The sequence below is a fragment of the Taudactylus pleione genome, unplaced genomic scaffold (assembly GCF_031769625.1).
Source record: "Taudactylus pleione unplaced genomic scaffold, aTauple2 ptg000260l, whole genome shotgun sequence".
Lineage (NCBI taxonomy): Eukaryota > Metazoa > Chordata > Amphibia > Anura > Myobatrachidae > Taudactylus > Taudactylus pleione.
Window position 1 is genome coordinate 1,255,426 of NW_028284662.1, and position 51,418 is coordinate 1,306,843.

A 51,418-nucleotide genomic window follows, 5' to 3' on the forward strand; every position below is an offset into this window, starting at 1 on the left:
TTAATATGAGCAGAAATGAGCAGTCAGTCTCAGATTTTATAAACAAAGAGAGCTAATCAAGATGGCCTTGGCCCACATGAAGCAAGAATTAGTAGCTACAGGGGAACAGAACAAGACGATGACATATTATATTTTGGTTAAGACATATAACCAATTAGTGTCTAGCACGTACGAATAGTACCAATTAGTGTCTAGCACGTACGAATAGTACCAATTAGTGTCTAGCACGTACGAATATTAAATAAATTAATATTCCCCCTTTTGGGTTAACTGGAAGTATAGTATAAAGCTCATGAGAGAAAGAGGGAGGGGTGCAGTCGGAGGATAGAGGGAGGACATCGAGAGTCTGAAGCGGGTGGTGCTGGGCGCGGTTGCCCCGTGCAGTATGTATGAAATTGGCTGACTGGTATGACTGGCACTAGGTGTCACAAATTTATTTTACAAATATTCCTACTGCTGCTAATATAATCTTTGTTTTTTTGTTGTAACTCTGCACTGGCAAAATACATGTATGAGACTGCTGTCTAAAAGTAAAAAACATTTTCATTTATTTTAGAATCTGTATTTGTGTGAATTAATTCATTATGCTTTATAACAAGTAAGGTTTGATGGGTAAACCTAAAACACAAACCGCGTTTTCAATGTAAATTAAAACTGTCACTATTACTTCTTTCTGAGTACTTCACAATCATTTAGAATTTGTGAAGGCTCTCACATTACTTTGCGATTTTTGCCTAAACTTGAAACATGTCTAAAAATAAAGGGAAGCAGGATGGCGAACCACCTGTGTTGGTTTCATGTAAATCAGGTATGGCATATGTGTCCTCACAGGACATAAAGGAGGGTTTGTGTGCTGTCTGTTTTAAAGAGCCACCTTATCAGTCCGGTTTACCTGTTGTTGGACAAAAGCCATCTTGGGTTGCTTCTTTGTCCCAGGTTATGATGCAGATGGTGGATCATTTGGCTACTCCAACGATGCCTCCTTGGATGGGGTGTCCACATATGTTTTCACTTCATCGGCATTCCTCTATTAAGTATGTTGATAGTCATTTTAGTCAGAGTATGGCACCAGCTAATGTTGATAACACACCGGTAGTGACTAAAGCACCTAAACGCAAGTTGTCTCAGTCTGTTCAACATATGGATTCAGACGCATCATCAGAGGAGTCTGATGATGCACAGGATTCCTCTCCAGGATCTACTTCTGGAGAGGAGGATCATCCATCTATTGTGGATGTTACTTCTTTGGTGAGGGCGGTTAGATCAGTCCTAGATATTCAGGATGATGAACCAACTCATAGTAAGAAGCCTCCAATATTAAATCACCAACGAAAAGTGGTCAAAACGGTATTTCCTGAGTCTGAACAGCTCATTGAGCTTATTGAGAAGGCTTGGGGAAACCCTGATAAGTGATTTTATTTTGATAAGAGAATAAAATCATTGTAGCCATTCCTGCCTTCGGTATGCGCTAAGTGGGAGGTACCTCCTACTGTGGATGCTCATGTAACGCAGCTGATCAAAAAGGCTACATTGCCTGTTCCATCAGCTTCTTATCTGAAGGATTCCGCAGATAAAAAGATTGAAACTTGCTTAAGGTGAATTTATCAGCTGGAGCGGTTACCCGTCCGGCTATAGCTGGAGCCTAGGTAGCTAAAGCAGTTGAAGAATGGATTGGGGCATTTGAAAATTCTCTACCAAATGCAACCAAAGAACAGAAGATGAATATCTCACACATACGGTAATCAGCTTCCTATCTGGAAGGAGCTGCAGTGGATGATGGAATCTTAGCTTCTATGGCATCAGCAGCATCCATAGTTGTGGTTAAGGTCTTGGAGAGCTGATACAGCATCAAAAAGGGCGCTGGAAGTGTTAGCTTTTCATGGAAAGGTACTCTTTGGAGCTTAGCTGGCGGTGTCAAAGTCAGCAGGTCTGCCATCTACGTCATATAGTAGAACTAAGCAAGTCTCTTTTCAGTCTTTTCGTCCTGGAAAACCAAAAGTCAGACTTCTTCCAAGCTGAATAGTTTTTGTAAGTCAATATGACAAACTAAGGGGTCTGGCCAGACAAGATGTTCAGCTTCCAGGCCAAGCAATAAGCCCTTGGTCTGATGGTGCGGGCCGACTTCTTCAGTTTGCGGATTGTTGGCATCAAACAAATACAGATGCCTGGTCCGAGAAGTGGTCTCTCAGTGGTATACCCTCACTTTCAGGAGACACCCCTCACCAGAGGTTTTTTGCCACAGAGCCTCCATCGGATGTGAGCAGGGCCTTGGCTTTTCAGGAAGCAATTCACTCCCTGCTACATGCAGGGGTGATAACCCCTTCCCTGTTGAGAGATAGGGACTGGAGCTATTATTCAAATCTATTTCTGGTCCATAAACCAAATGGGGCATATCGCCATATATTGAATCTAAAAACCCTCAACAGGTTTATCCATGTTCCCAAATTCTGCATGATAACTCTCCGGTCAATTAATTTGGCTATGGAGCCGGGAGATTACATGGTTTCCCTGGATATTCAGGGTGCATATCTGCATGTTCCAATTTTCCCATCCCACGAGCAATTTTTAAGGTTTGCTGTCCTTCAGCGACATTACCAATTTCAGGTTCTACCCTTTGGCCTTTCTTCGGCTCCCCGGGAATTTACCAAAATAATGGCGGTCAAGGAGTCAGAATACTGCCATATCTGGATGACCTTCTGATATTGGCACAGACTCCGGGGGTGTTACAACAACATCTTCAGCTGACCATAGCCTGCCTACAAAGGCACGGCTGGATCATCAATTGGAAGAAATCATCACTTTCTCCAACACAGCATATGCTTCATCTGGGAGCATTGATAGATTCTCAGGCACAAAGGGTGTTTCTGCCAGAGGACAAGATTGTGGCATTGTCAATGCGGATACACAAGCTGATACGCAGGCAAAGAGTATGTATTCTGTCAGCAATGCAGATTCTGGGATCAATGGTATCGACCTTTGACACGGTGGGCTATGCCCAGTTCCATTCCAGGCCTCTGCAAAGGTTGATTTTCTCTAGGTGGAACGGACAGTATCATTCAATCTGGTCCCAGATGATCTTTCTCACCTCAAAGGTTCGTCACTCCCTATTGTGGTGGCTAAAAAAGGAGCATCTAAACAAAGGGTGCCAATTCTGGATTCCAAATTGGCTGCTCCTCACCACGGATGCCAGTCTTCGGAGATGGGGGGCAGCGACAGGTCATCACATCTTTCAGGGGAGATAGACAAATAAAGAAATTCATCTGCCAATAAACATTCTGGAACTGCGAGCAGTATACAAAGCACTTCCCAGGCCACAGGACCTGCTTCAGGGCAGGCCTCTCCAGATCCAGTCCCACAAAACGATGACAGTTGCCTACCTCAATCATCAAGGAGGCACAAGAAGTCATGCGGCCATGAAAGAAGTGACAAAAGGTTCTCATTTGGGCAGAACGTCCTCTTCCAGCCGTCTTGGCAATATTCATTCCAGGAATACTCAATTGGAAAGCTGACTTCCTAAGCCGCCAGGACATACACGCCGTAAAGTGGTCTCTCCATCTGGGAGTGTTTCAGCTCCTGGTAAACAAATGGGGTCTACCAGAGATGGATCTCATGGCATCACGCCGCAACCACAAGGTCCCCAGGTACGGGTCCAGAGACCCATCAGCAGCCTTCGTGGATGCACTGGCAGTAAGATGGGACTTCAGGTTGGCGTACCTCTTTCCTACAATTTCCCTGCTTCCAAGAATTCAAGTAAGAAGGCAGAACAGTAATACTGGTGGCTCCGCTTGGCCCAGACGTCATTGGTAAACCGACATACAGAATCTGTCAGTAGACAGTTCGTATCCTCTTCCTCTGTGGCAGGAGCTGCTCATGCAAGGTGCCTGCCGACATCCGGACTTGCCCCGTCTAGCTTTGACGGCATCACTCTTGAAACTTCCATCCTGAAAACAAAGGGGTTTCCCAGTTCGGTTATTCAGACAATGCTTAGGGCAAGGAAGCCTGCTTCTGCCCGCATTGTTACAGGGTTTGGCATTCCTTTGGTCAATGGTGTTCCCATAAGGAATATAATCCTAATGTATTCAGAATTTCCAGGATTCTGGCTTTTCTGCAGGCAGGATTAGACATTGGTCTCCGTCTGCCTACTTTAAGAGTACAGGTGTCTGCACTATCAGTCTGGTTCCAGAAGAAGATTGCTTCATTACCAGATGTTAGAGTTTTTTCCAAGGAGTTCTGCGGGTTGAGCCTCCTTTTGTTCCACCGGTAGCACCGTGGGATTTGTCCTTTGGGGTTACAGGCTTCCCAATTTGAACCTTTGGACTCTGTAGATTTGAAGTGGTTGACAGAAAAGACAATTTTTCTTCTTGCTATCTCATCTGCTTGCAGAGTCTTGGATTTGGCAGCGCTCTCTTGTCACTCCTCATTTTTTATATTTCACCAGGATAAAGCTGTTCTTCATACAAGGGAGGGTTACCTTCCTAAGGTGGTGTCCCATTTTCATGTGAATGAAGAAATTGTTGTTCCAGCTTTTCAGGCTCCAGACCTTTCTGTAGGTGAAGCCTCCCTGGATGTAGTTCTTGAATTCTGTTAAAAAAAAAAAGATTCTCTTTTTGTATTATATGGTTTTCACAAACAAGGATGGCCAGCTAGTAAACAGACTCTGGTGAGATGGCTACGCATGACTATCTCCCAGGTGTATACACATGCTGTCCCAAGCATGGTGACAGCACATTCTAATCTGTCTGTAGGGCAATCATGGGCATTCAATCGTGGTGCCTTTGCTGAACAAATATGCAAGGCTGCCACGTGGTTGTCTGTCCACACTTTTCTTAGGCTCTATGCTTTGATACTTTTGCCTCTCAGGATGCTTCCTATCGGCATTGAGTTCTCCTTTCTGCTCAGGAGCGTCCCCCACCCTAGGGGAACTACATTAGGACGGTCCCCATGGTATCCCTGTGGTTTCCTATGGACCCCGAAGAAGAAATATCGAGTTGATAGACTTCCCTAGAAAACTTATTTTCTTCAAGGTCCATAGGGTCCACAGGGCACCCACCCTGACGCACCTGGCTTCATTGGGTGTTTTTCTTTCAGTCACAGATTCCCTCATCTTGTGTAAGAGTGTTTCTGGTGTACGATTGGTCTTCCTTCTCCTGCCTTTAGGCTTGCTAACTAAACTGAAGTCCTATGGCTAGGGGCATTCTGGGAGCCAAAGCTTTAACTGTTTGGTGCCTCATCTTCCAACCATAATATCCCCTTAGTATCCCCGTGGACTCTATGGACCTCAAAGAAAAGGAGTTATCTAGGCAATATAGGAAATGGACCTCAGACTGCACACCTAGAACATATATATACATAATTGGAGGTGCTACCTGTGGAGACAATTGATATATGCACAAAAAGAAGATATACAGGTGCTCAACTTCAAATTAACTGATTGTATATAAATAAATAATTTTTTGCAATGAATAGAGGTTTTTGGCATAATCTTGGCCAAGGTTATGGGCCTACCCACCACATCCACGTAACGTCTGTCGGGTAGGTCCCTAACATACTAGGGTTCAAATCCAGAGTGCAGGACACCTCCAAACTGATCACCCAGGGCACCGTCATAGTTAGAAAAGTGCAGTGTAAAAGAGATAGTTAAGAGCAGCTACTGCTGCATATAAATAATGAAAATAAAAAAAGTGTGGTACATTTATAATAAACAGTGAAGGGTTAAAATGTGTTATAAAAGAAAAATGTGTTATAATGCAGTGCCCTGAAACAGATCAACCAAAGTAATCCAGGGGGACTCACGCCCCAAAAATGAACCAAACTGCACTACACAGTCTAAATATTTGCAGGACTTACCTATATTGTGCCTCTGACTGGTGTGCATATTACTATGCCAGACTCTTCATCTTTTTGGAGTTATCTAGGCAAGTCTACCATAACTCTATATTTTTCAAGGCATCCTACATATACAGCCACCATTTGTTCCTCCAGTTGCCCCATGGGATTTGCCTTTGGTTCCTCGGTCTCCCCAGTTAGCTCTTTTTGAACCTTTGCACATGATGGACATTAGATGGCTTACATGGAAGACAGTTGTCAGGATGTGGCCTGGGATCGGCCGCTACTCATCTCCGCACCAGCATCCTTGGGCTTAGGTGTTCAGTCGCTTGGAGTGGAGGTGAGTGGTGACTGATTATTTTCCCCGGGGTCTGCTAGGGCTTCTAGGCATGCATCCTGGTTCCCAGGGTGCCGGGCATGGGCGCAGCCATGTTGGTCCATATCACCTGACTAGTCTCTCCCAATGGTAGTCCTGTGGTCATTCAGCTGATCCTCTGATCCAATGACCAGCTATCCAGGGGTATTTAAGTCTGACTCCAGGAACAGGAAACTGCTGTTCAACTTCACTGTTCCAGTGATTGTTATGCTCTCCAGTGTTTTCCATGAAGTATCTACAGTGTGTTGTTTCAGCCCTCACGCACATCTCCAGTGTTACTTGTATTTGCTCCCATGCTAGTTTCACTTCAGCTCTCACAGAACTCCAATGTTTCTTGTAAATCCCTGTGTTGTCTTTTAGTGTGCTGCTCAGCTCTCTGCCTCCCTGTGTTCTTGTGGTGTCCTCTTTCATGCTAAATTAGTAGTTAGCTCTCAGCTGGATCTCTAGTAATTCCCAGTACATGCCTGTATCCACATATCTGTGTTTCTCTGTGCACGTCAGCACCTGGATCTCTAGCAATTACCAGTACATGCTGTGTTCAAGTATTCAGTTCATACCCTGATCACCTGTGCTCAAGTATTCAGTTCATCTGCAAATCTCCTGTGTTCAAGTATTCAGTCCTAGCTATTTAGTTTTCACGCTGGCCTCTAGTGCTATTTCATTTCTAGGGTTCCCAGAGCTAATTCATTCTAATATAGTTCCGGTCTTCCTGCCACTCCCAGGTACTTGTCCAGAGGGCTGCGACCTGCCCATTTGTTGCAGCGAAACCCATATCCCAAATGGAGGGGTCACTGGTGAAGACCACCAAGTGAGTTAGACTCCGCGCCTCTGGGCAGGTCTAGCCAAACCTGTGTTTGGCAGCAATAGGGAGACCTAGTACTGTCACTCACCTGGTCGTTCCCTAGGTGCCCTAATGCCCTGGCTTTTGTTTTCTCCCGAGGAACTTCCCATATGGTTCCTGACAAGTGTCTTGTTGCTCTGCCTTTCTTATTTTTAATTTCTCAGGACTCGCTTGGGTTTTTCCCCTAGTGTGGTTTCTCAGTTCCATATCAACCAAGAGATTGTGTTACTGTCTTTCACTGATCCAGACTCTTCTCCGGAGGAAACTTCTCTGGATGTGGTGAGGGCTCTCCACATTTATGTGTACAGAACCAGAGATGTCCGTAAATTGGACACGCTCTTTGTCCTGTATAATTTTCACAAGTGGAGCTGGCAAGCTACGAAACAGATTTTGGCCAGGTTGCTCCGCTTGACTATCCATCATGCATTCTCGGCATTGGGTCTTCCTGCTCCTCCTGTGGTGATAGCTCATTCCACCAGGGCAGTAGGAGCATATTGGGCAGCTCAATGTGGAGCTTCAGCAAAGCAGCTTTGCTTGGCTGCCACCTGGTCATTTGCCCACACTCTTCTTTGATTCTATGCGATTGACACCTTCGCATCTTCAGACTCTGCCTTGGGGCAAAGGGTTCTCAGCGAGCTCAAAAGCATTCCTGCCTTCATGGGGATAGCTTTGGAACATCCCATTGTGTCCATGTAACTCCTAGTGGAGGCAGAAGAAAACGATATTCATGGTCTTACCTGGTTAAATCCTTTTGTTCTACTCCATAGGGGGCACAGTACCGGTTCTCTGAACACCCTCGATGTGTGCTGGTCTTCCTTCTCAATCTCTTTCTCCTCTCTGCTGCCCTGGGCTTGTTATTTTATCTGAATAGCCCAGGCTGGGGACTGGGTATAGTGGAGAGGGAGGCCTGGGCTGATGGGAAAAAAATATTTAACTATTTGGTGCCCAGACTCTCTCCTCTTCAAGCTATAGAATTGTGTCCCTGTGCCCCCTATGGAGTCAAATAAAAGGATTTAACTAGGTAAGACCATAAATCTCCTTTTTTCACACAATCCTTCTAGCCATGACTTTAACAGTACAGTATACTTACTAAACAGGCATAAACTATCTGATTCTGCCACAGGCTGAAAATTGCAGTCAACTGATCAGCAGCTATTCACCTGTTTAGCCTTGCACTTTGTTTTAATGCTGACATCACCTTAGACACCATGGTTTGTGAAATATTAGCAAGTTCAGATCTTGATCACTATAATTCCTTGTCAATGAGCCCCAAAACTAACTCCTGTCAAAGTCGTTGAGGTCTCTAATAGCCACGCTTGCTATAACTATAGGCAATAACACCTGTTTGGGAGGCCTTTCAATGCTATTTAGTCTCATCTATCTAGGTGTTGCTATTCTATTAATCTGCCGCTTGTACCCATTACATCGGGTCTCTCCCAGAAGTGCGCCTGCCCTCTTCTGCTAGTCCATCTACATTTGTGTGGGCTTCTAAGCCCTCTGGGGAGATCATCGTTTACATCTACCTGATGGTATGAAGCTCCACGGAGCTCAATACAATTATTTTTTATCTTTATTGTTTCCATTGAGCGCTCGGACACAATTGACTATATTACTATCTGCAAGTGTGAACACGCTTATTATCCCTATTCCCAACAGACTGGGTTCTTATATGACTGCGTAAATCAGATCCACCTCTTTAAGTGTGCATATATATTCACACAATAGACAGTCAGTTTTTTTAATAGATTTATTGATTATATGTATTTGTTTTTATATATATCATGACTGGTCATTTACGCTTTTTCGATATGTATGTATATTAAATTTGTTTGTTATCACCTATTTAGTGCATGATTCATTCCATACTGCTCTCAAATTTGGCAGATCATAGCGCAAAGATATGCTCTCTAGTTTTCTGTTGCTATTTTATTGTCCAAAACCTGTAGATCTAACTGCAGCTAACTTCCTACTATTAAACCTACTTTATCACTAGGTGCTAAATATACTAAGCGTCAGTTTTTCGGGGGTTTTGAAACACCTACACATTGCAGGGAAATTAAAGCTCCAAACCACTGTATTTATTATTATCCTTTATTTTTATGGTGCCACAAGGTGTTTGCAGCGCCTTACATAGTACATAATCAGAAACAGTTGAAAAAAAAAAAAAAAAAAGTGATTAACAGTACAAAACACTGCAGAACATGGACAAGGTTTATAAATATTGCAGTATCAGCAGTCATAATACCCAAATATGCAGCAAGGCAGCAGAACCCAAAGGTTAGGTGCCGTTGAGGGCAGTGGGGAGAAGATGAGGGAAGGAAAAGCACACGAGGGAAGAGGGCCCTGCTCGTGAGAGCTTACAATTTATATACTATTTATCGGTTTTGATGGAGTTTTGTAAACCAATGTCGATGTCCATCTGTTTTTACGTCAGTTTTGTTGGAGGTTTTTAGAATAGGATTTTACCCAAATCAACATAAAACCAATGCATCCATCTGGCCAATCAGAAAAAGAGGAATCACAATACACTTATAATTAAACCAATTACTATGTACTGAAAAATTAGTCAGAAACTATTACATCGATAATTTTCATATGTAGGAAATATTGTATTAATATAGTGGAAAAATTGTTTAATTTTATTAAAGCAATATTATTCATCAATTATATTAAAGGGACAATATTAAGTAATTGTTAATTGGTATTTAAAAAAATATTGTAATGATGGGGGAAGCATTTATTATTTTATGGCTACATAAAAATGGTATCCACCTTATAAAATATTGCTTCCCAATCATTAAAAACATTTTTAAACACCAATAACTTAATATTGCCACTTTAATATAATGAATGCAAAATATTGCATTCTTAATGCAAATAATACTATTTTATTAATGTATTACTGGAAAAAGTATTTCCCTCAAGAGATTTTTAAGGCAGGAGTTAGCGCTCACAGAATTTTCCCAAAAATGGAGAAGGGGGGGTGGGGGAGGGTTTTGTGGGGGAATACCACTAGCTGCTGGCTCAATAAGAGGTGTTCTGACCTCCTTAATGTAGAGTAATTTCACATAAGGGAGCATAGCAAGCGGTCTGTGGTGAGAAGGATGTATTCTACTTATGTGTTTGATATATAACAGAATTTTGGTGAGATGTATAAATCGAAGTAAATGTGTAGATGATTTCAAGTGAAAACTGCTGGGCAATAACTTTAGGTAGGGTGTTCGTTTTTTAATGTGGGCTAAAGTCGGGCTTTTAGGCAATAACTGTAGGCAGAGTATTCGTCCTATGGTGGGGACTATATTAATGCTCCAAATAAAGGTCCAAGATTAAACAAAAAACAACTAGGTGTCCTTCGTCCACTGGTGGGCAAAAACTGTATGCAGTTTTTAAAATGGTCACTAATAGACTTTTGTAGATGAGCTGATGTTTTTCTTTCTGTATATTCCTTATAAGGATCTATAAGTCCCAGCTCATGCTTACCTTAGGGATAATAAGTGCAGTATCAGGGATGGATGCGGACACTAACATGCAGATGTTGAATAAGTAAGGTACTACTCACCAAATAATCAATATAGGATGGTAGGCGCTCGCAGGATGTGATTGAACCTACTAGATCACTAGCTACTTACTTTCTGAGGTGTTCCAACCTCTAAAAAATTATAGTAGCAACTTTGGGGAATGGCAAGCGCTCAGTGATCTAGCATATAGTATGGACATGTGCTAAATTATGTGTGTTGGCTGTATCCCTTGATATAAATGTGTAAAGAAAGTGGTGACTCTAAACTTCTTGTCCTACTGGTCGGCAATAACTGTAGGCAGAATATTCGATATATAAATGTTCTTTGGAATCGTCAGTTTATAGAAAGTTACGTTCTGATAGTCTAATATGTCCGCTTTGCAACAACTGTGGGCAGTGTGTTCGTTGATGCCAGAATAGCATTAGTCTGTAGCAAGTTGCGTTATGATGGTGTGGTGTGACAGCTTGGCAATAACTGTGGGCAGTGTGTTCAATGATGCTGTAATTGTGGTGATTTTCACTTTTACACGCTTGCTCCCATACGTTACCTCTCCTAATGCATTAGGAGAGGAATCGGTAACCAGGAGGACCAGCAGAAGCTGTTTGGGTAAGTACCATCCAACTTACCTTTATCTGCACCACCAGTGTCCGCACAATCCTGATACTGCACTCATTATTTTGAGGTACCCAAGGGAAAATAGAGGCAAGAAGAGGTAACGTATGGGAGCAAGCGTGTAAAAGTGAAAATCACCACAATTACAGCATCATTGAACACACTGCCCACAGTTATTGCCAAGCTGTCACACCACACCATCATAACGCAACTTGCTACAGACTAATGCTATTCTGGCATCAACGAACACACTGCCCACAGTTGTTGCAAAGCGGACATATTAGACTATCAGAACGTAACTTTCTATAAACTGACGATTCCAAATAACATTTATATATCGAATATTCTGCCTACAGTTATTGCCGACCAGTAGGACAAGAAGTTTAGAGTCACCACTTTCTTTACACATTTATATCAAGGGATACAGCCAACACACATAATTTAGCACATGTCCATACTATATGCTAGAACACTGAGCGCTTGCCACTACTCACCAAATAACTTCTGCTGGTCCTCAGGTTCATGCTATTCTGCACACCCATTCAGTAGTTACATGCAAGTATGAGGGCTGAGGGCAATGTGTTCCTAAGGCGAGCTCAGGGAGGACAGAAACCTCCCGTGGAGCAGAAGGGCTATGACAACTGAGAGAATATCAGGTAAAAGTAAATGCTCACATTTATTGTCAAAATATACTAAGTACATGTAGTATAAAGCTACAGTGCTGTGATCAATTATGTAAAAGAAATCAATTGATTATGTCCTGAGTTGTACCCAATGCGTTTCTTCCCAATCTGGGACTTTTTCAAGGGCATGTGAGGTAGTTCATGTCTTCCCTGGATTTATACTTACAGACTCTGGTAATCAGCGGTGATTGTAAACCACGCCGCTGGGTTCCATTACTGGCACTTCCAGGTCACGTGTCCGGCATTCATTCAATGAGGTAAGACTCTTTGTATGTGTGCCTGCGCCTGTGTTGCGCTGTAGAGTTCCCAACAGGTGCTGCCTCTAGTGTTCATTTATAACCTATGCACAGAGCATAGTCCCAGATTGCGAAGAAATGCATTGGGAACAACTCAGGATATATTCAATTGATTTCTTTGATCTCATTGATTGCAGCACTGTAGCTTTATACTACATGTAATTAGTGAATTTTGACAATAAATGTAAGCATTTACTTTTACCTGATATCCTCTCAGTTGTCATATATCCACACATTGCCCTCATACTTGCATGCAACTACTGAATGGGTGTGCAGAATAGCAGGAACCGGAGGACCAGCAGAAGTTGTTTGGTGAGTAGTACCTTACTTATTCAACATCTGCATGTTAGTGTCCGCATCCATCCCTGATACTGCACTTATTATCCCTAAGGTACGCACGAGCTGGGACTTATAGATCCTTATAAGGAATATACAGAAAGAAAAACATCAGCTCATCTACAAAAGTTTATTAGTGACCATTTAAGAACACCCTGCATACAGTTTTTGCCCACCAGTGGACGAAGGACACCTAGTTGATTGGTGTTTAATCTAAGACATTTGCTTTTTGGACATTTATTTGGAACATTAATATAGTCCCCGCCATAGGACGAATACTCTGCCTACAGTTATTGCCTAACAGCCCGACTTTAGCCCACATTAAAAAACGAACACCCTGCCTAAAGTTATTGCCTAGCAGTTTTCACTTCAAATCATCTACACATTTACTTTGATTTATACATCTCACCAAAATTCTGTTACATATCAAACACATAAGTAGAATACATCCTTCTCACCACAGAGCACTTGCTCTGCTCCCTTATGTGAAATCCCTCATAAGAGAATTATTAATGCAACAGTTTGATTTCTTTTGCAATATACAATAATTGCTTTCATTATTAAAAAAGGTGAATTTGGAGCTGGTTATTTCAGAGTTTGCAGTCTCTGGACTCTGAAAATCGAGGAGTGCATGGTTTCCATTTTACCTAGTTGGTGCACAGGTGTATAATTGCCGGCTTTCACATTTTAAAAGATCCACAGGTGCAGCTAATTATTTCACTTGTGATTCTGTGACAAGACATGGAAACCATAGAGGGGGAATATATTCAGGTGACGAGCGAAGCGAGCCCGCATGGGGTCGACTTTCTTATTTTCCTGGGCAGAAACCTCCACTTCCGCCCTCACTCACGTCACTTCCAGGTACGGCCATTTTGCTATTGATAGACGATCAGATCTTTTGGATGGTATGCAGTCGGGAAGCCGGGGGACCTAATCCCGACAGCCGGCTTCCCGACTGCTTTATCCCGTCGAGGGTTAAATGACAGGCGTCTAAATCTAGACGCTTGTCATTTTACCGACGCTGAGAGACCGGCGCCCGGTATCCCGATCGAAGGGATGCCGGGCGCCGCTGCAGACAGCCGCGTGGGGGGTGGTGGGGTGTGGGGGTGGGAGAGGGTTAGGGCTCCGCGGGGAGGACTAAGGGTTAGGCAACCCCCGGGAGGTTAGGGTCAGGCTAGGGGAAGGGGGGGTTAGGCACCCCCTAGGAGGGGAATTTAGGGTTAGGCGGCGGGGAGGGGGGGGGTTAGGTTTAGGCACTTAGAGGGGGGATTAGGGTTAGGCACTGGGGGGGGAGGTTAGGCGCCCTAAAGGAGGGTTAGGGGGTTAGAAATAGGTTAGCTAATACTTACCTTCGACGATAGGGATTTCCTCCTCTGCCGGCCTCCTGGTGTCGGGATTCCAACCGCCGGGCAAGCGTCCGGCAGTAATTCATACCGCTTCCTTTTGGATTGATAGGAGAGAGCTGTATTCTTATTTCACAATATTTGCACCATATCAATTTTAGCAATACTTACATAATTAGGATGCAGCGATATCATTGTACTGATATCTGTGTTTGTTATAATAGCACTAACACACGCAAACTAAATAATCCTTTGGAAAACAAATACGCCGCTATGGCAGATACGTGCCACCATGAGCTGAAAGACACTTCTCTGGCTTTCACTTTGGCCTCTAGCGGTAAATGCGGAGAGTCCGTGGTGCTGGGAGTGACGTAGCTCGGGGTTGTGAGGTCGGAGGGGAAGGGTTAAGGAATCGCAATGCAATATGGCGGCCACCAAGCGGGTGCTATACGTGGGTCAGTATTGTGAATAACGTGTATAAAATATATAAATGCTAGCCTACTGCGCTATAACAGGTGGGGGGAGCAGGGATTAGCAGCGTATATCTGTATCCATAATATTACAGAGGGAAATATTTTCATCCACGTAACAAGCGCAGTGGCCAGAACACAAGTGTTTCCTGCATTCGCCTTGTACAGATCAGGGTGTGCTGACATGTGTGGCGATGTGCTCTCTCTTTACAGGGGGCCTGGCTGAGGAGGTGGATGAGAAGATCCTACATGCAGCCTTTATTCCCTTCGGAGACCTCACAGACATCCAGATCCCCCTGGACTATGAGACAGGTAAGGCAGATCACTGATATTAGCTCTGCAATGTAATGCAGCTGCTCTGCATGTTCAGGAAATATTAGTTACACTGGTTTGGGAAATGTCATATTTACCATGTGATCCCCCACATCAATTGGATAATGATGGCATTACAGTTGTAAATAGGCTTAGAGCCATAACTAGACTTTTTGGTGCTCTGTGCCAGAAAGAGCATTGGCGCCCCCCTCATTTTTCAAAGGGACATAATGCACTCAAAAAAGGTTGATGGCCTCATGGGGAAGAGATAGGGGAGGCCAGAAGATGCTGGGGATGAAATAAGAGGAAGCTACAAGTGACAATGACAATAAACAGAAATGTGACAGGTCCAAACAGTGCCCCCTGACCTGTGATGGCATCGGCCGCACTACCCCTAGCTACAGCCCTTACCATACTATCTCTTTAAACCAGGACACTCCTGTAATATACAGGTTCTGTGGTTGAATAAAACCAGGTTAAATGCAGGCTTGAAGCTAGCAAGCCACAGAACCTGTGTAATTCATGAGTGTCCTGGTTTAAAGGGTTAGTATGGTAAGCCTAGTCATAAATGAACATAGTTGTTAATTATACCTATGCTGCTTACTCTTGCTCTGCACCAGCTGATCTCTTTTTCCCTCTGCCACCCACCACTATACTGAGCAGTTTTTAAAATGAGCAGAGCTCAGCAGCCCCATTGCCCACTAAAGGTGCGTGCACACGTAACGATTTTTTGAATGATTTAACTATAACGACGTTATCGTTCAAAAAATCGTTCAGTTTCTGAGTTAGTACGATGAACGAAAATCGTTCAAGCGCGCTCCCGTTTGTAGTTCATTTCAGACTGTTCACCATAACGATTTTCATTAAGGGAAGGAACATTTTTTGTTCATCGTTGTAAAAATCGTTCATTACACTTCAAAAAATTGATCGTTTTTCAAGGGAAAATTTGACAGATAATAGTTGGTTACAAAATCGTTACGTGTGTATGCACCTTTAGGCTCTCCTTGCCTTATCAGCACAGCACTGGGTTGTCTGACCGCATTGGCCCAAACTTTACACTATACCAGTGTTGGCTAACCTTGACACTCCAGCTACTGTGGAACTATATATCCCAGCATGTCCTGCCACAGTTTTAGCATGCCCTAATAGCAAAACTGTAGCAGTGCATGCTAGGTTATGTAGTTCCATAACAGCTGGAGTGTCAAGGTTAGCCAACACTGCACTATACCATTGGTGTTTATTTCACTCTGGGGGAAGAGATATAAGGGGAGGCAGAGGTTATGGTGGACATGCAGAGGGGAACCATGGCAGCATTAAAGAAAGAGGGGCAAAAAGGGGCGATAACTAAGCTTAGAGATGTGACAGAGGTTTAGCAGGGAAAATGCATACAGAGGCGCAAAGGTAGAGAGACAAAATGTGTAGAAAGAGAGACTTGGGGGTTTATGGGGTCTATTTATCAAGCAGTGGAGAAGTTGCCCATAGCAACCAATCAGCTTTGAAGTAGCATCAAGTACAGTCTATAAAATAATAGGTAGCAGTTGATTGTTTGCTATTGGCAACTTCTCTACTGACTCACTTCTCCATGCTTTTTACAGCCAGATGTAACAAACAAGCACCATTATTTCATGGATAACTTGAAAGATCAATATTATCTTTGTTGTCCACATCACCCATAGTTTTGGCATTCTAAAATTTAGTTGCATATGTGAATTCAGTAGAGAAGGCCTATTGTGGACTTTCAAGTAACGTCTGCGTTTTATAATCCATTTAAGGTGCAGTAAACACTTCATGACTTGAGGCATATCCATGTTGATATGATTCAGTCTCTGGCAGTTTTTATAGGTCCAGTTCATACAGTATATGTTAGTAATAATTGGCTTTGAAGGTCCAATTCCAGTCTAATGGCATTTTTGTGTAGACGAACATAGTGACATCACATGGATTCTTCTATCCATCTTCACTGTTCTATCATGTGTACTGTTACTTGCACATGTTGTGAATCGGGTTCTCAGCTACTATGCTCAAGCACCACTAAAAGGTTATGTTTTGTTTATTTCTGTCTGTGGGAGCAGGTGGGATAATTATTGACCCAGCAAAATAGATTAACTCATCTGTGCATGATTAAAGAAATCCACAAAACATGATCTGTTGGTGGTACAATTAAAAACTGTTGGCTGTCCTTGGAGATGGCATTGTGCATTTCACAGCTGTATATGCTATTTATAAATGTCATACTGTAGAGTGGAACTGAAAAACATTATCTAAGTTTTTTTAACGTCAACCTGCCTAAATGCACAATGGACCTGTTGACACCATTCACTGTTGGGTAACACCAGGGCATTATGCTGGGTACGCACGGAACAATCTGTACCACCAACGACTTGAAAGATGTCTTTCAGTGAGGTCATCCTGCCACATCTCCGAACAGGCAAAGTTGACGATATCGTCCAGATTGACCTGCATGTACGAACGGTCATAGCTATCGTTATCGTTCATACGGGAACACGCATCGTTGGTCGTTCACTGCATAAAAATGAAGGATATGAATGATATCGTTCATAGATATCGTACCGTGTGTACGCACCTTTACTTAGATCGTGTTCTGGTTGGTGGCCTGGATTACTATTTTTGACTCAAAGAATAGGCTATATATGTAATTTCACATTGGAAAAATACCACGTGAGATTGTGGTTGGGTAGTTACTGATTATTTTTACAGTCCGCCGATCAAAACAAGTTTCCTTCTGGTAAGATTTGTACAGCTGCAGAGGTATTTTGAGTAAAACTAATAGACTGGTCTCACACAATCTTGATGGTTTTTCTTAAATATTAAGGTCTCCTAGCAGAAATCATACACACATCTCTGCACTAGTGCAGATATGAAACTAAGTTCAGTGGGTTCACAGTATTGAAGTTCTTGTTTTATTTTTATCTTTTTTCATAAAAATATATTTTTAAAAAAATAGTATTTTTTTTTTCTTGTATTGGCTTAAAAAAACTATTTAAACATTTTGTAGCTTACGTTAACGTAAAAAAAAAAGTTTCATATCATGAACTGCAACCACATAAATTGGTTTGTGTAATGTTTCCTATTGGTGTTTTTTTGCCTCTCAACTCATATTTCTGTTGTGTTTACTTCACAGAAAAACATAGAGGGTTTGCATTTGTGGAATTTGAGCTACCAGAGGTCAGTTTGTACTGTTTTTGTCTGCCTAACTTCTCAGCTACAGAACTTTATAGACTGGTTGAGTCTCTGATATCCAAATGCTTGGGACCAGGGGTATTTTGGAATATTTGCGAACCATAATGAAATATCTTGGGAATGGGACCCCAATATACACACAGAATGCTTTTATGCATTATATACACCTTATACACACAGCCTGCAGGTCATTTTATACAATATTTTTAATAATTTGTGCCTTAGACAAAGTTTATGTACATTGAACCATCAAAAATCAAAAGTTTCATTATCTCAGTCAAGCCAAAAAAATTTGGATATGGGAGATTCAACTTGTATTTACATTGTATATGGACGTGTACACTTGTCCCTGTCATTTGTAGATTGTATTGTGAAGTACTTATATTCATGATATTCTATTTATTTCAGGATGCAGCTGCAGCTATTGATAACATGGTATGGACTTTTTTTTCTTCAAAGTAATTTATTGTGCTTTTCAATTTACAAGTAATGAAGATACATTGAACATGTCAATTTTTAGCCTGTATTGTGCAGATAACAATAAACACATTTCCTATTAAGGTTGAAATAGACACTGACTTTCAGAGTTGATTCACACAGATGTGTCCTCACTTACTGGTTGTCCGTACGCCATACAGTGGAAGAAGCCCGGCGTGACAGATGCTCTGAGACAAGTAGCGTACTGTATTTTTCTTTGCATTTGTATCTTAGTCACATCGCAGACACAGTGTACTAGAGATACTGGGCTACATATTAATTACACAGGAATTGGCTTTACACATGTACAAAGTTGCAGATGAAGAACAACACAACTTGGCGTGAGGAAAAGCCACAGCTGCTTGCATTGGAGCCCATTTTACACAGATTCAGTCTCCGTTACAAACAGATGTACAAATGTCACAGTCAATGTACACTGGCAGTGTAGTTTTTTTTAGCTCCTAATTATTTAGTTATGGAAATAAGACGCACATTTTGAGTGTGCCAGGTTACACTGGACCTGACGCACCAACAGGGGCTATTTGGTGCGACTGAAACAACAGTAAGAAAAGACACTTGTTATGTTTCACCAGTGGGCAATGCTTCCAAATATTAGTGTATAAATAGGTGGCACACCATGTTGGGCCACACTTTCAATTTTTTTTATTTTTATTTTTTTAATCATGCCGTTGAACCATGAGCTACTTCTGGCTACATTTCATCCCCTTGTGTTCTGCCTGGAAGGTTCATTTTTCCCAATTGTTGTAGTTGAGTCTCTAAGCTGGCCAATTTTGTACCATTTGTCTCCATACCTGATTTACTATGAAAACCATGCAAGTTGTGTGTGTGTGTTGTGTTTTGTTTTTTTTCCCCTCATCCACTTTCAGGTTGTTTTAGGTTTTTGATCTCTTTAACCAGATGTAAGGAGTGTGATTGTTCTTTTCAGAGACATATACAAGGGGTATTTCCTTTCACTGGATCGGTGCAGCAGTCTAGCAGGCCTCTTCTGTGGCATGATATTTCTCTTTAGAGCAATAGTACATGCCACATAATAGGTAACGGTGGACCAGTTTTACAGAGTTTATCCTCTCCTATTTTCTTGACTTAACAAAGTAAACATTGCTGCCTCTGTGGATGCCACCAATAGTAGCAAAATTCTCAGGGCAGCTATTGATTTGTTGGCTTTCCACCCCTTACATTGATGGAGGCTTGGGAACATACCACCATCTGTGCCCTCTACTGCCAAAGATACATGGACAATACAAAAATCATTGATTCTTCTGTTTTAAGTGCACCTAGAGGCAGCCACTTTCTCAATTCACTTGTGGTTATGGTGCAAATATATTACTACTTGGTACTGCAGTATGCAACTTTGTTTCATTATGGACAACTGTTAAGCTGGCCATACATGGTGAGATTCAAAAGTTGGTAAGACGAGTTGTATGATTTCCCTTGAAATGATTCCCTTAACATCCTGGACAATTTGTTTTCAAAATGCAACGATTTCACATAAGACCATCAGATAAGACCAATCTTATACGATTTGAAATCGTATAAGATTGATCTTGTGCAGCACATTCACACATGATTCATCTGCTGGAATGTCAGCTAGGTGGAGGGATGTCCCTGTAATTTTTCCCTTTAATTCCCGTTCTTTTGTACCTGTAAAAAAAAAGGCGGTTATAAGTTTTTAATAAAAAATGACATAGGTCCCCCCCCCGAAAGCCTTACCAGCCCCAGGCTTGCCAGCCAGGCCTGGTTTCTAAAATAACGGGGAACAAAATGTGCAGGGTTCCACCGTAATTTAGAAACCAACACCAGGCTGCAGGGACCAGTCCTGGTCTTAAATATAGGGGGTCAAAAAGACGTGGGGTACCCCCTATATTTAAGACCAGCACCAGACCCAACCGACCGGGGTGTAATGCCACAGCCCGGAGACCCAATCACCGGGGCTCCAGGTCCAAAGCATTACACCCCAAGTCGGTCAGCGCAAGCCGGGGATCTCGGGGGAGTCGGGGAACCCCCAAAAAAGGGTCCCCCCTCTCCCGAGCACCACAGGCTTACGCTGAAGCCTGGGGCTCTTCTCCATACCCGTGGAGCGGTGGGTATGGGGGTAATGGGGGGGGCAAATAATGTAAAACTATTGTACTTTACAGTGGGACTACAGGTGCCAGCATGCCTTCCCTTTGGCACTTGTGGAACTACAAGTGCCAGCAGATATACGGCACCTGTACCCCAATGCTCGAGCTGTGCTGTCTGTAGTACTCACTTGAAAACGCTGACACAAGCGTGCTTCAGCTATTATTTTTTTGCAGGTACCCGGCGTCAGTCAAAATGGTGGAGGGGAGTGGCCAGGGACAGTGTAGGTCGTACAACTGATCGTACATGTGCAAAATACATACGATTGGGCTCAATTCCTACACGATCAGTTGAGAGGTCTCTCTGCAAAACCATCTGATCTGCGATCCAACTACACGACGGCAGGGACGCGCATCGGGGTCGCAGGAGACTCAAAATACAACTATTTTCATAAGATTGGTCTGTCCAACCTGTAAAAACAGCCCTAATCGTGTGATCAATCGTCCCGTGTATGGCCAGCATTAGGGGCAGATGTACTCAGCTGTGTAAAGTGATACATTGGTTGGTAGTTTATCACTTTCCAATCAATTTCTAACTGTCATTTTTTAAACACGGCCTGTAATATGACAGTTAGAAGCTGAGTGGCTGGTAGTTATTACTCTCCCAATTTATCACTTCCCAGAGCTTAGTACATCTCCACCTCAGTGTCTTAAATGCATCATTAAATATTGCATGTTTATGCTCAAAGAAAAGCTTTACTTTTTTTTTTTTGTTCTCACATTTAGATGGGAAAAGGACACTCTTTTGTAAGGATGTTACTGAAAATAGTAGTGGGACCTAATTCTGTAAACTACATGTTAGAGCAGTATTCCAGCAAATAAGATATTAGACATTATACAGCATAAACCTTGTGCAATCCTTTACTATAGCCTGTGGATGGTGCCATGCACTTTCCCTTCAGTCTAGTTGTGGAAAGAATGATGTCAACAGAACCCTTCCCATATAAGGCAGTAGTGGACAGACTGCTTACTCAATATGGGGGGGGGGGGGGGGGGCTGCAGGAACCCACGCGCTACACATTAGAGGGTGGTTTTTATCTTGCCAGCCTCAGGAGCTGCCCCTCAAATAGTTTTTTTTGGTAGAGTATCTAAACTATTTGAATGTCCTTTGCATACCCTGTCCTAGCTAATTCAGTAGGTGGAATAGGTCCAGTCTGCAGCAGCTGACCAGTCCCTGTGGGTCTGTGGAGTGACAGGCATAGAATGTGTCATCCATGTAATAATGCTTGTTTAGCTCTCCACTTAGGAGCAGATAGTTGCAGCACCTCTTGGAAATGCACTAATGCATTGACTTCATTACTGGCTGCTCCTCCCATTATATGCAGATTACAGTATATATTGGGGGTGGAGAGGATTTATCAGATGCTCTATTAGTGGAGAAAGAACTGGCTCAGTAACCTACCTGTTAATGAACCAATGCAACTCCCTCCCTCCCCAATGCGCCACAACCCGTCATCCAGAACCCTCACTAATGTGGTCCTTATTGCCGGAGGACACAGATGCCAGACAGACTGAAATATGACGTTTGCGCAGCTCTGCATCACATCCGGCGTCCATGTCTGTGGCAACAAGGACACATTACGGGTGACCGGGCAACTGGGGACGCGGCACATTGGGGCGGGAGGAAATGCTGGGCAGTAAGTTGTACAGGGACACGGTGCATGGGGGCGAGGGGGAAGTGCCGGGCGTTAGGCTGTTTCTGCCGGGCGCTGCACCCGCAAAATACAGCCTGGGGAGAACACTGATGTAAAAATAAAACAAAAAACTTTCTAATGTCAAAATATTGATTCTTCCTCTTAAATAAGTCACTAATTCTGAATCTCTTAATGTCTAGAATGAGTCTGAATTGTTTGGTAGAACAATACGAGTGAATCTGGCAAAACCCATGAGATTAAAGGAAGGCTCCTCAAAAGCAGGTAGGTTACAACAGATGACTTGTTCTACAAGACGTACTTTTATTTCCAGTAACTCATTTATCTGTGTATCACTGTTAGTTTGGTCTGATGATGACTGGCTCAAGAAATTCTCTGGTAAAACACTTGAAGAGAATGAAGAGGCTGAAGGGACAGAAGCTCCTAAATCTGCAGCACAGGAGGTAATGTCGGTTCCTCAGTCATGTCTGCATGTTAGTGTAGTAGTAACTGTACACAATGCCCACTGGGGGAGGTTTTAGCTCTCCGGTGGGATAACCACTGATGCCATGTTAGTGCTGAATACTTTTGACAAACCATTTTCTATAAATATCTTAATTGTTCACCACTGTCAACGAATGCTGCTTTTCATTTTACAGACTTAGTACAAGATAACAAAAATTGGTTACTGCACACTCTGTGTATGATAATAAAGTAAGTGCAATATCCTGAGGCTACAAAACCTTTCATTAAATCCATAGCCGATAACGGCACAAAAAGGGACACCTTAAAGACAACAGCACTAGTACTTTGTTGCAATACCGTTAGCTAATACTACAGCCTGGCTATTTGGAGCATAAACTCAACAAGATTGAGTAAACGTTGCTGAGGAATATTTGTCCATTCCCTTTGTAAAACACGGAATAAGTACCCTGATTTGAGCACTCTTGGCTCCCTGTTCGCCTGTCTAGCTTGGCCAACAAGTGCTCAATGGGATTTAGGTCAGGGCTTCTATTTGGCAACTCCAATACATTGATTTTCTTTTTGTGGACATGGGGCCATATTCAATTTGATGGAGAAAAGTCCAAGGTCAGACTTTTCGCCATCATTGCAGGTTTTTCAGGGATAAAGTATCGGGCGCGTGCCTGCTTTATCCCCGTATTCAAGTAGGATCCGGTGAAAAAGGGACCGGCGGAAAGGTAAGTATCAAAATCCATAGAATTTCCAGGAAATGTTCCTGGCACCCCTTTAAAGATGTACAGACTTGGGGGATCACTATGGGTACCCCCGTTTTGGCCTGCTGAAGGAAAGTCAGATTTTTAAATAGCCGCGGCAGGTGCATAGATGATCCTGTGCAGAATAGAACTTAGCTTTTTTTTTTTTGGCGAAAAAAAACTACTTCCATCAAATTTTGGGTACATGAAAATGGGTGCAAGCATATTTTTAAGTCCCTAAAGTGAATTTTGAAAATTCTTTAAAAAATGCACCTGCTGCTAATACCCGCATTCTTGGAAACACCGGCCGCATACATGGGGACCTCCCTGAATCAATTTCGCTAGTTTAAAACTTTGTTCCCCTATTTTTTTTATTTTTTTTCGCCCCCAAAATTAAAGTAATGTAAATTTTTTGGGGTATCCTGAGGATTTTTTCAAATATTTTTTTAACACAGATTACTTTTAGGGGACCCTCCCAGGGCTGCAGGCTGTTTTTTTTTTTTTTTTGTAAGCCTGCACCACTAAACCCCAATTCTGCACTCTTTTTCGCCATGTATAAATGGTGAAAACTTGTCCCTGTTTTTTAACAGACTTTTCGCACCGGCGAAAAGTCTTTGTAATTGAATACGGGGATAATTGAAACAGGTGAAAATTACGTAATCACGGGTTATCGCCTCAAATTGAATACGGCCCATAGTCTTGAATCATTTTGGATCTGTTTGGGGTCGTTGTCTTGTTGGAAGATCCATTTTTGGGGAATTTTTTTTTTTTTATGCAAACAGTAGCATTTGTATATCTAAGTTTTATATGTAAGCAAACCGATCCATGATACCCTCTGCACGGTGTAGAGGACCAACATCTGTGCTAGAGAAATACCCCCAAATCATGATCTGTCCCGCACCATGTTTCATAGTGGGTGCCTGGTACCTTGCATTGTATTTTTGATTTTCAGGGTGACTGATATACTTTATTCCATCAGAGGATCCCAGCCTAAATTTGCTCTCATCACTCTCTAACACCTTGGACAAAACAACCCTTGCTCTCCTATTTTTGGCACTGATAAAGGACTTCTAACTTGGACGGCAAACCAGTAAGCCGTACGCCCTTCAGTCAACGCTCTATAGTTTAAGTGTGGACATTTTCTTTGCCGTATATCTTGAGCTATTTGCTGTGCAGACTTGTGGGGAACAGCTACCAATTTATTTCTAATCATTCTTTCATGGAACTCCTGGAGACGTTTACAAACATTGACCATTTGACACAAGATAATAATTTATTTATATAGCGCTTTTCTCCTAAAGGACTCAAAGTGCTTTACATTTACAGTACAAAATACAAAATAAGCTTAAACAAGGGACATTAGTGAAATGCTTGGGTGAATAGGTGAGTCTTGAGTCTATTTTTGAAGGATTCTAAAGTGGAGGCCTCTCGAACTGTGCGGGGAAGTGAGTTCCAAAAGGTTGGAGCCACAAAACTGAAAGCTCGACCCCCAGACGAATTCTGTGAGATTCTAGGTACTGTTAATAGTCCTTCGTCAACGGATCTCAGTAATCGAGTGGGACAGTAAGGAATCAGAAGTTGCTTCAGGTACCCTGGGCCATGGTCATGAAGGGCTTTGCAAGTTATTAATCCAATCTTGAAAGCAATTCGCCATCTGACAGGCAACCAGTGAAGGGAGTAAAGAATGGGTGTTATGTGGCTGGAACGGGGCTGGTTGGTAAATAGCCTGGCAGCTGAGTTTTGTACCATCTGCAAGCAGTGCAATTCTTTTGCTGGGAGTCCAAGGTAGAGAGCGTTGCAGTAGTCTAGGCGTGATGATATAAATGCATGTATGACTTTAGGCAGATCTTCTGAGGGAATTAAGTGCTTGATTCTGGCTATGTTCCTCAGATGAAAGAATGAGGATTTGATTGTGGCTGATACCTGATGTTTAAGTGTCAAGCCACTATCCAGGACAACACCAAGATTCCGCACATGTTTAGTGTTTTGTAATTCTGAACCACCAAGCGTAAGTCCCGTTGGTTGGCTATGCTGTAGCCCTGTCCTGTGACCTATCATAAGAACCTATGTTTTATCAGGGTTCAGTCGCAGCCAACTGGCACTCATCCACTCCTGAAGCTCAGCTAGGCAGCCATTTAGGGTTGTTATTGGGTCCTTTGTACCTGGAGCAAAGGACAGGTACAGTTGTGTATCATCTGCATAGCAGTGGTAAACCAGGCCATGACGTCTGATTATTTCACCCAGTGGCAGCATGTATACTGCAAAAGCATGGGAGATAGTATAGAACCCTGTGGGACACCGCATGGAAGTGACACTGGTGATGAAGAGTTTACTCCAGAAGAAACTCTGTGACCTGCCAGTGAGAAATGATTTGAACCATCTAAGGACTGTGCCATCCAGTCCACAGAAATTTTTCAGGCGCTCAATTAGAATCCCATGGTCCACAGTATCAAATGCTGCTGAGAGATCCAGAAGGATTAAGATTGAACAATCGCCTCTGTCTCTTGCCATCAGAAGATCATTAAGCACACATACCAGGGCTGTTTCAGTGCTATGTCTTCTCCTGAATCCTGACTGGAATGGATCATAAATATCATGGGTAGACAGGTGGGTTTCCAGTTGCATTGCCACCACTTTCTCAATGACCTTTCCTAGAAAAGGAAGGTTTGATACTGGTCTATAGTTGGTCATGCAGTCAGGGTCTAAATTAGGTTTTTTAAGAAGTGGTCTAACAATTGCTTCCTTTAGTGGTTCTGGAAAAATGGCTGTTTGCAAAGAGCATTGAACTATTTTTGTAATTACAGGGCCAATAATGTCTATACACCCTATGAGAAGCTTGGTTGAGGCAGGGTCCAGATCACAGGTGGTGGGTCGCAACATTCTGATAATTTTAGCAATGTCTTTTACATCCATTATATCAAAGCTGTTCCAGGGAGACAGGTGGCTTACCTTGGCAGGCTTGGTAGTTTGGCACTCCTTTGATGGCACTGTGGGGATTCCAGCCCGGATGGAGGATACTTTATCTGCAAAGAATTTTGCAAACTCATTGCATCTTGACTGGGAGAGGGTTTCATCAGGCTGTAGGCATGCTGGTTTGCAAAGCATCTCCACTGTATGGAAAAGCTGAGCCGGCCTATTGTTTGCTGCCTTGATCTCATTTGAAAGGAACACTTTTCTTATAGAGGCGGGTATCCACTTGCCGACAATGAAGGACTGAACAATATCGTTATCGTTCAGTCGTTCATTTATACTGTGCAGTGCCCACACTGAACGATATGTTGTTCAGTGCAGACACCCTCCCTCATCCCGAACATGCTTAACCTCACAATATCATCAGGTTGACAGTCATGTTCGGGCGATGAGCGATGCTGACAATGACCAGCGGGAGAGCGCATTGCTGTTCGTTGCTGGCATATCCACTGCACGATTAATGAACGATAACTGTCGTTATCGTTCAATCGTCCATTTATATTGGCAAGTGGATGCCCGCCTTAAGTCGCGTGCAATGCTTGCTTGACTACGTAGTTGCCTTAGCATGTTTGATAGCCTCCCTAATGTTGGTGAATATTTTCTGCCTATCCTCGCCATACCTATCTGGGAATGCCGTAACTGTCTGTGATGTAAACAATTCAGAGATGTAACTTACCAAACGTAAGATATCAAAAGATTTTTTAGCCATCGGCCCAAGGTATTTTTCTTATATAAAACTGTTCTTACTAATATCTTTTGAAGTCCCAGTGCTGAGGTGAAATGTGTGTACGATATGATTTTGTGTGCCCACTCGGACAATTGCACCACTGTTGCCAACTCTAAAGCTGGGTACACACTAAACGATGTGTGTACCAAACAATGTCGCCGAAGATCCCAGCACCAACGTGCCGACGTATCGGGCGATCCGTACACACACTGGATGATCTGGTGCCCGACCGCTCAATATGCTGGCCCCCTTGCATGCCGCTGTATGGGATCGTTGGCCACATCGCCTGATCTTACATGCTGCACATAAGATCAGGGGATGAGGTTGACTACTCCACGGGAGCACGCACTACACATTTTTAACGATTTCTTGTTCCGATGTGTCGGAATCTGCCAAATCGTTAAAGATATTGTGTAGTGTGTACCCAGCTTAAGCGCGAAAACCAATCTGTCCAAAAGACTTTTAAGCTTTATTGTGTATATTTAACACATAATTTTTTTTTATTATTTTACCCATGCAGGGAGAACCACCTCTTAAAAAACTCAGAGTTAACCCCCAAGTGTACATGGACATCAAAATAGGGAACAAGCCTGCTGGCCGCATCCGGTTTCTGCTGCGAGCTGACGTTGTTCCAATGACAGTAGGTAAGTGTCTGAATCAAATGTCACAAATACGCACACAAGTTTCAGGATACCATTATCGGTAAGCATTGTTCTAAAATAACGTCACGTAACTCGTAGTGTTCACTCTAGGTCCATCGCTGGACCTAGAAAAAGGTCACATCTTTTCGATGCGCCCCTGAAAAGGGGGATTGCCAAGGGAAAGGGGCGAGTCTTTAAGACTCGGCCCTTTTTCATCGCTCTTGGGGGTGTGCCCGGCACTTATGGGCTGGCTGTTTCAGCGGGGCGCCGGATGGTAGGGTGCTTTTTGCCTTTTTAGAAATAGGGCGGCCTCCGGCGGTACTGACAGTGGGCCCCATGTCGTATCTACACTCTAATCACCAGGACAGACGCTGGCAAGGGGGCATCATTAATTAATAGTGGCCATGTCCCTTAGGGGTTCAGTCAGATGGAGCACTATAGTTTTCCTTATTGGTTCCTCCCCCAACCCTTGGCGCATTTTCTCATGCACCATACCCTCCAGAGTGGAATCGTCTCTCTCTCCTCCCTCCCTACAATGCTGGGCAGTCATTTTAACACATTGCCTGCTTCCTCTACACAGAGAGAGATAACCAGGGCTCCTGCCTCCCTGTATACCTCACTCCAGCAGTCTGGTTATATTTAAGTTCCTTCCTCCCCTGTATCTCTCAGATGCAAGGGGATCCACATATTACCTTATCTGGACGACCTGCTTATTCTGGCCCAGTCCCCAGAGGTACCTCTGGACCATCTCCGTCTCAGGGTGGATCTTCTCCAGAACCATAGTTGGATCTTCAATTGCCGGAAATCCTCTGTAACATCATCCCACGAGATGGTTCACTTAGGAGCCTTACTGGACTTCTCAGTTCAGAGGGAGTTCTTCCCATTGGACAAACTCCTATCCTTGCAAGCCAAAGTCTTCATCCTGGGGAGGAGGTGCGTGTCTATTCATGCTTGCATGCAAGTCTTGGGCACTCTAATTTTCACATTCGAGATGGAGTATGCTCAATTTCACTCATATGGGTATATTTACTAAAGTGAGAGTTTTTAGAAGTGGGATGTTGCCCATAGCAACCAATCAGATTCTAGCTATAATCTTCTAGAAGGTGCTAGTTAAATGTTACGTAGAATCTGATTGGTTGCTAGGGGCAACATCTCCACTTCTAAAAACTCTCACTTTAGTAAATATACCCCATAGTCTCTGCAACTAGAGACTCTGACCAAATGGCACAAGTCCCATCTACACCTCAAGTCTCAGATGATAAATCTATCAAGAGAGGTATGTCACTCCTTAATTTTTTTGTCTCCATCGCTCTCATTTCGACAAGGGCCACCCTATCTGAATTAAGGACTAGGTTCTGCTCACCATCGACGCTAGTCTTCAGTGGTGGAGGCGGTGACTTGTTAGACCTTTCAGGGGCAGTGGACTGCTCAATAGAGCCTACTTCCCATCAACGTCCTGGAGATTCCAGCGGTCTACAACGTGACTACTATCACCTACATAAACCATCAAGGAGGTACTCCCAGTCGAAGCGCCATGAAGGAGGTGCGACAAATTCTTCAATGGGCAGAGCGTTACCTTCCGGCTCTGTCTGCGTTATAAATTCCAAAATTGGGAGGCAGATTTGCTCAGCCACTAGGATGCAGACGAGTGGGCACTCTATTCTGAGGTCTTTCAGTCACTGGTACGTTGCTAGGGCCAACCGGACATCGACATGATGGCCTCCTGTCACAACCACAAGCTGCCAAAGTACTGCTAACGTACCAGGGATCCGGTAGCTCTTCTGGTGAATGCTGTCACGGTCAGGTGGTTGTTTCCTCTCATTTACATCTTTTCTCCAATTTCCATGATTCCGCGGGTTCTTCGCAAATTAAACATGGAGGGTATCTAGATGATTCTCATTGCTTGGGGCTGGCCGTGCAACCTACTTGGTCTTTTCATCGACACTGCATACCGCCCCCCTCTTCAAACTGACCTTCTTTCTCTGGGTCCGTGCTTCCACCCAGATCTGACTCCTCTTGCCTGAGACTTCAATCCTAAGGGCCAAGGGTTTCTCATGCGCAATCATTTAAACCTTGCTTAATGCTGGAAAACCACCTTTGGCTGGCATCTATTATAGAGCTCTTTCAGTCTGTCGAGGATCTTATCCTTCTTACAAGCTGGATTGGATTTGAGCTTTCATCAATCAAAGTATGTTTTCGCCCTTTCGGTCCTTTTTCAACGTAAGGTGGCATTATTGCTGTATGTACAAACTTTTATCCAGGATGTGCTACAGCTCCAGCCTGTCTGTTCAGCATGTGGCTCCATGGGTCTTGCCCTTGGTGCTTCGGGCCCTCCAGGATCCCCTTTTTGAGCCTTTATATATGGTGGATCTTTGTTGGCTTACATGGAAGACAGTTTTCCTTCTAGCCATTGCGTTGGCCCGCCAAGTTTCCGACTTGAGCGCTTTGTCCTACCGGTATCGGTGGTGACTTGAATTCAAGTGTTTATGTACATGTGGTAGAGAACATAGGCCCTCATTCAGAGCCGGACGCTCTGAGCAGAGCGCTCGCTCTGAATGAGGGCCGTCCTCCTTAAAAATGGAGCGTCCTCCAGGACGCTCGTATAGCTGTGGGTCACCACCCACAGCACATACGAGCGTGCAGGATGATGGTCCCGATGGTCTTGACCATCGCGACCATCGCCAGTGCGACCAGAAGCCTGTGGTCGGGTTTTTCGACCACAAGCCCTGGAGTGATTTTGGCTCTATCAGAGCCAAAATCACTCCCACTGACATCACTAGTGATGTCAGTGGGGCCGGCTTCTGACGGTAGGCGTTCCCTTGGGAACGCCTCTGTCTGGCAGGCACGCCCACCAAAGGGGGCGTGCTGTCAATCAACATCGACAGCACGCCCACTTTGATCAGACACAACGAGCGAAGGAAAGTCCTTCGCTCGTCGCGTCTGGCGCATGCGCACCATCGACCCACTTGCGAGCGGACAGCCGCTTGCGAGTGGGTCTGAATGAGGCCCATAGATTGTAAGCTTCACTGGGGTAGGGACTGATGTGAATGGGCAGATATTCTCTGTAAAGCGTTGCGGAATTTGTGTGCACTATATAAATAACTGGTAAGAGATTTAAAGACTTCATTTTTTTTTCTTGGATTATAATATAGCTTATTAAATATTCACACAGTTTTGTTTGTGACATACAGATAACTTTCGCTGCCTCTGCACCCATGAAAAAGGATTTGGCTACAAGGGCAGCAGCTTTCACAGAATCATACCACAGTTCATGCTGCAAGCAGGTGACTTCACCAATCACAACGGTACAGGGGGGAAATCCATCTACGGGAAGAAGTTTGATGACGAAAACTTCATTTTGAAACACACAGGGCCAGGTTTGTAAGCATTTTAGACCAATGTGTCACCCTGTGTGTATATGAGTATAGATAGATATCTATATAGAGTGTGTGACACACACACGTATGTGTGTGTGTGTGTATGTATGTGTATATATATATATATATATATAATTATAGAAGCATAAATGTGCAGTACTCCCCTCTCAATAAATCAAGCAGAGACCAAAGGATCAATAGAAGATGGTTGAAGATAGCACTAAAAGTACTGAAACGTTCTATTGATCCTTTGGTCTCTGCTTGATTTATTGAGAGGGGAGTGCTGCACCTTTATGCTTCTATTTATCCCTATGTGAGGGCACCCCTGCAGGATTTGGTTTATTATCTGGAGTGCCGGACCTGGAGATATATATATAACACTATGACTGGCTTTGAACGTGATGAAAAGGTATTCTACGCTATCAATGTCGAAGCATTCTCATCGCGCCATGCATCTGGCGTAGAGATGCTAGGTGTATGAGGACACATCTGTGTTCTCTTATGCTCTGCATTGTTTTGTACTGTAAAACTTTTGCACTGTTACAGTATGTCTGCACTGTATCTGGTCATACTTCCTATTTCGTCCTTATCTGGGAAACACTGATGCTGTTAAATGAGGGAGAGGCCGAGGAGTAGGCACTAAAATAATTAATGGGACGAGCCTCCCCCCTCCCTTATATCCCTTCCCCTGCCCTAGCAGACTTCTATTTATGTAAGTCATGCATCTTTGGACATTATCTATCTCTGCATGAAAGTCACTTTGGTTGCATTCCTGGCAGGTGAATAAATGAGTCTTAAGAAGAATTGGGAAGCAATTCCCTTCATAGGACAATTGTTATTCGGGCCAGAACTGAAGCGTATAATTATTCAGGCAACTGGCAGTAAGAATCAGTATCTACCATGTCTTCCATCCCACCCTACAACTCCTAGGTATCGGCCCTTTTGGTTCTCTGGTAGGTACCGGCTTCCAACCACCAGTGGTGCGACAGAAGGTCACAGAACAGGTCAGTTCAGCAGGCGATTATCCATTAATTCCCGCTGTACAGACTTCCGTAGAGGTGACAAGTCCTCCCAATGACTTCTGTCAGAGGGATTTCCATTCCATCATCTAAGGGCCCGTCGTCTTTTGTTCTGGGATATCTTATTCCGTTCATAGTGTTCATTCTAGGTCCGGCAGAGCGCCGGACCGTAGAAAGGGAACTCTCGTAGCTGCGCTTGCAGTCGAAAAGGGGACGTGTCTTTAAGACGCACCCCCTTTTCATCACTCTTGGGGGCGTGCCCATCGCTTACAGACATGCTGGCCTGCCCCCAAGCTCTTACCACACTAATAGATGCCGCATCTATTCACTGGCGGTGAGTGCTGCACAGCAATTCTAAACCCGGGTTTTTAGAGGTGGAGATGTTGCCCATAGCAACTAATCAGATTTTAGCTATTATCTTCTAAAGTTTGCTAGGTAACTATCAAGTAGAATCTAATTGGTTGCTATGGGCAACATCTCCACTTATAAAAACCCGCACTTTAGTAAATATACCCCTTAGGTTTTTAATCATATTTTTTCCTGCCAAATAAACCAGACCCACCAGACCAGGGGTTCTTTACCAAAAAAATCTCTACGATCTGTAATTGCATCTATATAAGGGGGAGAATTTCTTGTGTCCCTCGACATCAAGAACGCATGTTTTGGAACAAGATCATGCACTACTGCGTTTTTCGGTAGGTCCTTTTCAATTTCAGGCTTTCAACCAAGGGTATTTACTAAAATCATGACACCTGTGTTAGCTATACTGCGTCAATAAGGCATCGTGGTAATTGGTAATTCTCTACCTAGATGACTTGCTGGTCAAAGCGTCATCAGCAGATCTACTCAGTGCTCGCTTACAAGTTGTCATGTCAACTTTGGAATTTCACGGCTGGGTCCTCAACCTGCCCAAGTCCAATCTGGTCACAGCATGGGAGGGTTTCTCTTCGACACCTTGTGTCATCGTGTGCTTCAGCCAGGGGACAGGATCTGGAAATTGCAGTGCCTGGTACGTTTCTTTTTTTTGTGCCTCCACAGGGTGTCCATACTATGCTGCAGCTACTGGGAAAGATGGTAGCCGCATACGAGGCGGTTCCTTTTGCATGACTCCAGGCCACCAGCATTTTATCCTTCAGCGTGGGAGGAGGTGAGGTACCTGCCTAGATAGGCACCGGGGAGGGTTAGGGTAGGGAGAGGGGAGGGTTAGGATACCAACTAACCGGTGTCGGTATCCTAACCCTGTTGGGATGCCGGCTTCTGGATTCTGATCACCAGGATCCCAAGCGCAGGGAATCCCGTACACATCCCGTCCCACCATGGGAGCTTTAATTTTGTTTTGGCTGCTCTTCAGTGAACTTCTTTTGAGTCACTAAATACTGTGGAATGAAGGTAATTTAACTTGGAAGGTAGCTTTTTCTTTTGGTGATTTCTTCAGCTTGCAGAGTTTCTGAGCTGGCAGCGTTGTAAGCCACCTCCTCTCCATTTAATTTTTCATGCAGATCGAGCGATTCTCCGTACTTGGTCGTCCTTTATTCTTAAATTGGTTGCACATTTCACCTTAATCAGGAATCTGTTGTACCAGTGTTGCATCCATGTGATCCAGAGAGCCCCCTCCGATTTCTGGACGTGGTACAAGCACTTCGTATATATATATGTGGGTAGGACTGCTGCTTTGCGTAAGGCGGACTGTCTCCTATTGCTTTATGATGCTCATAAAAGAGGCTGGTCAGCGTCTAAGTAGTTGGATTACTTCAACCATCAAGCAGACTTATGTAGCTATGAGTGAGTCTATTCCTTTCCTGATCCCATTCAAGCGAATTTGACTCGAGCTGTGAGCGCTTCTTGGGCAGCTCGGCAGGGTGCCTCGATTGAACACTAAGCAGGGCGGCCCCCGGTCCTCAGTACATACATTTACCAAACTTTATCATTTTCACACGTTTGTGGCTAAAGATGTGAGTTTTGCATACAGCACTGCCTGTGCGTGATCTCTCGCCCTCTTGAAGTTTGCTTTGGGAAGTCCCAGCGTCCGTCTTCTCCATCTAAGGATGAAAGAGGATTTTCCTGTTACCGTAAATCAATTCCTTTGAGATTAATCTGGGTTCCCTCCCTGGTGATTTATATCACATCACACACCAGGAGGGTATATAAATGAAGGGGAGGTTTAGCCCATTAGCTATTTTAGTACCTACTCCTCGGGCTCTACCTCATATCCCAGCGTCAGTGTTCCTTAGATTAGACTCAAATTGATTTTCTGGTGAGTAACAAGAAATCCTCTTTTTGTAAGGTGCTGCGTATCCCTTGTGGTGCCAAATAAAGGATTATGATGATAATTGCATACAGTGCATCCGGAAAGTATTCGCAGCGCTTCACTATTTCCACATTTTGTTATGTTACAGCCTTATTCCAAGATGGAATAAATTCATTTTTGTCCTCAAAATTCTACACACAATACCCCATAATGACAACGTATAAAAGGTTTTTTGAGATTTTTGCAAATTTAAACAAAAAAAAAAAAAAAACCTAAGAAATCACGTGTACATAAGTATTCACAGCCTTTGCTCAATACTTTGTTGATGCACCTTTGGCAGCAATTACAGCCTCAAGTCTTTTGGAATATACCACAAGCTTGGCACACCTATCTTTGGGCAGTTTCGCCCATTCCTCTTTGCAGCACCTCCCAAGCTTCATCAGATTGGATGGGAAGCGTCAGTGCACAGCCATTTTCAGATCTCTCCAGAGATGTTCAATCGGATTCAAGTCTGGGCTCTGGCTGGGCCACTCAAGGACATTCACAGAGTTGTCCTGAAGCCACTCCTTTGATATCTTGGCTGTGTGCTTAGGGTCGTTGTCCTGCTGAAAGATGAACCGTCGCCCCAGTCTGAGGTCAAGAGTGTTCTGGAGCAGGTTTTCATCCAGGATGTCTCTGTATATTGCTGCATTCATCTTTCCCTCTATCCTGATTAGTCTCCCAGTTCCTGCCGCTGAAAAACATCCCCACAGCATGATGCTGCAACCACCATGCTTCACTGTAGGGATGGTATTGGCCTGATTATAAGCGGTGCATGGTTTCCTCCAAACATAACGTCTGGCATTCATGCCAAAGAGTTCAATCTTTGTCTCATCAGACCAGAGAATTTTGTTTCTCATGGTCTGAGAGTCCTTCAGGTGCAGTTTTGCAAACTCCAGGCGGGCTGCCATTTGCTATTTACTAAGGAGTGGCTTCCCTGTGGCCACTCTACCATACAGACCTGATTGGTGGATTGCTGCAGAGATGGTTGTCCTTCTGGAAGGCTTTCCTCTCTCCATAGAGGAATGCTGTAGCTCTGACAGAGTGACCATCGGGTTCTTGGTCACCTCCCTGACTAGGTCCCTTCACCCCCGATTGCTCAGTTTAGACGGCTGGCCAACTCTAGGAAGAGTGCTAGTGGTTCCGAACTTCTTCCATTTACGGATGATGGAGGCCACTGTGCTCATTGGGACCTTCAAAGCAGCAGATATTTTTCTGTACCCTTCCCCAGTTTTGTGCCTCGAGACGATCCTGTCTCGGAGGTCTACAGACAATTCCTTGGACTTCATGCTTGGTTTGTGCTCTGACATACACTGTCAAGTGTGGGACCTTATATAGACAGGTGTATGCCTTTTCAAAATCATGTCCAAACAACTGAATTTACAACAGGTAGACTCCAATTAAGCTGTAGGAACATCTCAGGGATGATCAGTGGAAACAGGATGCACCTGAGCTCAATTTTGAACTTCATGGCAAAGGCTGTGAATACTTAATGTTTAAAATTTGCAAAAATCTCAAAAAAAAACTTTTTACACATTACCATTATGAGGTATTGTGTGTAGAATTTTGTGGACAAAAATGAATTTATTCCATTTTGGAATAAGGCTGTAACATAACAAAATGTGGAAAAAGTGAAGCGCTGTGAATACTTTCCGGATGCACTGTATATGAGAAGCCAATCCAGTAAATTGAAGTGCCTAGAATAATAACTGTAATTAGGCAAAATAATGTATCATTGATGAGTGGAGTAGCCTGTTAACTATGCTTATAACTAGGTTAGTTTTGCAAAGATTATTGTAATTTGATTAAATAAGCAAGGACCGATTTTTGTACAGGCTTGTTATCTATGGCTAATTCTGGTGCAAATACGAATGGCTCCCAGTTCTTCATCACATGTGACAAGACAGACTGGCTTGATGGGAAACATGTAGTTTTTGGAGAGGTGATGGAGGGAATGGATGTGGTGCGTCAGATTGAGGTCAGTATTTCCATGTTTCTTTTATGACTCCTGTCAATAGAGAGGGCACTTTATAGTTGTTTTCACTTTCTCTGTGACTACTCCTTTCTTTTAATTTTGGATTTCCTCCTAGAAGATTTGCAGACTCTCAGGTTACAGGCTTGTAGATGCCATCCTGACACTTTCATTAAACTCCTTACTTTATTTCTGTGCTTCCCAGCACATCCTGTACATTATCCAGTAGGCAATAAAGACCTGCTCCGCACATTGATTAGAAGTATACCTAAGTGCATCCGTCATTGCAAGATCAACAAAAGTAAACGTGTTGCCTTTCTCTGTTCATAGACCTTATAGGAAATTACAGGAGCATGCAAAAAAAAATAATGTTATATTTCTCTCGAATGATGAATAATACATTGTCACAGCGGTGAGTATGTGCATGCAGGACCCAACGTGCATGGCACGCACCATCTGCTCACAGCCTTTTGTGCCCCCTGAGTAAAAAGTATTGCCGAGAATAGCAGTACGTAACATTGGGTACTGCTCTTAAAATAACACACATTATTCTCCCACATTATCCTAAAAAGTTACATACACCCTGTATTTATTGTATTTTAAAATAATAAAACATCAGGCAAACGCACACATGCACATAAGTCTCTAAAATTAAAATGTTTGTCCTGCTTGATGAAATCCTGCTTACCAAGTGCAATATAAGTAAAATGTACACATAAGGAGCTTATTCTGAGGTGGGAGCAAAGCAGAAAAAACTATTAACTTTGTATCTGGAACACCAAGTTGTGATGCAAGGGGTGACAAAAATAATAATAATAATAATAAAAAAATATATATATATTTTTTAAATGCAGGGTAAATGCTGGCTGCTTTTGTCCACGATCTTTGCCTGTTCCCAACACTACAACAATTGTGGTGGTGGAAAACATGCAATGATTGTTGGTGAATATGCGTGCACACATATACACCGACTCATTCACATACATACTGATGCAAACTCCTCCTTTAACCATACCAATGCAGACATATAATTAGTAACTCAGTCGCAAGGATATAAAATACGAGCCCCATGCTCATTGGAGTAGGTCTGTGCTATCTGATTCACGGCACTCTTTTTCAAAGTTTTGCAAAATAAGCCCCACATCAACGATCCACCACACCCAAACAATTTGCCCTGCGCGCACCACGTGTTCAAAGTACATGTAGAGAAATTCCCTTAAAAAAAGTGATTGCTTTGACGTAATACTGCACCACTAAAATCCAAAAGCAACTCTTTTTTACCATTTAAAAGATTGTATTTGCCAGTTCACCCCCCCCCCCTCCTCTCCCCTGTTCACACAGACATACACACAAACATACACATGTACTCGGACACACTCCACTGCACTCATTTAGATTTCACTTACATTTGATCTTCATGAAAATGTCGGCAACATGCACAATGTGGAAGATCAAGATGTCTCCCGAAAAACACCCACATTGGGGGGATTGCCAGATTAACCATACCCCCACATCCCCAAAGCAGCCTCCATCCTTTTTGGTAAATGAGAGGTACATGCAACAAAGAGCGATTTGAGAGTGGGGAGAATGAGGGTTAGAGCAAGAGAGAATACCACTTTCAGACCAAAGCCGGGGCTACGACCCTGCTTTTTTCTGAGTCACAACTAGTATACCCCTTTCACGCTGCACCTTGGTACCAGGTTATTCCCGGGTCGACCCCTATCACACACACCCTGTGTCAGCCCTGCAAAACAGTGTGTCATAAGAAATACTTTTTTTTTTTTTTGGGACACAGTTTGAGGTAATGAAAAGTGGGTGGTGACTGCTCCACAGCCGCTGATCAGCTCAATTTAGGCATGACCCGGGTCACATCTTTTTTGGACCTGGGAAGACCCTTTTCAGGTACAGAAAGGACCCGGGTTGACCCTGCTTGCCCTGGCAATCTCCTGGGACCAAATATCTGTGTGAAAAGGGTATGAGTGAGCTAAACAGGAAAGCGAATAAGGAGAAGAGGATGGCAGGCCAGACACACCCAGCAATGGCAGGCACAACAGCTAGTTATACATAACTAGAGATATGCGCGTTCGGTTTTACTCGGTTCTTTTTGCCACGTTAGCGCAAGTTCGGATTAGTTCGGCTTTATCTTATTGGCTATCCAGCTCTCACATGTTTTGGATAGCCAATAAGATAAATCCGAACTAATTCGAACTTGCGCTAACGTGGCAAAAAGAACCGAGTAAATCTGAAGCCACACATCTCTAGACATAACACTTTAATGTTTCCATGACTATAGGTAACCCTGTTTATGTAAATGATACAGTATACCTATTACTTCCTGTGACTATTACACTTGTTCTAAGGTGTTCAGCTGCCAATGGAGAAAACCTGGTTGTTGAACAGAATTGACAGAGGCTTAATGCATTCTTATAGAGTTGCAAACATGCCTGCAATTCAGTTTTGTAAAGAAAAAACATTTTGATATAAAATGATCTCATAATAAACTCAACGTCACTAGAAAGACCTGCTTAGGTTTGTTTTTATTTTTTTGTTTATTTTTAAACCTTGACCACTACTCCTGGACTTTTTAATGATGTTTTCCTGTAATGTGCCCAGGACCATGTATACTTTAAAAGAGGTTCTACAATTACAAATAACTATAGATACTTATCTCTCAGCAATCTTGTGCCTTCCCATAATAGTAATTCAGTTTTAATTGTTTACTTGGTGTTTCCAGCCAGTGCTGATAAAGCCTTTCACCCAGGCTGTATGGGACAGATTTGCCTCAATACTACACTGATATGTGCAATATGTGATAGAACCTGGCTTTATAGGGGCCTATGTATCAAGCCGTCTATTTACATAAAATTATGCAGAAACTGCAGTTTCTGCATAATTTTATGTATGGATCCTATGTATTAATGGCACATTACAGAAGATTTCACAGAAAAAGTGCTAATTGTCACTGCAGATCGCAGTCCCCATTATTATCAATGGGGACTTTTCGGAGTTTAGCACCGTTAGTTTACATCATCTTCAGATAGTGTAAACTACTGTTTGCCTATGGGCGCTCCATTTTCAATCTCTGCCCCACAGCCCCCGGCCAGTCCCGCAAGCTGACTCTGTGCGCATGTCAGTTTTCCACGGAGAAGTCTTCCACTTCTGTGAAAGACTTCTCCGAAATGCCGGGGATATAACTCGCGAGGACAACTGTTACCACAACCGCTGTCCCTGTGAGTTCCCGGGCCGTACTCAATTAGCCGCTATAATTTCGCAGCTGTCAGCGGAATCTAGTTTCCACCTACATCGCGTATTTTGGCCGCAGAAACTTATGGGGCATGTCCCCGCTTATCCCCGTATTCAATTCCAAAGGACGCAAAAACGAGTCCTGGCGAAACGCAAACAGGCAAAGTCCTGTCAGATTTGGGGAAATCAGCTTGACACCCCCAAAAGATGCAGTAACATTGAGGATCATGGTAGATGCCACCGAATAGACCTGCTGAAACTATTTGGGGTACTTTAATGCTCTAATTAGCGCCTTTGCACAAGTGGTGAAGAATAGCATTGAGCAGTGTACTTTTGTAAGAAATAACTATTCCCAGCAAATTTGGGGCACATGAAAATGGGTGCAAACATGGTTAAAATTTGTAAAACTGAGGTCGTGAAAAGGTGTTTTTTTTTTTTTGTTTTTTTTTATATTGCAGGTGCTTGCTGAAGGTGCTTCAGCAAGCACCTGCAATAAAAAAAAAAAAAACCCATACTTGCAGACCCTCCCAAGTCTTTTTCGCTAGTTTTTAAGTTTGTACCCCAACTTTGAAAAAGAGGGCGAAAAAATGCAGTTATCTTTTGGGGGCTGTACAAAGGGTACAGAGTGGTTTCCGCACTTTTGCACCCCAAAACCGCAATTCTGCTCTTTCTTCCGCCGGGTATTCACAGGTGAAACTTTTTTGCCTATTACATTGCATTGAGTTTACGCGTACGCTAAAAGTTTTTGCAATTGAATACGGCGAATAGTTCCCGCCTGGCGAAAAGACGCAATCAGCAATACTTTTTTTTTGCACCTAATTGAATACGGCCCATAATGTGAAAGTCTCTAGAGGGATGATGTGTTGCCTGTTTATTGGAATTACAAATGTACTGGGAAACAATATATGTTTAATTCTTATTATATCTTATTATGTTAAAGGCTCAGGGTAGCAAGGATGGCAAGCCTAAACAGAAAGTGATCATCTCAGACTGTGGGGAATACGAGTAACGTTGGAGGCTGCTGTATAAGGTGCCGCTTTTGGAGCTTTGTTTTGCACACTGGTCTCCACCATCGGGAGCCGACCAGTCTAGAAGACTTTACATTTTCCACTGGACATTTTGTAAATTATTCAATTGTTTAAATAAATTTTCTTATTTTGTATCCTTGGTTTGTTCATGTGTCGCACCTCTGGAAAGCCCATCACAAATACCCTTTGTTTAATAGTACTGTGTATGGGGTTCACAATTTTGGTATTCAATTAATCTTTTAAAGGAATGCAGCACAGTATCCTTTTTACTGATAAGCTACATCTGTATTTTGAATGTTTAGGAAAATAGAGTTGGTAAAAACAGTGCATTTAGTAATATTAGCAGGATAGCAAACACAAGCCAATTAAGTAAAATATCTGAAGGTGAAAACCCATATAATGGAGATGTAGAACTCTGGTTCAATATATTTTGTCGACATGACAAAATAGACATGGTCTTAATATCAACATGCTCAGCATGTCGACATTGACAACGTTTACATGTATGAAATTTCGACATGATTAGAGTGTCTACAAAACTGTCTCCCTGTGCAGCGGCCTCACTTACCTGGTAGCTGATCTCCGGCAGTCATGTGATCATGACTTATCATATAGTGGTCCCTTCGGTAAGTAACCCACACCCTCCCGTCCCATAGCCTAATCCTAGCCCTGCGCTTCGTGCAGAATGTCGACATTGTGAACATGACGATATTTTGCAGATGTCAACATAGTTAAGATTTTGACATCACAACTGTTGACGTTGTGAATGTCATCAATTCCAATGTCGACATTTTGACTGCATCTTGTAGAACTCAAGGGGCTATATGTATCAAGCCTTGGTAAGAGAGAAATTACCAACCAATCAGTTCCTAAATGTCACTTTACAGGCTGTGTTTGAAAAATGACAGGAGATGATTGGTTGCTACTTTGGGGGGGAAATGTATGAAGGGGGCAGCTATCGTGCAGTAAAAGCCTGGACCTGCTTCTGGTTTTTATCACGGGGATGCAGGTGCAGTCACCACCTTCATGTATTAACAGTAGGTTTGCCAAAGAGGGAGTGTGTTAAAATATGTGGTTACCAAAGTACATTCTCCCTCTTTCAGCTTCTGACCAGCGCTTGTATTGCATCTGCTCATGCGCCGGTCAGAACACCCCAGCAGCACCCACCGCGTAGCTGTTAAAAAAATTAAAAAGCTTTAGATTTTTTGAATGCACAATCCCTGGCCAGGGACATTATCACCATTATCCATACATGTATTGTCCAGGGATTGTGCTATGCATACGTCAACTACAGCTGTCGAAATCGATAGCTGCATCTGTTGGAATGATTAGTGCTATAGACCATTCATACATCTGCCTGCACATCGGCACCCTTTCTTGAAGATAGGAGGGCCGATAATGACGGGGCGCATATCGTTCCTGTCATTCTGCTCGCTTCCGTGTAGTACTACATGCAGGGAAGCAATAACTTCAGCACTTAATGTGTGCAGTTATCGTTTCCCACTCATCATCCCTTCATACTTCTCCCCCTTTATCTCCAAGTACCAACCAATCAGCTTCTAACTGTCTTGTTACAGGCTGTGTTTGAAAAATTACCGTTAGGAGTTGATTGGTTGGTACTTTTATTTGTCCATGTTATCTGCAAAGGTTTGATAAATCTCCCACGATATCTTGAATACAAAACATTAGTGCTTTAGTACACTCACATTTTACATGGTAATGAATGACGCTTATCTCGGTGATCTGGTCTCCATATAGAATGTTCTGAAAAATCTGAGAATATTTGGTCAGATTAGTTTGTAGTCAACATGTCCATGATCACCACCTGTAACAATGTAAAATGCTTATAAAACGCAGTCACCACAAACTGCCTGCTCCTAGATCAACTGTAATGTGTGATTCTGGATGAGGTTTGGTACCACCAAAAACAGTTTCTTCCCAAAAAAATTGCGACTAGTGTTAACATTTTGTATATGAAAAAGCTTTTCTATAGTATTTTGTGACCTACATATTTACAACTCTGGTGTAGCTATCTTAAACCTGTTGCCAATTACATATATTGCAGCAGTATAAGTTGGCAAGCAGTGAGATCTATTTAATTGAATGTGAATTTTTAGAAAGACTATTGAACTTGGATTCATAACTGTTGCAAAGGCAAGGATACACAAAATAATAATATCAGTAATAAAGACCACTATTTGACGCTGCTATATAATTTATTAATGTATTAGTTGAATGGTTTGCATGAAATTACAGGAGTATTTTATACTTGCATATGATCACCATGCTTTTCTTTCTCAGCAGCGTGTGTCTATTTTAGGCGATATGCTTGTTGGACTACTATAAGCAGGCAGAATTTAATTTGCAGAGTTGCTCTGTCCTGAGGACTGGAGTTAAGGAACACTGCCATAGCCTAATAGCCTTTTCTCTAAATTTTAATTTGAAGCTCCAAATCTCTCAAGCACACTTCAATTGCTTAACCCAGAGGTTCACAAACTTTTGTCATTGCAGTCCAGGTTTTAAGGCTATCCATGCTTGAGCCCAGATGGTTAAATCAAATTGACTGAGGTGCTGATTAAGTCACCTATGCTCAATCATGGAAATCCTTAAAACCTGGACTGTAATTGCAGAGTTTGGGAGCCTCTGGCTTAACTATTAAATTCTCTCCTCGAGAGATCTGTAATATTAGGTGGTGTTTGGTTGAGGTAATTTTGTGTTTGGAAGGTAATATTGTGATATTTTCATAAAAAGAATAAACTTCCAAACTATTTATATATTTTTCAAGCCCTCACCAAGTTCCCAGTCGCTTTCCCACCCTGAGCTTTGTCAGTCTGCTTTTATTGAATTTGTTTGGTCCCATATGCCACCAGAGCTAAAGAACGGCAATATAACTATTTCCAAATTGCATATACCACAATAAGTCCTAGGGACCCCAAACAGTGCATGTTTTCCAGGTCTCCTCACAGAATCACAAGTGAAATAATTAGCTCCACGAATACACCTGTCTACATGCTAGGTGACCTGGAAAATGGGAACTGTGTGGGAACCTGAGGACCGAGTTTGTGAACCACTGGCACATACCTATAACCTTAGTCTGCTGTTATAAGCAGATTACTCAACTCATACTTTGGGGGCATTGGTTAAGTATATTGAAGATACATGGACAGTGTCCATGATTATTCTGTTGTTACAGTGCCATGATTAGTTGTATTGGTCTAATATGTTAATCATCTTACGCTCCCCTTAAAACCCTCTGGAAGCACTGCCACGTCATATCTGGCCTACAGTCTCAATTATTGTCTGTACTATTGGACTGTTGGCCCTCCATTTTGTGTACGCTCAGCTGCAGAGCATGCGCAGTGGGAAAACATACTAGGTACATACAAACACCAATTGACTTGCTGTCAACTCCGCTTCTGCCCCCTTAATATCTTCTTATTTTATTGTACAATTATTGGTTTTGGCTACCCAAGTGAGCATCCCCTCTACTTGCATAAGTCCATCTAGTAGAGCAAATATCGGGGAACAGCAAGAAGAATGAGGATCCTTGTGACTCAGATTAGTCATCAAAAAAAATATTAGTTGCAGCAATTTTTTTTTTTTTTTGCCTTTACCTATTTATTCACCCGGTTACCATAAAGTCTACAGAGGAGACCTTATTATATATGACGCAGTGTGAGAGTATTTAGACTGCTGTGTTTGGTTATCATTAGTATTGCCACTCATACATAAACCCCTGTGGCCGCATGTGGTGTAATGTCCTATAGGTTCTACCAGTGTTGGTGCTGGACATCCCCCTGGGCAGCACTATATTTGCCCATGGGTGGAGCTAGACATGCCCCTTGGTCAGGACAAGTCCCCTCCGATAACATGCCTGGATACTACTTGGATGGTCTCCCTGAAGTTATTTTTCAACAGTAGGCAAGCATGGGTTTACTGTGTATGTTTGTTTAATGGAAGTGTGACCAAGAACACTGCTCTAGTAATAAACATTTTGTGCCCTGATATTAAACTTTGTTTCTACTTCAGGGTCCATAGGGGGTCCACAGGGTTGACCTTGGGGTATAGGTTGGGAACCAAATCCGGGCACCACGCAGTTAAAGCTTTTAGCTCCCAGGATGCACTGGGTCCACTCTCCCTATAACCCCACCCCCAAGCCAGAGGCACCTCAGTTTAAGTTGGTGCCCGGCCGGAGTCGGGTCACCGTTAGCGCAGGGGGAGCTGATTAGCAGCCCCTAAGCTTATTTTATTTTTTTAGGGACAAAGTTTTTTCCATGGACTTTGGACTCTTCAGAGCGGCAGCGTCGGACTGTACATAGGACGTCTAAGCTGCCGCTCCGTCACCCCGCTGGCGCTGAGACGCCAGTACAGATCTGGGGATCTCAGCGGGACCCCAGAGTCTGTACTAGCCGGACTCTGTGGGCGCCCAGGACTGCTGCCGGATCCACGGGGAGCAGGTAAGGTCGCGGATCACCGCTTGCGGTGATCCGCGCATTTCAAATGCAGTCCTGTGCCTCCGGTCTCAGGGGACAGACCGGAGGCGCCGGCAGTGGCGGCGGGCCCCCCATACCCCGTGTGTCCACTAGACCACCAGGGACTTAACGATCGGTGCAGGGAGCCGGCGTCCCGGGGGTTAATAGCCGGCCAGGGGAGGCAGCCTTCCCTGTTACAGCGGCTCCTCCCCTCAGCTCAGCGCGCCTTTCAGTATCCATAGTCTGGCGTCGCTGAGCTGCTTCCTCCGCGGGCCACGCTTCTTCTGAGGTCTCCAGCGGCCATTTTATCTCTGTGGTGCAGCAGAAATCTCTCAGGATGGCAGTGAGTCCAGTCCCCCTGCGTACCTCACCATCAGGTCAGTGTACACAGCACTGTAGCCTTCCCAGACACTGAATCTGGGCAGTTGAATGCAGTGTAATAGTGCAGTATATTATATGACATGTTTATGTATATATGTATATATCTGCATTGTATGTGACTTATGCTAGTGCTGACTGTACTTTATTCTCTCACCTGTCAGTGTATATCTATCCCTTTTCTTTATCTGCCCTAATACAGCTGTACTTAGGGTGGTTCTGAGACCTCACATTTATATACTTGTTAATATTTGTGTGGTTTGTCACATACTGTTGCGTGCTGCACGTTGCCATATTTTAGATGGAACTGTGTGTTGCATACGCTGAAAATGGGTCCCTGCAGCTAATTTTTGGCATCAGTCAGGACCAGTATAGCGCTGCTTAATATTTCCGCCAAGATTGGTCAGATATGTCTGACCAGGAGATAGAGCGTTATACTGCACCCATTTTTACTATCCTGCAAGTCATGTGCTGCAGGTGTTAGTGCGGAGGATTTGACTCATAAAGGGTTCTGTATGTGGCGTCATCTGGTGCTGGCCTCTTTCACGACCCCCTTGGGCGGTTTGTTTTCTCGGGATCCTCTCAATTGCGGATCGCCGGGCGGGCCCCATTGTTGTACCTCACTTGGGGTTACTTCACCATACTGCCCTTTTCATCTCAGGGTATCTCGCAGCTTCTTGCACTCTTCCCCTGTGACACAGACTACCGCTCCCTGCAGGGGTTTTTCGCAGTATATGAATTCCCCCTGGTGCCACAATAGTCTGTCATTCCCCTTGCAGGGATTACCACAACAGCCACCCTGGGTGGATGTCGTTTTCTACGAAACGCTAATTGGCGTGGTTGACGCCCTGTGGTTACTTCCCAGTTGGCTCTGCCGTGAACTGGGTACTGTTCGGGGCTCTTTCCCTCTTACACGGGGGGAAGCCTATTTCAGGTATTATTATCCCTGCTTTAGGGCTGGTAGCAGGTCCATTCTGGTTAGAGTGAATGTTGACCTGCACCTGTATCATACACCCTCAGTATTGCGTGCCTTCGGGTTCCCTGTTGCTGACTAGCGGGTGGATCGCATAGCGGGACTCTGGCTGTTGCCAGATAGGAGGTATTACAACAGTGTTTGGCCTCCTGTCCCAAATTCCCTGAGGGTCATCACGAGCCCCTCCTGGGGGGGATGGGCGTGTTACTCGTCTGATTACAGACGTTACTACGCCTCCCATTCCTGCGTGGTCGGATTCTTCGGATCCGTAGGTGGTAACTCTGCCTGAAATCAGTATACTTGCTTTCAGGAGTTGTTACCCATCCTACCATGGCTATAGCATGGTTGGTTAATACTATTGCATATTGGGTTGATGCATTTGTAACGTTTTTTCCCCTCCAACACGTCGGGGGTTCAAATGTATTTGGTCGCTCACGTAATATATGCTGTTGTCATAGGTGGAAATGCCTATATTGGATACCAGTCTCCTAACTTTCAGAGTTCCGGCTGCGACTGTATCCTCCGTAATACCCTATGGCTGCGCTCTGGGAATGCAGAGGTGCAGATACCATCTTTAGGGTTGATATTGTTTGGTCCTGACCTTGACAAGATTGTAGTAACATTGGCAGTATTACTAACGACAAGTTTACCGCTTTCAGCTATGCCCACTACAAGGCCTCAGACTAAGTCTGTTAAGTCTTTTTTGTCCTCTGGGTCAGCCTAAAGGTCTGTTTCTTCGTAGACTGTCGGCATCTACAAGGGCCGACATATCCAGTACCGAGCAGGCCTGGACTGCCAGCCGATCCTGCTTCTGAACCTACGGATATCTCTTCAGCCTGACGGGACAGGCCTACAACTGGGAGATACCGATTTTCTCAGTTCGCCCGGTATTAGTGTCAAGTTGCCGCGGCTACGTGGGTAGGAGGGTACGCCCTCTTTACAAGGGCCTTACAGATCCAGAAAGCTATGCAGTTGTTGCGGTAAGCGGAGCTAATTAGGCCATCCCCACTATCTCAGTGAGGGACTGGTTGTTCTGCTTTCTTTCTGGTGCGGTGGCTGAATGGTCCTCTTTGGCCTATTCTCTGTCTCAATTCCCTGAACCAGTTCCTAAAGCTACCTGGGCTCAGGAGGAAATCCCTATGCTCCATCATACGATGTTTGGAACCTGGGGACTTTATGGTATCACTGGATATACAGGACGCGTGCCTACGGGTACTTACAGAGACCTTTCCTCAGCATGGGCTGAGGTTTGCTGTATCACAGCAACACTTACAATTTTTCGGGCTCTGCCTGTTGGGGCTGTCCTCAGCCCCACAGGGGTTTACCAGCGTTTTGGATTTTCTGACAGTTCTTCTGTTCAGTATATCCCAATGCTCCTGTACCTGGACGGCCTCCTGCTCTTAGCGGGATCACCGGGGTACTTTACGGCCAGGTCAGGATGACTGTGGCTTCTTCAGGGTGCAGACGTTTAATCAACGGGGAAAAAGTCCTCCCTGCATCCCTCTCTGGGTATTCTTCATCTAGGATCCCTGCTGGATTCTCAGAATCTGAGAATTCTTCTGGCGTAAGACGGAATCTCCTCTCTTCCATTAGGAGTACATGGTTGTCTGCGCAGTCGACAGATGTCTTTACACTCTGGGATGCATGGTGGAATGGGCTCAGTTCCATTCCAGGCCTTTCCATAATTGGCTCATCTCCAGATGGAATGAGTTTTTTCTGTCGGATAACTGTTCAAACGATGATGCTCTCTCCGGAGGCAAGTCGGTCCCTGTCCGGGTGGCTATGGCCATCTCGTCCAGGGTTTTCTTTGCTATGGACAGTGTCTGGATCGAATCCTTTTCAGTGCAGTTGGACGTCTGTCGATTCCACCCTGTCAATTAACTTACTCTGGCATAACTCTTGTTTCCCGGTGAACCTGAAAAGGTTCAGTCCGACAGGGTCAGGACAGTGGCTTCCTTTTTAGCAACACTGTTCGTTGGGTGGCAATGACAGGTATGTCACATATTCGGACATAGTCCGAGGGTCTCCTCCCGACCATCTCGGCAGCGTTCATTTCAGGAGCTCTCCATTGGGAAGCGGGAGTCCTCAGCCGTCACGACGTGCATCCCGGGGACTAGTCTCTTCCCCAAGAGAGGTTTCATCTCCTGGTGAGCAGGGGGGGCCCCCCTGAGGTGACCCTCATGGCCTTCTGACTTTATCACACTATGGTGTTACAGTTCAGCTTTGGGGATTCTGAAGCAACCTTCAGCGACTCTTTGTCGGTGAAGTGGTCCTTCCACTTTGTGTACCTGTGTTCTCCGGTCTCCCTTCTTCCTCAAGGTCTTTGGAAGTGTTTTCAATCGAGACGGAGATGCTTTCCTGCTGGTGGCTCCTGATTGCCCCAGATGTCAGGGGTACTTGGATCTTCGGAGTCTCTACATCGATACTCCATCCCTGATGCTTCACTGCCCGGACCTGTTGTCTCAGGGTCTTTGGTTTTGCCTTGGACCTGGGTCGTTTGTCTTTGACTGTGTCCTTACAGTGGTCTTACGGCTTCCCTGGCTTTGTCATCGTTGGAATGATTAGAGCACATGGATCAGCTTTTGCTGGGACCTACCACAAACTGTGGCAGCCATAAATCTTATGGTATTGTACCTGTCGATACAATCCTCCGGTGTCCAGGATTTCCAGATATTCTGGCATTCCTTCCGGCTGGCTTGGGTTTCACACTTGGCCTGGTCTTCCTGACAGTGCGGATCTCTACACTGTCAGTATGGTTAAGATATGGAATTGCTCCACTCTGGTATCCAGTTCATCCTTTGGAGTGTTTTCTTGATTATGCCTCCATTTGTCCTCCCTAGGGACTCCTGGGGAGTAAGTAGTGGTTCTTCGTTACCTCCGGGGACAGTCAATGGAACCGCTGGTTGTGATAGCCATTACATGGTCTATTGCTTAGGCTCTCTCTTTCTCTCAGGGTGTTTATATCAACCAGGAGAGTGTCTGAATTGGGAGCGTTCTCATGTGGCTCCCTCTTCTGGAGGGCATCATGTCAGGGTGGGAGTTGCTCTCGCCCTGTGTTGCTTCTTAGTGGTTTTCAGGTTCCATATTATTCTGGAACTTATGGTACGGCCATTCTGTCCCCAGTCCTCTCGGCTGGTGTGGCCTCATTGACTGTGGTCTGGCCTCTTTGGATTTTTGTGATCCGTTCAGGTTCCTTACGGAAATCGGACTCCTTATTGGTGGTCTGAGATTTCTGGTTTTCACAGGAAAGGATGGCCGGCCTATAACCAAATGTTGGCTGGATGGCCTCGTAGGTCTTCCTCAGGGGCCTACCCATGGGTAGGCCTTCCTGTTGTTGATGCTTGTTTTTTCTCGGGCCATGTGTGCGGCTCGCTGTGGCGCCTCGGCTGTTTTACCTTACTAGGTGGCCACGTGGTCTTCTGTCCACACCTTTTTAAGGTTCTAGGCATTGGTTTCCTTTGCCTCTCAGGATGCTTCCTTTTTGGCGACGGATTCTCCTCTCAGCACAGGAGCGTCCCCACCCTTGGTTGAACTGCTTTGGGACATCCCCAAGGTCAACCCTGTGGACCCCCTATGGACCCTGAAGTAGAAAACAAGAGATATGGTAAGAACTTACCTTTGTTATCTCTGTTTCTACGAAGTCCATAGGGTCCACAGGGCGCCCGCCCTGACGCACCTGGCTTCATATGGGCTGTGTGGCTGGTCACCGGTTTTCCGTCTCCCATTTCGGTGAGTATGGTTATTGAGTGTTCCAGTTTTCTCTCTCTTTTTCTCTCCTCCTCCGGCCTTTGGCTACTTACAAACTGAGGTGCCTCTGGCTTGGGGGTGGGGTTATAGGGAGAGTGGACCCAGTGCATCCTGGGAGCTAAAAGCTTTAACTGCGTGGTGCCCGGATTTGGTTCCCAACCTATACCCCAAGGTCAACCCTGTGGACCCTATGGACTTCGTAGAAACAGAGATAACAAAGGTAAGTTCTTACCATATCTCTTGTTTTTATACGTTGTTTAAAACTTTTATAAATCTCAAGCAAGGCTCAAAAGTCTGCAAATTCTGATGCAAATCAAAACTCACTCTGTCCGGACTGAAAGGATCATGTTTATGTGCCAGTAATGCTTTACGGAAGCACCTCAGGAACCCAATCTTACAGAATCAGCATGCAGTCTCCCATGGAATTGAGATTTGTCTAGTAGATTAGAGAACCGTAGTAAAACTAGTCTGATTAAGACGTAAAATGCCACCAACCTGTTTCCATTCATATATAAGGTATACTGCAGTTCCCTGAAAGAGTGGTAAAAAAAAAAAATAAGTTAATACAAACTTTAACTTCATGTACTAGAGTGGTTCTTAACTCTGTTTCAAAGTCCAGACCGAAGTTGATAATGTGGAGGAGTCTTTAATGCTTAGGAATGCCATCATCTTGGTACTACATTAATTGAAATTGACATCAAATTTCCTCTGTTATCTGGTGAGCATTTCTGGCAGGCTGATACTGCCCTCTGTTCTAGCAGCAAATAAGTGTTACGCTGTAGGTGGAAGCTGTCTCTTCACAAAAGAATCTTTGTTCTGCTTTTCATTCTGTATGTACTGTATATAAGAGGTAGAATCCAATGCATGTTTCATGAAGAATGGCAACTATAAAATGTGTTTCCACTATAATAATGTGTACAAATTGTTCTTGTGTACAAAACATCACCATTATCCATACATGTATTGGGATGACTTGAGAAAGTTTCACAAATAACTTGCATTGACAAGTTAAACTAGGGGATAAAAAAATGAGCTCTGGCAAAAGAATATACAGTAGAATCTAAATATGATGTCTGCAAGTGGTTTCACAATTTTTTCATATGGTATATTAATTTATTGCTATTTAGAAAACTTTTTTTTTTTCTATCAATGGCCTGTTTATGACACTAACGCATAGGGGGTAACAATTAAAGCATTGTAACTATGAGGTAGGTGAAGGCTGGGGGAGAGAGGAAGGGGCAGCTAGTAAGTCATATAGACGAGTAGCAGTGAAAGAGGAAATTTAAATTACACTATGGGAAAGGGGCCTT

At 43.8% G+C, this 51,418-nt stretch overlaps 1 protein-coding gene across 1 annotated transcript; it reads left to right on the top strand.

The window, feature by feature from the left end:
- The first annotated feature begins 14,175 nt into the window (after positions 1 to 14,175).
- On the top strand, positions 14,176 to 40,672 carry PPIE (peptidylprolyl isomerase E). The gene is made up of 10 exons (XM_088481034.1): positions 14,176 to 14,286; positions 14,515 to 14,613; positions 17,756 to 17,799; positions 18,223 to 18,249; positions 22,264 to 22,345; positions 22,424 to 22,524; positions 27,492 to 27,615; positions 30,804 to 30,989; positions 36,131 to 36,273; positions 40,451 to 40,672. The coding sequence occupies exons 1-10, from the start codon at positions 14,256 to 14,258 to the stop codon at positions 40,517 to 40,519; spliced, it is 906 nt and encodes a 301-aa protein (XP_088337160.1). The 5' UTR covers positions 14,176 to 14,255; the 3' UTR covers positions 40,520 to 40,672.
- The last annotated feature ends 10,746 nt before the right edge of the window (positions 40,673 to 51,418 follow it).

What these genes read in the sequence shown, in the direction of transcription:
- PPIE (XM_088481034.1), top strand. Translation starts at nt 14,256, where the DNA reads ATGGCGGCCACCAAGCGGGTGCTATACGTGG. An exon ending in TGGAATTTGAGCTACCAGAG is followed by an intron (nt 17,800 to 18,222) that starts GTCAGTTTGTAC and finishes TATTTATTTCAG; the next exon opens with GATGCAGCTGCAGCTATTGA. An exon ending in CTGCAGCTATTGATAACATG is followed by an intron (nt 18,250 to 22,263) that starts GTATGGACTTTT and finishes CTTAATGTCTAG; the next exon opens with AATGAGTCTGAATTGTTTGG.